The following is a 72,089-nucleotide window of genomic DNA, read 5'->3' on the forward strand; positions in this document are numbered from 1 at the left end:
TAAGATCCGACAGTGTAAAACAATTACACCTGTCGGATCTTATGGATATCTATGCGTAACTGATTCTATGAATCAGTCGCATAGATACTCTGAGAGATACGATGGAGTATCTGAGATACTCTGTCGTATCTCCTTTGTGAATCTGGGCCTATGTGTAGGAAGGTTCCACCATCATTGTATATCTTGCCAGATACACTATTTAGCCAAAAGTATTGGGACACCGGCCTTTCCACACACATGAACTTTAATGGCAGCCCAGTCTTAGTCCATAGGGTTAAAAATCGATTTTTACCACCCTTTGCAGCTATAAATGCTGGAAAGGCTGCCCACAAGGTTTAGGAGTGTGTCTATGGGAATGTTTGACAAATTCTTCCAGAAGCGCATTTGCGAGGCCAGGCACTCATGTTGGATGAGAAGGCCTGGCTTGCAGTCTCTGTTCTAATTCAGCCAAAAGGTGTTCTTACACCACACCATAACCCAGCCCTCCACCAAATTATTTGGACCAGTGCACAGAGCAAGGTCAATAAAGACATGGATGAGTGAGGGGTGGAGGAACATGACTGGCCTTCACAGAGTCCTGACCTCAACACAACACAACACCTTGGGGATGAATTAGAGCAGAGACTGTAAGTCAGGCCTTCTTGTCCAACATCAGTACCTGACCTCACAAATGCACTTCTGGAAGAAGGATCAACAATTCCCATAGACACACTCCTAAACCTTTTGGACAGCCTTCCCAGAAGAGTTGAAGCTGCAAAGGGGGGGGGGGGCCAACTCAATATTGAACCCTACAGAATAAGACTGGGATGCCATTACAGTTCATGTGCGTATAAAAACAGGTGTCCCAATACTTACACAATATATTGCTTGTGACACTGAGCATGGCTAGGGACTTAGGGCTGGTTCACACCACAGAGATGCAGAGAACATGTGTGAGGCTGCCTGGTGGCTAAGTGGGTAGCAATTCCATCTAGCAGCACTGGGGTTGCTGGTTCAAGTCCCCAACATGCTAATGCTTGTGTTGAAGTTTATATGTTCTCCCTGTGTGGGTTTCTCACCACAATCCTAAGACATGCTTGCATTTTATTTGTCTCCTGTAGAAATAGACTCTAGGGCCAGATTCACGTAGATCAGCGCCCCCTAGCGGTCGAAAAAAACATGACGTCATATGACGTCCAGTCTGAAAGACGAAGGGTCCCCACCGACGTCATTTTACAATGGCTCGGTGGTGAAGTGGTTAATAAAGGACTTGTCCCAAACTGTCTGTAATTTTTACCTTTTTTACACTTTTTTGGGCAAATGAGTATAATGTACCCAATACACATTCACATGGGGGGCAGGATCTGGGGGTCCCCTTGTTAAAGGGGGCTTCCAGATTCTGATAAGCCCCCCATCCAGAGACCCCCAGAACCACCGGGCAAGAGTGCTGTGTCCCCATCAACATGGGGACAAGTGTTTTGGGGACCTCAAAACACCCTCCCCATATTGAGGGCATGTGGCCTGGCGCTCTCTCGTCCCCCCCCCCCTTTTCCTGCAGCCTGCCAGGTTGCATGCTCCGATAAGGGCCTAGTGTGGATTTTGGGACCCCACGCCCTTTTAAACAAAATTTGGGTGCAGGGTTCCCCTCCATATCCATACCAGACCCAAAGGACTTGGTATGGACTGAGGAGGGACCCCCACGCCATTTATTTTTTAAGGAATAGCCAATGCCACATCAGCATGAGCATGGTTGTTTCCATTATATTAATGGCTCATTTGCTAAACATTAATGTGTAGTATTAAAAACATCAAACACTAGTAAAATTATTTTGTATGTATAATTGTACTCGGCCCAATAGGCTAGTGGTCAGTGCTTATACCTTCAAAATCTCAGGCATTGAGAGACTCATGGGTTTGAATCCCACAGAGGGATCCTAAAAGATTGAATTGGTGAAGAAAGGAAAATCACAATTAGCCGAAGCAGCATATGCTGAAAATAGGTGAATGTCAATTAGCCGATGCACTTTAGTTTGGCTGATTCTATTATATTAACTCTACATATGCATGGAATGGTATGTAAACATTCAATCATATTATGGTATGGAATTCCAAACATCACATACTAGTTAATGGGCGGTTTACATTTTTTTGTTTGTTTTAATTTGCTTGTGCACTGAAAAAAAAAACAACACAGCTGGTGGATGGTAGGTTGGCTGGGAATTGAACTCATAACTTGAGTTCTGTGGAGACATCTGAGCAGACCACCAAGCCATTGTGCGAAGTACGAGACCTGCATAATAGTGTAGTATGATTAAAGAATGAACATAAATAATTACTGCTTTGTAGTCACCGGAATAAAAAAGAAAAAAACAACATACAACAAATAGGTAACCTAAATGTTTAATACATGTAACCTTACAGAATAGCAGACATCACTCTGTAATAATCATTCATAACTGCATTCATTAGCAAAAGAAGGAAAAAAAACTAATAATACTAATTGTAATATACATCAATAGATGCACACGAGGTAGAGCACATCTCACAGAAAAATGTTTCTTTCACATACACGGATCGTGGTTACAGGGCAGTGCTATATAATAACGTAGTAGAAATTGGAACTTGCATGTCCGTGGAATCGTTAATTAGCGCAGATTTCGAATTTACTAACGTTTGTTTGTCACTAATAGCGCACTTTTTCATTTGCCCATTCGCCTGTTGACATTGTAATTGGCTAAAATGGGCGTTATTATATGTAATAGCGCCCAGTACTTCCTGGTGCTATAGTAAATGACCCCCAGTGTGGGGGAAAAAAGGTGGCATTTTACATATATTATGGAGTTGCAAAAATCGAAGAAGCTTCTAGAAGGCAGTTTTGTCCCTGGATTAATCATATACAGTTGAACCTCGGATTATGAGCATATTCCGTTCCAGGAGAATGCTCGTAATCCAAAGAACTTGCATATTAAAGCGAGTTTTCCCATTGAAGTCGATGGAAATGAAAATAATTTGTTCCGCATTGACTTCAATGGGATGCAATACCGCATGCGGCCAGAGGTGGGGGGGGCACCAGAGAGCCTCAGAAATGGCCGACAGAAAAACCTGTCAGAAGGGACTCGTGCAGAGGAAGCAGATAGAAATGACACTTAATGCTCTGGACTGAGACAAGTACACACTATAGAGGGATGTGCTTTGTTCATATTTCATGTCTGAGGTTTACAACCACTTTAATTAACATATGTTCTTCACTATGTACTGTACTCATAAGTGTATGAGTATGATCTCCTGTATTAGTATGAAGACATGTCTGATGAAAGAAATGAAAGGGTCTATTTATAAAAATAATATGTTGGATGAATGTGACAATCGTTCATCCAGTCATTAGAAATTCTGGCCATCATTTAACACAGTGATTTCCTATGATGATCAGCTCCATCTAGTGGACATTATTGGGTATTGTTCCTGAATTACCTCAAATGGTAAAAATAGCAAAATACTGCATTATGGCCACTAGATGGAGCCAAGGAAAACACTGTAATAAGAAAAGGAACAAAACGTGTTATAGCTGGATGAATGCTGATCACATTCATTCAAATATTTTTATTTAAACAGACCTCTAATGCCGCGTACACACGATCGTTTTTCGGCATGAAAAAAAACGTCGTTTTCAGCATGTAGAAAAAACAGTTTTTCCAACTTCATCATTAAAGACGACCTGGCCCACACACCATCGTTTTAAAAAAATTATGAGCAAAGCGCGGTGACGTACAACATGTACGACGGCACTCTAAAGGGGAAGTTCTATTCGCCTTTGGGCTGCTTTAGCTGATTCCGTGTTAGTAAAAGACGATTCGCGCTTTTCTGTCTGTTACAGCGTGATGAATGTGCTTACTCCATTATGAATGGTAGTTTTACCAGAATGAGCGCTCCCGTCTCATAACTTGCTTCTGAGCATGCGCAGGTTTTTTACATCGTTTTAGCCCACACACGATAATTTTTTACAACCTGAAAAACGACATTGTTTAAAACGACGTTAAAAAATGCAGCATGTTCGAATTTATTTTTTTTTGTCGTTTTTCATTTTAAATTACTTTTTTTTAAAACGTTTTTTCATGCCGAAAAATGATCGTGTGTACGCGGCATCAGTGTTTGTGAAATCTTACACCACAAAATGTACTCAGCCAATGAGTACATTTGAGTATTTTTCTACTGCTATCAATGATCAACACGGTACAACACTTCATCCATGTCTTTGGTGATCTCTGATCTCCTTATGAACTGTTTCTTACATGATGAAGATCAGCCATGGAGTATATCTGAGGTGTATATCAGGGTGTGCTTCTTCCCCACATGAGAGCTGTGATGTCCAGCAACATTCATATACAAGACATTTCCCGCACTCACTAATACACCTCAAGGGTCCTGATGAACAGGAAGACAGGACTTTAGTGAGGAACAATTCCCTCGTTCGGGACAGGAATACGGCTTCTCCCCCGTGTGAGATCTCTGATGTCTGGAAAGATTGGACTTATCTGAAAAACATTTCCCACACTCAGGACAGGAATATGGCTTCTCTCCTGTGTGAGATCTCTGATGTGTAAAAAGAAGGTACTTTAGTGAAAAGCATTTCCCACACTGAAGACAGGAATATGGCTTCTCCCCTGTGTGAGATCGCTGATGTGTGTTAAGACTGGACTTCACTGAAAAACATTTCCCGCACTCAGGACAGGAATACGGCTTCTCCCCTGTGTGAGATCTCTGATGTGTGGAAAGATGGGACTTTACTAAAAAACATTTTCCGCACTCAGGACAGGAATAGGGCATCTGCCCCGTGTGAGATCTCTGATGTGTGTAAAAATTGGACTTGTCTGAAAAACATTTCCCACACTCAGGACAGGAAAGTGACTTCTCCCCCGTGTGACATCTCTGATGTCTGTAAAGACTGGACTTGCCTGAAAAACATTTACCGCACTCAGCACAGGAATATGGCTTCTCCCCCGTGTGAGATCTCTGATGTAATTGAAGATAGGACTTATGAGAAAAACATTTCCCGCACTCAGGACAGGAATACGGCTTCTCTCCTGCGTGAGATCTCTGATGTGTATAAAGATTGCACTTCTGTGAAAAACATTTCCCACACTCAGGACAGGAAAATGGCTTCTCCCCCGTGTGAGATCTCTGATGTGTGTAAAGACTATACTCCACTGAAAAACATTTCCCACACTCAGGACAGGAATATGGCTTCTCCCCTGTGTGAGTTCTTTTATGCCTGTTAAGTTTGGATTTAGAATGGAAACACTTCCCGCACTCAGTACAGGAAAAGCTCTTCTCTGTTGGAAGGACGGCACCGTCCCGCACAGTCTGAGGTTCCTCGGGATAAGAGGAATACAATGGTCCGGCACCGTCCCGCACAGTCTGAGGTTCCTCAGGATAAGAGGAATACGATGGTCCGGCACCGTCCCGCACAGTCTGAGGTTCCTCAGGATAAGAGGAATACGATGGTCCATCTACACTGTGTGATACCGGATGGACATTTGAGGTAGTCGGGTTTTCTCCTGGACTATACTGTGTGATGTCCTCATCTTCTACTTTACAGTCGGGAGACAAAGTGAGACAATCCTCTGAGGTTTTCCTCATCTCCCTTCCATCTACCAAAATAGAAATAAAAAGATTATTACTAGACATGAGCAGATTGGGCCTAAACCATGACTCTGCCCACATCAGGCACCTTTGTCTCTGAGGATCTTACAATTCCCCCCTCAGGGTAATTAGTAAATGGGTCCTCTGACCTCCTACCAGATCATTTCTTTATTCATGGACCTTATCTATCACTCATTGTCATCTTCCCAACACAAGAAGTCCTGCACTTCCTTATTTAGTCCATGATTTATTCATGAATAACAGCGGGGCTGATCCCCACCAGAGGTCAGAGAGTGAGGATGGGGGAGACCAATCAAGATGAAGACTGGACTGATCCTGAAGACCTCCATCAAGTGACTGTCAAGTGACCAGAGTAAAATGGCTGGAACCTTCATGAGTGTAAAGATATGTCTTTGTGCATGGTGCATGTGTGTCAGTCTGTCTGAGAGTGTAGATTTCCCAGTGTGTCCCTGATTGTGTATGTCCCTCCGTCCTCCCTGTGGGGGCGAGTGTGTGTCCTGAGTATCTGTCCGTCCAATTTTCATTCGCTTAAGTACTGTCTCTGGACAATAAGATTATAAAATTTATACCAAGTTCTGCCCAACTAGTATGTGTCCTTAACTCATAGGTTGGTTGCAAATATGGGAGTAACTGTCCAAAAGTGTCTGGTTTCTATAGGTTGACAACTTAATGATTAACTGTTCTCTGGACTTTGAGATCCTCAAGTAATATCACTTTAACCCACAGGGTGTTTCACATGTATTGTGAGATTATCTCTTTACGTTGATATTCTATTTTCAGAATGTGTGTAAATTTATATAATGCTGGGAAAACTATATATATATACACACACACACACACACACACACATACATATATATACACATACACACACACACATTTTGAATATTCTGACAACTTTATATTATATAAAATATGATTAGTATATTTTTGATTCCTACATAACTTGCTTCTATATTCCTGTATAAATGTATATCTTTAAAAAAAAAATTCTAAACATTACACAGATTATATTAATATTACACAAATTGATTATTCAAGGGGTTGTAAAGGATTTTTTCCCCCTAAATAGCTTCCTTTACCTTAGTGCAGTCCTCCTTCACTTACCTCATCCTTCCATTTTGCTTTTAAATGTCCTTATTTCTTCTGAGAAATCCTCACTTCCTGTTCTTCTGTCTGTAACTCAACACCGTAATGACGTCCTGACTTGCCTGCTCGACCCCTCCCCCCTCAAGAGGCTTTCTCCACACCAGGGAGAAAGCCTGGCATTACTGTGTGGAGTTACAGACAGAAGAACAGGAAGTGAGGATTTCTCAGAAGAAATAAGGACATTTAAAAGCAAAATGGAAGGATGAGGTAAGTGAAGGAGGACTGCACTAAGGTAAAGGAAGATATTTAGGGAAAAATTTCCTTTACAACCCCCTTTTAATATGGACAAGTGAATAATTTTGATATGTGATTGATGAATATGTGTTACTCTAAGTACAGGTTCATTTATATTTTTATAATCACAATTTGACGTATTTCATAATGCTAATTAACTCTAAAACACTTCTATTTATAAAATCACACTCATACATATTTCTCTTTCTTATAATAAAATGTCCTATAATAACATTTGGGTATTTCACATTACTTCTGACTTGCATGTCTTCAAATCTGTTACACCAAGTGTTAAGATGGACTTTGGTACATATTGGCCCAGATTCAAGAAGCACTTGCGCCCGCGCAACGATAGTTGTGCGGCGCAAGTGCTTACTTGCTCCGGTGTAACGAGTGCTCCTGATTCAGGAACCTCGTTACACCGAATGCAGCCTAGGATATGACAGACATAAGCCTCCTTATGCCTTCACATCCCAGGCTGCATTCTTGCGTTGGCCGCTAGGGGGCGCGGCCTTTGTGATCGGCGTGTAGTATGCAAATTGCATACTACCACCGATTCACAAAAGTTGCGCGGGCCCTGCCTACGCAAGGTACGGAGTTTCCGTACGGCGCCTTTAGCATAAGGTTGCTCCTGCTAATAGCAGGCGCAGCCAATGCTAAAGTATAGCTGCGCCTCCCGCTCGCGACGTTCAAATTTAACGTCGTTTACGTAAGTGAACCGTGAATGGCGCTGGACGCCATTCACGTTCACTTACAACCAAATGACGTCCTTGCGACGTCATTTGCCGCAATGCACGTCGGGAAAGTTTCCCGACGGAGCATGCGCTGTTCGCTCGGCGCGGGAGCGCGCCTAATTTAAATGATTCCCGCCCCCGGCGGGATCATTTACATTAGGCAGCCTTGCGCCCGGCTGCTTAGCATATTGCCCGCGCAATTTACGGAGCAACTGCTCCGTGAATCGCGGGCAAAGCGCAATATTTGCATGGGCGCAGAGAAAAAAATTTGCTCTTTGCCCACGCAAATATTGCGCGATTCTACTTGAATCTGGGCCATTGATTCTTATAAAATGCATGGCAATATTGTAACATAACATATATATCATGTCCATATCACAGATAGATACATGTATTTGTCATTTCACTTTCGTTTCAAGTTCTGTGACTGTTCTCATCCTGGCGTAGAATTACCTGGAGTCTCCTGCTATTGTCTAGGAGAAGCTGAGACAATACTGGCTGCTTTCCTTAGGACAGGATACCATTCCAGCTGTATAAACAAATTCTCCTTACGGACCCTTCTTGGCCAACATCATCCATTGTTTTTTATACAGCTAGAATCAACATGGGTATTTACTAAAATCTATTACACACTGGGTTTTATCTGCTATGGCTTTTCATGAACAAAAAGTCCCAATACCGAGAGATCAAGACACCAGTTTGTCCACTCTCAGCTACATGACACCATTGTTCAAATCATTCTGAGAACACATCAGGCCTTGTCTTTCGTTTCCACAAAGGGCTCATAAAATTTAGAAGATGGCTAATCCCCCGACCATGGGAAAACATGTATTGTGTTTTTTGCGCTGAAAGGTTTCTTAACAAGCAACGGTCCAATAATGGTGAATTCTGGTTCATAAGCTTTTTAGGCCTAAGTGAACTTTTAACATCACCGTCTGTCCGTGTTCACCCGATCTGATCCGCAGACGGAAGGAAAAATAGGGTTTTCCTCCGTCTGCAGAATTGGAGGAATGCGGAGGCGGGCGAGACCAGGTGTCAGCGGATTTTCATCCGCTGACCCCCGCGATCTCATAGGGACCAATGTATGACCCTTTTTCATCCGTACAGGGATGCATGAAAAAGCAGACATACGGTCCGCCCGTGTGAAAGGGCCATTATGACTTAACAACAGTGAAAATTAACCTTTTGCTGCCGGCTGATCCCCAGAATCTTCATAATCCAGTCTAGATACATAAATTGTGTCTGCAGCACAGAGAAGGAAGATTATCCGAGAGAAATACAGGAATACAGGACGGGGAACACAGCTCAGGAAAGTGACCAGGGGATTACAGGCTGATATCATCCAGTCCCCGCCCTACTCTGGACCAATCAGTGAGCAGTATGGGTGGAGGAATGGATTAAGTGTTAATGACCCACCTGTGCTGATCTCTGTAGGAGTGTCCTCCTCTATAAATGTCCCCATTATTCCATCCTCCTCCATAGACTGCCGATCATCCTTCACATAAGTCTCCTCTTCTTCTTCTTTCACCTCAACTTTAGGATCTCTCAGGTCTCCACTCTGAATATAGAATAAAAATGACATCAATGGTAACAATGCAGATAATGTACAGATCCTAATGATACTATCAGTGATTGTTCCTCATTTACCTGATGATGGTGGGGGATGGTGTGACCTTCCTGTGTGGAATCCCGGGAATACAGAGGACGGGGACATCTCTCTGGGGGGTTCCTGGTATTAGGTGGCTCCATCATATCCTTGTGTCCTTCTGAAAACTCCTCCATCACTCCATACTCCTCATCCTCCTCTTTATACTCTTCTTTACCATCAATATTATCACCCCCGAGATTTCCACTCTGAAAGAGATAAAAACATTCATTGTAACAAACATGCTGTATATAAATCAGAACCACCAATAATTGTCACTCATCTACCTGATGATGGTGGGGGATGGTGTGACCTTCCTGTGTGGAATCCTGGGAATACAGAGGATGGGGACATCTCTCTGGTGGGTTCCTGTAGCTGGATGACTCCACCATGGTGTCCTGGTACAGATCTTTGTGTTCTTTTAGAGACTCTGACTCCTCCATCACCCCATCCTCATCCTCCTTTATCTCTTCTTTAACCTCAACTTTAGACTTTCTCAGGTTTCCACTCTGAATATAGAATAAAAATGACATCAATGGTAACAATGCAGATAATGTACAGATCCTAATGATACTATCAGTGATTGTTCCTCATCTACCTGATGATGGTGAGGGATGGTGTGACCTTCCTGTGTGGAATCCCGGGAATACAGAGGACGGGGACATCTCTCTGGTGGGTTCCCATTACTTGATCCATCTGTAGGAAATACACACACTGACTGAATACATTGGACCAGATTCACGATGGACTTACGACGGCGTATCTCCACGTACGCCGTCGTAAGTCCGAATTCGAGCTGTCGTATCTATGCGCCTGATTCATAGAATCAGTTACGTATAGATTTGGGCAAGATACGAGCGGTGTAAGTCTCCTACGCCGTCGTATCTTGGGGTGCATATTTACGCTGGCCGCTAGGTGGCGCTTCCGTTGATTTCCGTGTCGAATATGTAAATTGGGTAGATACGCCGATTCACGAACGTACTTGCGCCCGCTATGCCATTTACGTTAGGCTTACGTCCGGCGCAAAGTTACCCCTGCTATATGAGGCGCAGCCAATGCAAAGTGGACGTCGGCACAAGCGTATCTTCTTACGTCGTTTACGTAAATGGGGCTGTGCGTAGGTTACGTTCACGTCACAGGCATTGAGCCGGCGTAACTTAGTGAAAAAATTTGACGTGATACTGAGCATGCGCGCGCATGCGCCGTTCTTTAAGCGCGTCATTTACATGGGGTCACGATTGATTTACATACAACACGCCCACCTCTTCCACATTTGAATTAGGCGGGCTTACGCCGGCCAATTTACGATACGCCGCCGCAACTTACGGAGCAAGTGCTTTGTGAATACTGCACTTGCCCGTCTAAGTTGCAGAAGCGTAGCGTAAATAGGATACGCTACGCCGGAACAAAGACACGCGCTCCTACGTGAATCTGGCCCAATGTTTCTATGTGTGTATCAGATGATGGGGGATCTAGGTGGAGCCTCCGTACTGCTCTCTCCTTTACAATAAAGTCTCCTATTACCCGGTGATGTGAGGGGCGGCTGATTGTCCATCATGACGTCCTTGTAGAGATCCTTGTGTCCTTCTAAATACTCCCACTCCTCCATGGAGAAATAGACAGTGACATCCTGACACCTTATAGGAACCTGACACACACAATGATACCGTCACCATCCAGACACACCCCTTGTCTGTTACTGGATAATGTCCCAGAATTCCCGGCACGGCTCACCTCTCCTCCATCATCTCTCTGGTGACTTCTAGAATCTTCTTTGTATTTCTCTATTCTATCAGGGAGGGAGGTGGAGGCAATGTGATGGTCATATGATCTCCAGTAAATGTGTATATAGACTGCGCTGACAAAAATATAAATAAAGATTATTAAACAGTTTGCCACATGTAAAAAATAAAGAAATGAATGACACCAGAAAACACAACTAATGTCCAATGTATCAAAAAGTCCCCTTCAAATATTAGTTGCTTGAAAAACAAGAGGTAGGTGATCAGGTGCTGCGCCATTAGTAACAGATAAACACGTGACCACTTCCAGGAGACCCCACATGGATGACACTCACCACAATGGATGGATCTTCTATTACTAGATAGGTCTCACTGTGCATTTTGGTTGGACCCGCTGTGTATCTTGTCACCAACTTGTCCATTCATATGTACCTGGATGTGATTTCTTCCAATGCCATACACTATCACTCCCCTCACTAAAAGTGGTATAATCTGTTTAGTGTAGACCAGTGGTCTCCAAACTGTGGCCCGGGGGCTGCATTCGGCCCTTTGCTTGCCTTTATCTGGCCCTTGCGGTACTATTCCATCCACTGACACTAACTATGGGGTATTATTTATCCCACTGACACCAATGATAGGGCACCATTCCTTCTATTGATATAAACAATGGGGCACTATTCATTTTATTGATATGAACTATGGTGCACAATTCCTCTCACTGACACCAACGATGGGGCATTGTTTACTCCCACTGGCCCTTCTAAAGTCTATACTGGCCCTTTTAAAGTTTAGAGACCCCTGATATAGACTGATGAGGTGAGAAGGTGATTGGTGGGAAAGGTGAAACATCTCCAAAATAGAGAGTGATCCGGCCCTGTAAATGGGGAAATGTTCTGCCCCTGAAGGGGTTAATCTAGGTTTCCACACTATATATGTGTGTATCATCATCTGCTGGAGATAAAAGACGTCACAGTGACTATGGAGGAAGAGGACGGACATGACGGGGTTACTGGGTGTAAATAGAAGATAAGATCTTATTACCTCCTCTGCCTTTCCAGCAACGTCTTCTCTCTTCTTCCACCTGACTCACCTCTCACCCGGAAATTCCTGTCTGTATTCCATAGAGATCTCCTGGCTGGATATAAGTGAGATCACCATCTTGTGGATCTCAGAGGAACTGCAGCCCAGAGAAACGTCTCGTAGTGTGAACACGGCCTTGTGCTGTGTGTGTATGTACTGTATATCCTTATAGATGGGTCATCTCCACTCCCACCAAGGGGGAGAGAAATATATTACTGCCTAGTCCAGACTTTCTCAGCCAGGGTTCCTCCAAAGGGTTCTTTGTGCAATGAACAATTTCTTTCTCTCCATAACAACGATTTCATGATAATGTAAAAATGTCCTTCTTTCACTGATCACTGATATGAGGGGATCCTTCTCCCATCCGTCACCAAAAAGGGACCAATAAACAGATCACTTGTTTGGTTTTGTTTGGGTTTGGAGTGAATTTGCCCTGTTTGGGTATTCAGCCAAGATGAACCTTCAGTTGCAGTATGACTACCAATGCTAAATGTGGCAGCTTCCCACCTCAGTGAGTGCAGATTTTAGTATTTCCTTCTAATAAAAGGCGTTACATGATGTGGGATTCCCCTTTCTCTCCTCCCTGAGTGTGTATGAAGAGGCGGAGCCCTGAGTGTGTATAAAGAGGCGGAGCCCTGAGTGTGTATGAAGAGGCGGAGCTCCTGAGTGTGTATGAAGAGGCAGAGCCCTGAGTGTGTATGAAGAGGCGGGGCTGTGAGTGTGTATGAGGAGGCGGAGCCCTGAGTGTGTATGAAGAGGCGGAGCTCCTGAGTGTGTATCAAGCAGTGGAGCTCCTGAGTGTATATGAAGAGGTGGAGCCCCTGAGTGTCTATGAAGAGGTGGAGCTCCTGAGTGTGTATGAAGAGGCGGAGCTCTGAGTGTGTATGAAGAGGCGGGGCTGTGAGTGTGTATGAGGAGGCGGAGCCCTGAGTGTGTATGAAGAGGCGGAGCTCCTGAGTGTGTATGAAGAGGCAGAGCCCTGAGTGTGTATGAAGAGGCGGGGCTGTGAGTGTGTATGAGGAGGCGGAGCCCTGAGTGTGTATGAAGAGGTGGAGCCCTGAGTTTGTATCAAGCAGTGGAGCTCCTGAGTGTGTATGAAGAGGTGGAGCCCCTGAGTGTCTATGAAGAGGTGGAGCTCCTGAGTGTGTATGAAAAGGCGGAGCTCCTGAGTGTGTATGAAGAGGCGGAGCTCTGAGTGTGTATGAAGAGGCGGGGCTGTGAGTGTGTATGAGGAGGCGGAGCCCTGAGTGTGTATGAGGAGGCGGAGCCCTGAGTGTGTATGAAGAGGTGGAGCTCCTGAGTGTGTATGAAGAGGCGGAGCTCTGAGTGTGTATGAAGAGGCGGAGCCCCTGAGTGTGTATGAAGAGGTGGAGCTCCTGAGTGTGTATGAAGAGGCGGAGCCCTGAGTGTGTATGAAGAGGCGGAGCCCTGTGTGTGTATAAGGAGGCGGGCTCCTGAGTGTGTATGAAGAGGCGGAGCCCCTGAGTGTGTATGAAGAGGCGGAGCCCTGAGTGTGTATAAGGAGGCGGGCTCCTGAGTGTGTATGAAGAGGCGGAGCCCTGAGTGTGTATGAAGAGGCGGAACTCCTGATTGTGTATGAAGAGGCGGAGCCCTGAGTGTGTATGAAGAGGCGGAGCTCCTGAGTGTGTATGAAGAGGCGGAGCTCCTGAGTGTGTATGAAGAGGCGGAGCCCTGAGTGTGTATGAAGAGGTGGCGCCCTGAGTGTGTATGAAGAGGCGGAGCTCTGAATGTGTATAAAGAGGCGGAGCTACTGAGTGTGTATGAAGAGGCGGAGCTCCTGCTGGAACAGCGGTCGGAGGAGGAAGCCGAGTCTAGGAGGGAGTCTGACAGAAAGCGCAGCAGACTTGCAGGAGTGAGCGAGGAAGATCCATCGGAGGTGAGGAGAGTGTGAAGGATGTTGGTGACTCTGGTAGATGAAAAGCTGGGAGTCATATTGCTCTGGTGAGTGGGGAAGCACTACTAAGGGGGCGCCCTCACCATCACGTGTGTAAGAGGAGGAAGAAGGCGTGGCTACTACAGCTGGCACAGTTTGGAGCACCGAGAACTTTCACACCTTATCAACTTTTCACTGATTTGTGGATTGTTTTATTAATAAGTTAATTGAAGTAGATGCAAAGTGGAAGCAGTGGACTTGCAGAGAACATCATCTTGAGTACAAAGCTCTTTATGTTGTATATGAATTTGCACATGGATCAGATTACTTCATTTATTGATAAACACCATAAGATGAATGAAGTAGGTGTAAAGTGGAAGCAGTAGATCTGCAGAGAATATTATTGGGGCCCCTAGCACTTTATATATGAATGTCTCCACATATTTTAGTGTATTTGTGATAATTGATGGGCGGCACACACAATAGGACAGCGCTGTGACACATAATGCTCTTCTAGGTGATAAAGGGAAGACTTACCTTTGTTACAGCAGCAGTCCGGTAGAAGTTATTTCTGGAGGTATTTGAGTTGTTACACATAGCGCAGGTTTTTTTCTATTTATATTGGGGACATAATTGCCCAAATCTGGGGATCAGGAGCCATTTCCACCCTTTACTCTCGGCTGGGGTTCTTTGTATCCATATAACAGATGTTCTACATGACTAAATCTCACATCAATTTTACTGCAAAATCAAAGGGGCCAAAATGTCTCCCCCTCCCCCGAGCAGTAATATATTTCTATCCCCCTTGGTGGGAGTGGAGATGACCCATCTATAAGGATATACAGTACATACACACACAGCACAAGGCCGTGTTCACACTACGAGATGTTTCTCTGGGCTGCAGTTCCTCTGATCTCCACAAGGTGGTGATCTCACTTACGTCATAGAGACAGAAAGTCTCTGTGGATGACAGTAAGTGATGTTTAGTTACAGACAGGAAGTTCCGGGTGAGAGGTGAGTCGGGAGGAAGCAGTGAGGAGACATTGTTGGAATTGGCAGCAGAGGAGGTAATAAGATCTTATTTTCTATTTACACCCAGTAACCCCGTCATGTCCGTCCTCTTCCTCCATAGTCAATGTGACGTCTTTTATCTCCAGCAGGTGATGATACACACATATATAGTGTGGAAATGTGTGTAGCGCCTGGTTACTTCTAAGAACCGGTGCTAGTTTAAATTTAGAGGGGGTCAGAGAGTTAGTTAGCTCTGACCAGGCTGATTTGTTCAAATTTGGGTCTCTGTTTCAGCTTGGCTGTGCTGTGGGCTCATTCTGTCATTTCTGGGGTGCTGAGCTCACCCCAGGATAACAGGTGGCAGCAGTGGAGTCGAGGTTTGGGTCCTTTTCCCCAGTGGCCAATCAGGGGGAGTTTTCCTCGCTGTGCATGCTGGGAGAAGGTATTCGTGAGACAGATGCCATTAATCTGGGTCTTCTTCCAGCGTGGCACCCACCTTTAGGGCGACCATGTCACTGCGCCCCGGCAAAATGGCCTTCCAGGCCTTGGTGCGCGTGCCACGCAGTGTTCCTGGTTCTGGGACCACGTTGGTCCGGAACGTTTGAGCTTTGGCCGGGCCCCAGTGATCGACTGGGTCCCCAATCTTGAGAAGATCCCAAGCATTGTTCCTTTAAGAGGAAGCTGTTCGGTGGAGTGTCCGGCTTGAGGAGAGCCAAGAGAGGCTGGCAATCCAATAGGGTCTCGACCATCCACCGGGGATCAAGGTAAACGGGTACTGAAAGGCTGGACGTCGGTCACCTAACTGCAAACTACCTGAAGGAGATCCAGGTGTAAAGTCTATTGAGAAGGATTATCTCCGCTATCTCAATTCTAAGGAGGGTCTGTGGCAGAGACTTTTCCCTTAACCCGTTCCATACAGGGCATTTTCACCCCCTTCCTGCCCAGGCCAATTTTTAGTTTTCAGCGCTGTTGCATTTTGAATGACAATTGCGTGGTCATGCAACACTGTACCCAAACTGAATCTTTGTTTTTTCCCCCCACAAATAGAGCTTTCGTTTGGTGGTATTTGATCATCTCTGCGGTTTTTATTTTTTGCGCTATAAACAAAAGAAGAGCGACAATTTTTTTTATTTAATAAATATCACAATTTTTTTTCCCTCAGTTTAGGCCGATATGTATTCTTCTACATATTTTTGGTAAAAAAAATCGCAATAATCGTTTGCGCAAAAGTTATAGTGTCTACAAAATAGGTGATAGATTTATGGCATTTTTATTTTATTATTTTTTTACTAGTAATGGCGGCGATTTGCGTTTTTTTTTTTTTTACGAGCGGTGCCACGGGTGTGCGCACGCACCCTAGATTGTCGGGAACAAAGGACGGCATATGTTGTCCACCGGGATCCAGGGAGGGTTCCTGCCGGCGTCATTTTACAATGCGCCGGTAAGGAAGGGGTTAAAGGGGTTGTAAAGGAAACATTTCTTTCCCTAAATAGATTCCTTTACCTTAGTGCAGTCCTCCTTCACTTACTTCATCCTTCCATTTTGCTTTTAAATGTCCTTATTTCTTCTGAGAAATCCTCACTTCCTGTTCTTCTGTCTGTAACTCCACACAGTAATGCCAGGCTTTCTCCCTGGTGTGGAGAAAGCCTCTTGAGGGGGGAGGGGAGAGCAGGCAAGTCAGGACACTCTCTACTTTGCAGATAGAGAAAGGAGCTGTGTGTTAGTGGGTGTCCTGACACTCCTGCTCACCCCCTCAAGAGGCTTTCTCCACACCAGGGAGAAAACCTGGCATTACTGTGTGTAGTTACAGACAGAAGAACAGGAAGTGAGGATTTCTCAGAAGAATTAAGGACATTTAAAAGCAAAATGGAAGGATGAGGTAAGTGAAGGAGGACTGCACTAAGGGAAAGGAAGATATTTAGGGAAAAATGTTTTTCCTTTATAACCCCTTTAAGTTCCGAGTGATACTCTGGCTGGCAGGTCAGTGAGAGAGGCCTGTCCAGGTACACTATACCCACTCAGGCTGGAGTGGCGAAAGAAACGTTACACGTGGAAGCAGGACTGTTTCCTTATTGCTACGCCTGAATCTGCTATTTCTCCTTCTGCTAAATCTCTACTTTTCACCACAAGTTTTATTGTTTTTACCCCGCTGGGTAATAAAGAGCACAGAAAAAGACACCTGTCGTGAACATTCCGTTACTACTACTTTCACCATATACCTCTAGACGGCGGAGGAGCCACAAGGTAACATGCCACCCAAAACAAACCAGCAGCTCCTCGGGGGTAGTGCTACATGTAGAATAACCCCGTATATAACAATGAGGGAATTTATGGTCTGTACCACGAGGGGAGATATTGATGTCAGTAAATGTCGGTTCCAGACATTGTATGTGGGGGGAATGAAATGATAATTAAAGGTCGGGATTAGGGAAGATTTCTGTAAGATTTTACACAGGAATGATCAGCGCCCCTCCAGAGACACTATGATGAGTCTCACAATAGGAGTCTGAAAGGGACGGGAATTTGGGGTATGAGACTGTGAACCCGGAGGGGGGCGATTTAAAAAAAAAATGTCCAGATTGAAATTAAAAATGATTTTCCAGCTGAATACAATTGCTCCTGCATCTGTTTTATGTATCTTTTATAGTGTTTTTATATTTGTATAACTTTCCTTGTTAAAGAAGAGGAGGATGAGGAGTTTGGAGTGATGGAGGAATTATCAGAAGGACACAAGGATATGAAGAAGAGATAAAAGAGGAGGATGATGAGGACGGAGTGATGGAGGAAGAACACAAAGATCTGTACCAGGACACCATGGTGGAGTCATCCAGCTACAGAAACCCACCAGAGGGATGTCCCCGTCCTCTGTATTCCCGGGATCCCACACAGGAAGATCACACCATCCCCCACCATCATCAGGTAGATGAGTGACAATTATTGGTAGTTCTGATTTATACACAGCATGTTTGTTACAATGAATGTTTTATTATATATTCAGAGTGGAAACCTCGGGGATGATAATATTGTTGTTAAAGAAGAGTATAAAGAGGAGGATGAGGAGTATGGAGTGATGGAGGAGTTTTCAGAAGGACACAAGGATATGATGGAGACACCTAATACCAGGAACCCACCAGAGAGATCTCCCCGTCCTCTGTATTCCCGGGATTCCACACAGGAAGGTCACACCATCCCCCACCATCATCAGGTAGATGAGGAACAATCACTGATAGTATCATTAGGATCTGTACATTATCTGCATTGTTACCATTGATGTCATTTTTATTCTATATTCAGAGTGGAAACCTGAGAGATCCTAAAGTTGAGGTGAAAAAAGAAGAGGAAACTTATGTGAGTGATGATCCGGAGGATGAAATATTGAGGCTAATTCTAGAGGACGGCACTTCCACAGAGATCAGCACAGGTGGGTCATTAACACGAAATCCATTCCTCCACCCATACTGCTCACTGATTGGTCCAGAGTAGGGCGGGGACTGGGTGATATCAGCCTGTAATCCCCTGGTCACTTTCCTGAGCTGTGTTCCCCGTCCTGTATTCCTGTATTTCTCTCGGATAATCTTCCTTCTCTGTGCTGCAAACACAATTTATGTCTCTAGACTGGATTTATGGAGATTCTGGGGTTCAGCTGGCAGCAAAAGGTTGATTTTCACCATAGATGTTGCTCTTCCTAGGCACCTGGGGTATGTGCTTTGGGTCTTCTGCCCCATGCCCGGGTCTAGTGAGATCTCTGACAGAACAATTCTCCCAGGATTACTTGTTCTGTTATTTGCTGGCTGTGTCGGGTGGAGGGATATGTCTGTATAGTCTCAGACCCAAGTCACTGGGCCAGATTCAGAAAGATCAGTGGATCTTTCTGCTGGCGTAACGTATCTCATTTACGTTACGCCGCCGCAAGTTTTTCAGGCAAGTGCTTTATTCACAAAGCACTTACCTGTAAAGTTGCAGCGGCGTAGCGTAAATCACCCGGCGGAATTCAAATTCGGCGGGTAGGGGGCGTGTATCATTTAAATGATGCGCATCCCCGCGCCGAACGAACTGCGAATGCGCCGGCCGCGACTGAATCCCAGTGTGCATGCTCCAAATGACTTCGGCAAATAGTCATGCTTTCGACGTGAACGTAAATTACGTCCAGCCCTATTCGCGAACTACTTACGCAAACGACGTAAAAATTTCAAAACTCGGCGCAGGAACGACGGCCATACTTAACATAGGATACGCCGTACATACCCCTCATATAGCAGGGGTAACTTTACGCCGGAAAAAGCCGAACGCAAACGACGTAAAAAAAAAAGTGCCGGCGGTCGTTCGTTTCTGAATCGACGTAAATACTAATTTGCATATTCCTCGCGTAAACAAACGGAAGCGCCACCTAGCGGCCAGCGTGAAATTGCAGCCTAAGATACGACGGTGTAAGACACTTACACCTGTCGGATCTTAGGGATATCTATGCGTAACCTGATTCTATGAATCGGGCGCATAGATACGACGGCCGGACTCAGAGATACGACGGCGTATCAGGAGATACGCCATCGTATCTCTTTTCTGAATCCGGCCCACTGAGTGCAGTCTCAGGGGATGGGAGGAAGCGGTGTGGGATCTCTGCAACTTGTCTCATGTAAACATAAGGGTCCGGATTCACAAAGCACTTATGCCGACGTATCTACAGATACGCCGCGTAAGTGTAAATATGCGCCGTCGTATCTATGCGCTGGACTTTGAAACCAAGATACGCCTGAAAATAGGCTTCATCCGACCGACGTAACTTTCCACGCCGGCGTATCGTGGGCGCATATTTACGCTGGTCGTATTTGGCGCACCCGTTGATTTTCTATTCACATATGCAAATAAGGGAGATACGGCGATTCACGAACGTACGTCCGTCCGACGCAGTGCGCGTAAAGTCTTATGTCCGGCGCAAAGTTATGCCCCATAAAGCAGGTGTAAGTCAGCAGCATCCATGCAAATGGCTGCTGCAGGGAACACAAGTCGACCTATTTTACGTAGTTTACGTAGGTAGTGAATATGACTAGGTGTAGGTTACGTCCACGCCGTAGGCAGTGATCAGGCGTATCTTAGGGAGTAGTTCCGACGTGATTCTGAGCATGCGCACTGGGTTGCGTCAACGGGACGGCGCATGCGCCGTTCATTATATGTATCTGTCTGAGACTCAACCCATCATTTGCATGGGGTCACGCCTCATTTGCATGGCTCACGCCCACTTCCACTTACGACGACTTGTGCCTAGGAACCCCAGCACAGATTTGGCAGCACTGACTTCGTGAATCCAGTGCTTGCCTCTCTGCGCTACGTCGGCATAGCGTAAAGGAGATATGCTACGGCGGCATAAATATGCGCCGATGTATGTGAATCCGGGCCTATATCTCTCAATCTACGCAAAATAATTATTAATGTGGATACATGAATCATATTGATATGCGTTCGATGAATATGTGTTACTCTAAGTACAGGTTAATTCTTATCCTTTTATAATCACAATTTGATATCTTTCATAATGTTGGTTAGCTTCTATTAAACTCATTCATATATTTATATATTTCTTTCTTCTAACAAAGTCTCTAAATCAACAGATGCTATAATCATCCTTTTCCCTCTGACCTAAGATGGCATTGATAATCTAAACATTATTTTTCATTTTTCCCATGTCAACATATATTCTTACTTTTACTTACTTTTTAGACTGTCTTCTAATGAAGACGGGATAATAGCCCAGCTATGTACACAAATTCTTCTTAGGGACTCTTCTTGGTCAATATCATCCATTGTCTGTAATAGAATCACATTTGTGTCTACTAAAAACCCCACAAGGGGTATACATTTGATGAATGGACGAGTGTAGTTTAACCAATCTGCTCATGTCTAGTAATAATCTTTGTATTTCTATTTTAGTAGATGGACGGGAGATGAGGAAAACCTCAGAGGGTTGTCTCACTTTGTCTCCAGACTGTAAAGTAGAAGATGAGGACATCACACAGTATAGTCCAGGAGAAAACCCGACTACCTCAAATGTCCATCCGGCACCACACAGTGTAGATGGACCATCGTATTCCTCTTATCCTGAGGAACCTCAGACTGTGCGGGACGGTGCCGGACCATCGTATTCCTCTTATCCTGAGGAACCTCAGACTGTGCGGGACGGTGCCGGACCATCGTATTCCTCTTATCCTGAGGAATCTCAGACTGTGCGGGACAGTGCCGTCCTTCCAACAGAGAAGATGTTTTCCTGTACTGAGTGTGGGAAGTGTTTCCGCTTTAAATCTGATCTTAATGTGCATATAAGATCTCACACGGAGGAGAAGCCATATTCATGTCCTGAGTGCGGGAAATGTTTTTCAGATACGTCCAATCTTGCCACACATCAGAGATCTCACACGGGGCAGAAGCCCTATTCCTGTCCTGAGTGCAGGAAATGTTTTTCAGTTAAGTCCAATCTTGCCACACATCAGAGATCTCACACGGGGGAGAAGCCGCATTCCTGTCCTGAGTGTGGGAAATGTTTTTCACAGAAGTCCAGTCTTTACACACATCATAGATCTCACACAGGGGAGAAGCCGTATTCCTGTCCTGAGTGTGGAAAATGTTTTTCAGATAAGTCCCATCTTAACAGACATCTGAGATCTCACACGGGGGAGAAGCCGTATTCCTGTCCTGAGTGCGGGAAATGTTTTTCCCTGAAGGCCAGTCTTTACAGACATCAGAGATCTCACACGGGGGAGAAGCCGTATTCCTGTCCTGAGTGTGGGAAATGTTTTTCGGTGAAGTGCAATCTTTCCACACATCAGAGATCTCACACGGGGGAGAAGCCGCATTCCTGTCCTGAGTGTGGGAAATGTTTTTCACAGAAGTCCAGTCTTTACACACATCATAGATCTCACACAGGGGAGAAGCCGTATTCCTGTCCTGAGTGTGGAAAATGTTTTTCAGATAAGTCCCATCTTAACAGACATCTGAGATCTCACACGGGGGAGAAGCCGTATTCCTGTCCTGAGTGAGGGAATTGTTCCTCACTGATTCCTGTCTTCCTGTACATCAGGGGTCCCACACAAAATAAAACATTTTTGTTTTTGCCCCCCCTTCCAAACCAAGTCGCCAGGACCCTATTTCTAGTCGCCATGGCGACCTGGCGCCCGGGATTTGTCGAGCCCTGGTGTAAGGACACATCGAGCCTTGGCACCTTTGAGTGGACCTGGTATATGGATTGAGTTGTCCCTGCAGAGAGTGCTATTACCCTTCTTTTCCATGCTATATAGTGCAGGGTCAGGAGTATGTAATGTACAACAGAGTATATAGTGCAAGGTTTACGGGTATGTCATGTACAACATAGAGTACAGTATATAGTGAAGGAGTCAGGAGTATGCAATGTACAATATAAATTATACAGTGTAAGGGTCAGGACTCATGATATTGGTATTCAGTAATCAGTGGAAGATTAAATGTTTACATGAGACAAGTTGCAGAGATCCCACACCGCTGCCTCCCATCTCCTAAGACTGCACTCAGTGGCCCAGATTCAAGAAGCTATTGCGCCCGCGCAACCATAGGTTGCGTGGCGCAATAGCCGTTTTGCTCCTGCGTAGCGAATGCCCCTGATTCAGGAACATCGCTACGCGGACTGCAGCCTAGGATATGACAGACATAAGCCTCCTTATGCCTTCATATCTCAGGCTGCATTCTTGCGTTGGCCGCTAGGGGGCGCGGCCATTGTGATCGGCGTATAGTATGCAAATTGCATACTACCACCGATTCACAAAAGTTGCGCGGGCCCTGCGCACGCAAGGTATGGAGTTTCCGTATGGCGACTTTAGCGCAAGGTTGCTCCTGCTGTAGCAGGGGCAGCCAATGCTAAAGTATAGCCGCCCTTCCCGCTCGTGAAATTTAAATTTCACGTCGTTTACGTAAGTGATTCGTGAATGGCGCTGGACGCCATTCACGTTCACTTAGACGCAAATGACGTCCTTGCGACGTCATTTGCCGCAATGCACGTTGGGAAAGTTTCCCGACGGAGCATGCGCTGTTCGCTCGGCGCGGGAGCGCGCCTAATTTAAATGATTCCCGCCCCCGGCGGGATCATTTACATTAGGCAGCCTTACGCCCGGCTATTTAGCATATCGCCCGCGCAATTTACGGAGCTACTGCTCCGTGAATCGCGGCCATATCAAAATATTTGCGTGGGCGCAGAGCAAAAATCGTTGCCCTTTGCCCACGCAAATATTGCACGGATCTACCTGAATCTGGGCCAGTGACTTGGGTCTGAGACTATACAGACATATCTCTCCACCCGGCACAGCCAGCAGACAACAGAACAAGTGACCCTGGGAGAATTGTCTGTCAGAGATCATGCTAAATTCGTACACTGGGCAGAAGATCATAAGTTCATGGATTACAAGAAAAATCCGTTCCAGGAGAATGCTTGTAATCCAAAGCACTCGCATATCAAATGGAAACGAAGATAATTTGGTCCGCATTGACTTCTATTGCATGCAATACCACATGTGGCCAGCGGTGGGTTGTGCCGGAGTATTTCTGAGTGATTCCAAGTATTTCCAAAGCCGCACCTTTGGCCAAATGCAGTACTGCACGCCCAATTAGCTTGAATTCTGCTTGTTTTGCGAGACGACAGTCAGGATTAAAAAAAAAAGTTGCTCGTCTTTCAAAATGATCGTTAACCGCGTTACTCATTAACCAAGGTTCCACTGTATATTCCCCAGCTAGTACCATCTATGGTGAAAATCAGATTTTGCTGCCAGCTGAACCCCAGAATCTCCATAAATCCAGTCTAGAGACATAAATTGTGTCTGCAGCACAGAGAAGGAAGATTATCCCAGAGAAATACAGGAATACAGGACGGGGAACACAGCTCAGGAAAGTGACCAGGGGATTACAGGCTAATATCACCCAGTCCCCGCCCTACTCTGGACCAATCAGTGAGCAGTATGGGTGGAGGAATGGATTTAGTGTTAATGACCCACCTGTGCTGATCTCTGTAGGAGTGTCCTCCTCTATAAATGTCCCCGTTATTCCATCCTCCTCCATAGACTGCTGATCATCCCTCACATACGTCTCTTCTTCTTCTGATTTCACCTCAAATTCTATATCGATTGGATCTCCACTCTAAACCAAGAGAATGAGAGAGAATATCATCTGTAAGATATAAACTTTATTATTGTGACATCACATCTATAAAATCCACACATCCCCCCACAAGTCCATGTCTAGATGTTCCGTCCCACCAACCTTTAAATAAGGAGGGATGGCGTGACCTTCCTGTGTGGAATCCCGGGAATACAGAGGACGGGGACATCTCTCTGGGGGGTCTCTGTAGCTGGATGACTCCACCATGGTGTCCTGGTACAGATCTTTGTGTTCTTCCTCCATCACCCCATCCTCATCATCCTCATCTTTTATCTCTTCTTTAATATTGACCAGTGTGGAATCCTGAGGACGGGGACATCTCTCTGGTGGGTTCCCATTACTGGATCCATCTGTAGGAAACACACACACTGACTGAATACATTGTTTCTATGTGTTTATCAGATGATGGGGGATCTAGGTGGAGCCTCCGTACTGCTCTCTCCTTTACAATAAAGTCTCCTCTTACCCGGTGATGTGAGGGGCGGCTGATTGTCCATCATGACGTCCTTGTAGAGATCCTTGTGTCCTTCTAAATACTCCCCCTCCTCCATGGAGAAATAGACAGTGACATCCTGACACCTTATAGGAACCTGACACACACAATGATACAGTCACCATCCAGACACACCCCTTGTCTGTTACTGGATAATGTCCCAGAATCCTCCTCACCTCTCCTGTCAGCAGCTCCATCATCTTATTGGTGACTTCTAGAATCTTCTCCATGTTGTGTCTCTCGGGTTTTAGGGCGTCACATGGAGGCACTGTGATGGTCATGTGATCACCTGACTTCACAAGAGGAAATCTCTGTATTGAGGAACCAATAGGAATATCATGTTAGAATCCCAGAATCCCCCTCACCTCTCCTGTCAGGTCTGTATTATTAATAGAGATAAGAGTGATGTCATGTGACCTCCCAGAATCCTCCTCACCTCTCCGGTCAGGTCTGTGTATTATTAATAGATATAAGAGTGATGTCATGTGACCTCCCAGAATCCTCCTCACCTCTCCGGTCAGGTCTGTGTATTATTAATAGAGATAAGAGTGATGTCATGTGACCTCCCAGAATCCTCCTCACCTCTCCTGTCAGGTCTGTATATTATTAATAGAGATAAGAGTGATGTCATGTGACCTCCCAGAATCCTCCTCACCTCTCAGGTCAGGTCTGTATTATTAATAGAGATAAGAGTGATGTCATGTGACCTCCCAGAATCCTCCTCACCTCTCCGGTCAGGTCTGTGTATTTTTAATAGAGATAAGAGTGATGTCATGTGACCTCCCAGAATCCTCACCTCTCCGGTCAGGTCTGTGTATTATTTATTTTTTTAAAAGCCTATGGCGTGTGAACACACCCAAAAAAATCCACCCGGTGCAGAAAAAATGTGCACACACATAAAGAGTGTTCACAAAACGTGCAGACGGGTGCAACGTCAAGTGGTCCTCCTGTGAAGAAGGGACCCAAACCCTAATCCCCCGGGGCGTTAGGCTCCAGACGGGGACTGAGGTACTGTGGTCCGAGCAACCGAAGCCGACACGGACCCAACTTCCTTGGAGAGACTGCCAAAACAGAACCCTCCCAGTACTAGGTGGGGCTCCCCCGAAGGAAGACCCCATGAGACCAGGCAGACTAAGCCAGAAGGCCATGTCCACCCACTCCCAAGACGTTCAGGGCTGGCCCGAGGACCCGCACCCTACTAATCACACAGTGACACAAAACGTGGAGAACAAAAAAAGACAAAAAGGTGACAAACATAGGCAATAAATAAAATAAAGTGAGGGAAGGGATAGTGGAGAGGAGAGTGAAGAAGTGGTCATTGTGGTGTACAATGACCAGGCCCTCCGGCCAGGGATAAAAAATTCCTCCGGTCCTAGCCAAAAGGCCCGGCCCAGGAGGCAGGTGCTAAAAAAAGCGTGTAGCTGGTGCAGTGACCGTGGTATCTTTAAATCAAAGTGTCCCTCACACACAGTGATTCTCAGATACCCCTGGACTGCCACTCCAGGGGCACATGCACCATAGGCTTTTCGTTCCGAATCTGACCCCCCCGACTGGCCAGTGCAGCCCTCCACCCCTGCCAGCTAGAGAGCCCTTCAAGGTTTTCTTAGGGAGAACTGCCGCTGAGGTAGCAGCCTCCGCCAATACTAGCCCCTCAGACCCTCCGTCAACCCGGCAGATTTGCATGGTCCTACCCCAAACCCATCACAGGGCAGAGCCAGCTCCTCCAACCGGATCGCTGACCGAGATAGCACTTACACCAGCCAGCCAGAAGGCAAGACTAGAACTCGGCAAAAAAAAAACAAGACCGAGCGCAGCACCCATCCTCACCAGAAGCACCCTTCCAGATGGCTCAGATTCGACCATGGGCCGGCCCCCAGTAACTGTCGGGCAGCACGGCGTAGTCACTTTTTTTTTTTTTTGAAAAGTCTATGGCGTGTGAACACACCCAAAAACTCCACCCGGTGCAGAAAAAATGTGCACACACATAAAGAGTGTTCACAAAAACGTGCAGACGGGTGCAACGTCAAGTGGTCCTCCTGTGAAGAAGGGACCCAAAACCCTGATCCCCGGGGCTTTAGGCTCCAGACGGGGACTGAGGTACTGTGGTCCGAGCAACCGAAGCCGACACGGACCCAACTTCCTCGGAGGGACTGCCGAAACAGAACCCTCCCAGTACTAGGTGGGGCTCCCCCGAAGGGAGACCCCATGAGAGCAGGCAGACTAAGCCAGAAGGCCATGTCCACCCACTCCCAAGACGTTCAGGGCTGGCCCGAGGACCCGCACCCTACTGATTTTTTCTGTTGAAAAGCCTGTGGCGTGCAGAGCACAGCCCAAAAACTCCACCCGGTGCAGGAAAAATGTGCACACACATAAAGAGGTGCAACAAAAAACTGTGACGGGTGCATCGTCAAGTGGTCCTCCGAAGAGGACCCAGCTCTGATCCCCCGGGGCGTTAGGCTCCTGGCAGGGACTAGAGTAACTGTGGTCCATACAGTCGAAGCCATATGGACCCATCTTGGTCCAGGCAGCCGAAGCCACAAGGACCCAACATCCTCGGAGGGACTGCCAAAACAGAACACTTCTCGGTGAGGCTCCCCCAAAGGGAGACCCCATGAGAGCCGGCGAACTTAGCCAGAAGGCCGGGTCCACCAACTCCCAAGACTTTCAGAGCGGGTCCGAGGACCAGCACCCTACTCGTCACACTAAAAGTGCAGTGCACCAAACAAAAAAGTGACAAAACAGACAAACACGGGGGAAAATAAAAAATGAAAGTGGGGAGAAGGAAGATGGGAGAGTGAGATAAAGTGACCAATGTGCAATACCCGCACCCTACTGATCACACAGTGAGACAATACGTGCACAAACAAAAAAAGACAAAAACGTGACAAAACATAGGCAATATATTAAATAAAGTGGGGAAAGGGATAGTGGAGAGGAGAGTGAAGAAGTGGTCATTGTGGTATACAATGACCAGGTCCTCCGGCCAGGAATAAAAAATTCCTCCGGTCCTAGCCAAAAGGCCCGGCCCAGGAGGCAGGTGCTAAAAAAAGCATATAGCTGGTGCAGTGACCGTGGTATCTTAAATCAAAGTAATTCTCAGATACCCCTGGACTGCCACTCCGGGGGCACATGCACCATAGGCATTTTCTTCCAAATCTAACCCCCCGACTGGCCAGTGCAGCCCTCCATCCCTGCCAGCTAGAGAGCCTTCCAAGGTTTTCTTGGGGAGAACTGCCGCTCCAGTTAGCAGCCTCCACCAATACTAGCCCTTTTAGACCCCCCGTCAACCCGGCGGATTTGCATGGCCTTACTCCGTCTACTCTCAGGGCAGTACCAGCAACTCCTACTGGATCGCTGACAGAGATAGCACTTACACCAGCCAGCCAGAAGGCCAGACTAGAACTTGGCAAAAAGACCAGACCAAGTGCAGCCACCCATCCTCACCAGGAGCACCCTTCCAGATGGCTCAGACTCGACCATGGGCCGGCCCCCAGCAACTATCGGGCAGCACGGCGTAGTCCCTGCTGAAACCATCCTTCCAGGTGCAATGACGTCATTGGATTGCATCCACCCTCCCCATGTAGGAGGTGCTTCAGCGCTCCGCTGACAACTGATAAGAACAGATACCACACCTGATCCTAGCCAAAAGGCCGAGAAGCGACAGGGAAGACACCATGACCAGAGTGCAATGGCCGAGCCTCGCCCTGGGAGAACCACCTTCATGATCATGGTGTCTCCCCTGCTAGGTAAGTATTATTAATAAAGATAAGAGTGATGTCATGTGACCTCCCAGAATCCTCCTCACCTCTCCGGTCAGGTCTGTATTATTAATAGAGATAAGAGTGATGTCATGTGACCTCCCAGAATCCTCCTCACCTCTCCGGTCAGGTCGGTATTATTAATAGAGATAAGAGTGATGTCATGTGACCTCCCAGAATCCTCCTCACCTCTCCGGTCAGGTCGGTATTATTAATAGAGATAAGAGTGATGTTATGTGACCTCCCAGAATCCTCCTCACCTCTCCGGTCAGGTCTGTATTATTAATAGAGATAATAGTGATGTCATGTGACCTCCCAGAATCCTCCTCACCTCTCCGGTCAGGTCTGTATTATTAATAGAGATAAGAGTGATGTCATGTGACCTCCCAGAATCCTCCTCACCTCTCCGGTCAGTTCTGTGTATTATTAATAGAGATAGGAGTGATGTTATGTGATCTCCCAGAATCCTCCTCACCTCTCCGGTCAGGTCTGTATTATTAATAGAGATAATAGTGATGTCATGTGACCTCCCAGAATCCTCCTCACCTCTCCGGTCAGGTCTGTGTATTATTAATAGAGATAAGAGTGATGTCATGTGACCTTCCAGAATCCTCCTCACCTCTCCGGTCAGGTCTGTATTATTAATAGAGATAAGAGTGATGTCATGTGACCTCCCAGAATCCTCCTCACCCACCTCTCCGATCAGGTCTGTGTATTATTAATAGAGATAAGAGTGATGTCATGTGACCTCCCAGAATCCTCCTCACCTCTCTGCTTAGGTCTGTGTATTATTAATAGAGATAAGAGTGATGTCATGTGACCTCCCAGAATCCTCCTCACCTCTCCGGTCAGCAGGTAGATGATCTCCAGGGTGAGGTTCAGAATCCTCTCAGTCATGTGACTCTGGTCCTCCTCCATGCTGATTGGTCATGTGATGTATACAGATTTACCTGTGGACCAATAATTGATAAGAGAGAATGATCTGGACTGTACTGGTTGTATAATATAAGGATGGGAGGTGTATGGGGGATAATATGAGGGGTTCTATCATGTAAGAACCCCCCCCCCCCCCAGTGGTCTTACACACAGAGGAGCATTCAGTTTAGTGTTTGATATGTTTCTGGGGTCTGGGATCCTCCTTCCCTTTGGCCTTTAACATTTCCCCACCTATGGGGCCGGAACATTCTCTTTATATTGGAGATGTGGGGGGGGGGATAGGGGTGTGTTATGTAGACATAAAGTTTATCCTTCCCTATCCCCCCCACATCTCCAATATAAAGAGAATGTTCCGGCCCCATAGGTGGGGAAATGTTCTGATCCTGAAGGGGTCAATCTAGGTCTCCACACTATATATGTGTGTATTATCATCTGCTGGAGATAAAAGACGTCACAGTGACTATGGAGGAAGAGGACGGACATGACGGGGTTACTGGGTGTAAATAGAAAATAAGATCTTATTACCTCCTCTGCTGCCTCTTCCAGCAACGTCTCCTCACTACTTCCTCCCGACTCACCTCTCACCCTGAACTTCCTGTCTGTACCTGACATCACTTCCTGTCTTCCATAGAGACTTCCTGTCTGCCATCTTGTGGATCTCAGAGGAACTGCAGGCCAGAGAAACATCTCGTAGTGTGAACCCGGCCTTATTGCCAAAGCTTAAAGGGTCACTAAAGGATTTTTTTTTTTAGCTAAATAGCTTCCTTTACCTTACTGCAGTACTGGTTTCATGTCCTCATTGTTCGTTTTTGCTTTGAAGTAGCTGTAATTCTGCTGTGATCTCCACACTTCCTGGTTGCCTGTTTCCTTATAACCATCGTACTAGGAGCTTTCTCACGGTGGTCTAAGCTGTCATTACTGTGTGTCTAAAACCCCTCAGAACCAATCAGATTCATTTTAAAAACAAAACACTGCCCTGGATTTGTTTGTTTTTGTTCTGTGAGTCTTCCCGACTCACCTCTCACCCGGAACTTCATTTATGTACCTTTAAAACCGAAAGTGAACCTAGAGGCACATTATATGATAGATTAAATTCAATTTTTAATCATTTTTAAAAGGAATCAGTTAACTTTTATGTCTCTATACCCTGTAAACAGTCATTTCAGCAAAAAAAATGTTTTCCTTTAGTGACCCTTTAATAGAACAGGCTGAAGTTAGAGGTTGATTGGCTACTATGTAGAGCTAAGCCAGATTCTGAGCGCATCAGCTTTAGTAAATCTCCCCCCATTGATACCAGAACTAGTGCAATTAGTTTAATTCCAAATTAATTTACCGATTCACCCCCCGGACCATTTCGCTGGTCAAAGACCGGGCCACTTTTTTGCGATTCGGCACTGCGTCACTTTAACTGACAATTGCGCGATCGTTCGTGGCTCCCAAACAAAATTGACGTCCATTTTCTACCACAAATAGAGATTTCTTTTGGTGGTATTTGATCACCTCTGCGATTTTTATTTTTTGCGCTATAAACAAAAAAAGAGCGCCAGTTTTGAAAGAAATGCAATGTTTTTTACTTTTTGCTATAAAAATATCCCCAAAAATATATAAAAAAAACGTTTTTTTTCCTCAGTTTAGGCCGATACATATTCTTCTACATATTTTTGGTAAAAAAAAAATGCAATAAGTGTTTATTGATTGGTTTGCGCAAAAGTTATAGCGTCTACAAAATAGGGGATAGTTTTATGGCATTTTTATTAATATATTTTTTTACTAGTAATGGCGGCGATCAGCAAATTTTATCGTGACTGCGACATTATGGCAGACACATCGGACACTTTTGACATCATTTTTGGACCATTGTCATATTTACAGTGATCAGTGCTATACAAATGCACTGATTACTGTGAAAATGACACTGGCAATGAAGAGGTATCCTGTAGGGATTAAGTGTGACCTAGTGAATGATTCTTACTATTAGGGGGCGTGGAGTGACACGTCACTGATCGTCGCTCCCTATGACAGGGAACAGACGATCACTGACAGTGTCACTAGGAAGAACAGGGAAAGGTTTGTTTACACTGACATCTCCCCGTTCTTCAGCTTTGTGACCCAATTGTGGGACACCGGCGATCGATTGGGTCCGCAGGTCCCACGGGCACAGTTACGGAGCTCCCAACTGGGTCACAAACGCGCTGGCGGCGGTGCGCTCACAACTTATGGCTCGCATCCTATAGGTGACGTACCTGTAAGCCCATATGCACAGCCGTGCCATCCTGACTACGTATATCGTCACACGGCAGTCGGCAAGCGGTTAATGGAGATTAGAATACTGACACCTCTAGCATATGATGAAAAGACTGAATGATATTGCAATAGGTAAGCACGAGAATGTAAACGGTGAGTAGAATCCATAGTCAGATGAGTTTCCTACAAGATATGGAAGTGCCAAAGTGTGCCAACGAGTCCATTATCGTCCTCCATGTAACGGTATCTTTTATCCCCCTAATGTTCCATGCGGTAATACTGATGTCTGTAGTCATAAGGGGGTGGTGTATAGGAATGAGCTGAACACCCCCCTGTTCGGTTCGCACCAGAACCTTCATACTGTGCAAGCTCTGGCCAGTGATCCATCCTCAAACCCAGTAAGCCAGAGGATTTTCGGTGGGGAAGGTGTCCAAGTCGGATCTTGCCCCTAGGTATTCCTGCACCATGTAAAACAGACGCTGGTGATGGTTGCTGGAACCGGTCATACCTTGGGGCTGCGGACTAAAAAATTGTTTGAACGCATCGGTCAGACGGCCACCTTCTCCACCGCTCCTTCTGTGACTGACCGAAGCCTCAGCAACACGTTGTCCAGGACCAGGATTTTGTTACCTCCCAGTCTCTGGGAACGCGTTGCAAGGCCTCCCAAAGATGTATTATATTCTGCTCCCTCTGCGCTGGCAAAATACTCTTGTAATGTGGATCAAGGAGGGTTGCCAGTCAGTAATGATCCCTCTCCTTGATAGCATGAATAAGAGGATCCTTCCGCAGGCTTTGCAGGATCAGGGAGGCCATACAGCGTAGGTTTGCTGAGGCATTCGGTGCCGAGTCCTCTGGGTCACTGAGGATGACAGGATCCGCAGCCACCTTGTCCCAGCCATGTACAAATCTATGGGTTTCTTAAGACTGTAATTGGTCCCTTGAAGACTGCTGCTGAGTGCTAGGCTCCACCTCCATGCTGACACAGTCCTCCTCCTCCTGTGTGATAGGCGGGCAAGCAGGACCACTGTCTGGATAAAGGGGGCCTTGAGAGGCAAGGAAGTCCTCCTATTCCTCCCTCTGTTCTGCTTCAAGAGCCCTGTCCATTATTCCATGCAGTGTGTGCTCCAACAGGTGAATTAGAGGGACAGTCTCACTGATGCATGCACTGTCACTGCTCACCATCCTCGTGGCTTCCTCAAATGGTGACAGGACAGTGCATGCATCCCTGATCATGGCCCACTGGCGTGGGTAAAAAACAAGCTCCCCTGACCCTGTACTGGTGCCATATTGGCACAGATACTCATTGATGGCCCTCTGCTGCATGTGCAGCCGCTGTAGCATGGCCAACGTAGAGTTCCACCTGGTGGGCATGTCACAGATTAGGCGGTTCTTGGGCAGGTTGTATTCCTTTTTGAGGTCTGACAGCCGAGCAGTGGCATTATATGACCGTCGGAAATGCACACAGACTTTCCTGGCCTGCCTCAGGACATCCTGAAATCCCGGGTACCTGCCCAAGAACCGCTGCACCACCAAGTTAAGGACATGAGCAAAACAGGGCACATGGGTCAGTTGTCCCTGTCGCAGGGCGGAGAGGAGGTTGGTGCCATTGTCACAAACCACTATTCCTGGCCTAAGCTGATGTGGCGTCAACCACCTCTGAGCCTGCCCCTGCAGAGCTGACAGAACCTCTGCCCCAGTGTGGCTCCTGTCCACCAAGCACACCAGCTCAAGCCCTGCATGGCATCTCATTGCCTGCGTAGCCCCTTGAACGCCTACGGAGCACTGCTACACATCAGCACAGGAAGAGGCCACAGAGGAAGAAGAGGAGAGGGTGGAGGAGAGAGGTGTGTCACAACCAGTAGTAGCATTTTGGAGGCGTGGTGGGGTACAACCTCCAACACTACTGCACCTTGTCCTGCATCCTTCCCAGCTGCCAGCAGAGTCACCCAATGCGCCGTGATAGATAGGTAACGTCCTTGTCCATTCCTGCTGGACCATGAGTCAGCGGTAATATGCACCTTACAGCTGACCGCCCTGTCCAGCGAGGCATGGACATTGCCTTCCACATGGCGGTAGAGAGCCTGGAATCGCCTTCCGTGAGAAAAAGTGGCATTTGGGAACTTGCCACTGAGGTACCGCACATTCCACAAACTCACGGAAGGGGGCAGAATCTACCAACTGAAAAGGCAGCAGTTGAAGTGCTAGCAATTTAGCTAAGCTAGCATTCAACGCTGGGCATGTGGATGGCTGGGAGAGAACCTCTTTCTGCGCTACAGCAGCTGGGGCAGGGAAATTTGCCTGGTACAATCTGCCATTGGTATACCGATAGTAGATTGCCCGCAAGTACTTGGCTGTGACACAACTAATTCTATACCTTCAGTCCTATCAGTGCAGGCTTCAGAGAGGACTGAGGGTATAGTGGGGTTGGAGATCCCAGCTGATGAGGAGCAAGGAAAGTTCCGCTTTGTTCTTAGAGGTACGCTTGCCAACGAACTGCATGGCAGGTCAACATATGTCTGGTCAAGCATATGGTGCCCAAGCGGGTGATCTTTTGGCCACGCGAGATACGCTTGAGACATATGTTGCAAATAGCAGCGATGCGATCTGATGCACCGCTGCAAAAAGTCCCACGCCAAATAACTTTTGGAATAACGCTGAGAGACAGCAGCGCCCTGCACATGAGGAGCTCTGCGGTGTGATGCAGCCGGTGTGCTGCCCTTAAGCTGGCCCCTGGAGGGCATCCTGCCTTGTTGGAGATGTGCCTTCTCCTCTCTCCTATCAGGCACCCACGTGGAGTCAGTGACCTCATCATCCCCTCCCTCCTCATCACTGTAGAAAACCTGGCAGTATGCTGCAGCTGGGGGAACATGACTGCCAGATTGCTTCCCTTCTTGGGCACCCCCTCTCTCTGGGCTCACGTTACTGCCTTCCTCTAGCTGTGTATCATCATCGGAGCCTTAAAAACGCTGCGCATCCTCCTGCAGCATGTACCCAACACTGTGGTCAAACAGTTCGGGGGACTCCTCGGGAGGACATGGTGGGGCTAGGGAAGGAGTGACTGATGCCATTGAGCAGAGGGAAGAGGACGCCTTGGCAGCTAATTTGCCAGACAAAGTATCCTGAGCCTGGGTGAGAGAGGATGAAGACGGCTTGGTCATCCACTCTACCAAGTCTTCGGCATGTTGCGGCTCAACACGGCCAGCTGCCGAAAAAATAGACGAGCGTGTCCCACGGCCACGTGCTGATGAGGATGCATTGTGTCCACGACCAGCACTGTTGCCTCTAAACCCAGAGCCTGCTTGCCCTCTTTTATCGGCTTGTGACTCTGTGCCTCTCCTTGTTGTCCTTCCAGACATACTAACGGCCTGCAGGGAGATGTAGCTGCACAAATACTGACAATACTTGATGATCCCTGCCTGTAGGAATTAATATGAGAACACCAGCAAATCTATTGACGTAGCTTTAGGTGCACACTGTGCAGAGGACACAGACAGTACACACACCATGTAGCTTTAGGTGCACACTGTGAAGAGGACACAGACAGTACACCACGTGAAAATACTGCAGCTAGCACAATCACTTGCCTGCCTATCGGTATATTAGGAAGAGCGGATCTAGCTAAACTCAATACAGTGTATAAATATATATACAACACCTGGGATGCATATATATCCTCTACACACTGTGGCCCAGATTCTCAAAAGAGATACGACGATGTATCTCCAGATACGCCGTCGTATCTCTGAGTCGCGCCGTCGTATCTATGCGCCTGATTCTTTGAATCAGTTACGCACAGATTTCCCTTAAATCCGACAGGCGTAAGTCTCTTACGCCGTCAGATCCTAACTGCATTTTTCCGCTGACCGCTAGGGGCGTATAAGCTGATTTACCCCTCAAAATATGTAAATCAGCTATATACGCGAATTCCCGAACGTACGCCCGGCCGACGCAGTAAAGTTACGCCGTTTACGTTAGGCTTTTCCAGGCATATAGTTGCCCCTGCTATATGGTGGCATAAGTGTGGCGTAACAATGTTAAGTATGGACGTCGTTCCCACGTCGAAATTTGAAAATTTTGCGTTGTTTGCGCAACTCGTCCGTGAATGGGGCTGGACGTAATTTACGTCCACGTCAAAACCAATACGTCCTTGCGGCGTATTAGGAGCAATGCACACTGGGAGATTTCCACAGACGGCGCATGTGCCGTTCGTGAAAAACGTCAATCACGTCGGGTCACAGTACATTTACATAAAACACACCCCCCTGATCCAAATTTGAATTAGGCGGGCTTACGCCGGCCGATTTAAGCTACGCCGCTGCAACTTACGGAGCAAGTGCTTTGAGAATACAGCACTTGCCCGGCTAACTACGAGAATCTGGCCCTGTAACTCTAACTGACTAGCCTGCCTGCTCTATCTAACTCAAAAAAATGACACTCTCTCTCTGAAACCACCGCAACACACTACACAAGGCTGCCAGGGAGGCGGCCTTATATAGTGTGGGGCGTGTGCTAAACCCCCTGAGCCATAATTGGACAAAGCCACCCTGGCTTTGGCCAATTATGGCTCTCCGTTTTTTGCAGGCTGTGATTGGCCAAGCATGCGGGTCATAGTGCATGCTTGGCCAATCATCAGCCAGCAATGCACTGCGATGCCTCAGTGAATTATGGGCCGTGACACGCCACTCGAATTTGGCGCAAACTCCCTATAACGTTCGTTGGTCGACTCGAACACGAAGCTTATCCCTACTTGTGAGTAATCAGGTGGTATTGGCACAACATATGCAGAGAAATCATGTACAATAAATTGCAGTAGGATTGGCAAAACAGTCATAAAAACTTGAAAGAAGAAAAAAACATGAACGTATAAACAAGCACAAATAACGATTCCCGCAGGAGTGTGCATGGAGGAAAAATGTGGGTTTTCCCTTTCACCACCACTTGTAATTTAGCGGGGTACAGCATGGCATAGGGAATTTGTAATGTGTGCAGCCTGCATTTCACATCATCGTATTGGGCCCTCAGCTTCTGGACCTCCACCGAGAAATCCGTAAAAATGAAATCTTTGGGGAGAGGATTGGCTATCTTGGCTGCCTCTGGCTGGTGCCCCGGCCTCTTCTTCATTCCTCTGGGTCATCGTTCTAGTTGTCGGGCGCCCCTGCAGTGTTGGTCGGGTGGAAGAGCAGACAGCAGGGAAGCCCCCACACCATTGCTGGCTGCTGAGGGAGAGCTGTAAAGCTGATTATATGCTGATAATCGGCAGTAGCACAGAGCTCAGTGTCCACTCACCTCGGCAGCTGTGCCACGCCCCATCATATTTTAGTGTATTTGTGATCATTGATGGGCGGCACACACAATAGGACAGCGCTGTGACACATAATGCTCTTCTAGGTGATAAAGGGAAGACTTACCTTTGTTACAGCAGCAGTCCGGTAGAAGTTATTTCTGGAGGTATTTGAGTTGTTACACATAGCGCAGGTTTTTTTCTATTTATATTGGGGACATAATTGCCCAAATCTGGGCATCAGGAGCCATTTCCACCCTTTACTCTCGGCTGGGGTTCTTTGTATCCATATAACAGATGTTCTACATGACTAAATCTCACATGAATTTTACTGACAAATCAAAGGGGCCAAAATGTCTCCCCCCTCCCCCAAGCAGTAATATATTTCTATCCCCCTTGGTGGGAGTGGAGATGACCCATCTATAAGGATATACAGTACATACACACCCAGCACAAGGACGTGTTCACACTACGAGATGTTTCTGCAGTTCCTCTGATCTCCACAAGATGGCAGACAGGAAGTCTCTATGGAAGACAGGAAGTGATGTCAGGTACAGACAGGAAGTTCCGGGTGAGAGGTGAGTCGGGAGGAAGTAGTGAGGAGACGTTGCTGGAAGAGGCAGCAGAGGAGGTAATAAGATCTTATTTTCTATTTACACCCAGTAACCCCGTCATGTCCGTCCTCTTCCTCCATAGTCACTGTGACGTCTTTTATCTCCAGCAGATGATGATACACACATATATAGTGTGGAGACCTTCATTAACCCCTTCAGGGTCAGAACATTTCCCCACCTATGGGGCCAGAACATTCTCTTTATATTGGAGATGTGGGGGGGTAGGGAAGGTTTATATAGACATAGACTTTATGTCTACATAACACACCCCTATCCCCCCCCACATCTCCAATATAAAGAGAAGGTTCCGGCCCCATAGGTGGGGAAATGTTATAGACCAAAGGGAAGGAGGATCCCAGACCCCAGAAACATATCAAACACTAAACTGAATGTTCCTCTGTGTGTAAGACCACTGGGGGGGCGTTCTTACATGATAGAACCCCTCATATTATCCCCCATACACCCCCATACTAATATTATACAACCAGTACAGTCCAGATCATTCTCTCTTATTAATTATTGGTCCACAGGTAAATCTGTATACATCACATGACCAATCAGCATGGAGCAGGACCGGAGTCACATGACTGCGAGGATTCTAAACCTCACCCTGGAGATCATCTACCTGCTGACCGGAGAGGTGAGGAGGATTTCTTGGAGGTCACATGACATCACTTTTATCTCTATTAACCACTTAAGGACCGCCGCATGTACATTTACGTCGGCAGAATGGCACGTACAGGCACATTGGCGTCCCTGCCTAGACGTGGACCCCCCCCCCGGTACCTGCGGCGGTCCCCGTGGCTGTCCGAGCGATGAGGGGATTTTGTCCGCCCCCCTCCGGATCGCACCCAGCCAATCCGCGCGCTCCCCCGTGTGTCACTTCCTCTGCCTCTGCCGTCGTATCTCTGAGATCCGACGGTCGGATCTATGCGACTGATTCATAGAATCAGGTTGCGCATAGATCTCCCTTAGATCCGACAGGTGTAAGTGACTTAGACCGTCGGATCTTAGGCTGCAATCTTCCGCTGTCCGCTAGGTGGCGTTTCGTGTTTTACTCGCGACGAATATGCAAATGAGGAGATACGCCGATTCAGAAACGAACGCCCGACGTTTTTTTTTTACGTTGTTTGCGTTCAGCTTTTTCCGGCGGATAGTTACCCCTGCTATATGAGGGGTAGCTAATGTTAAGTATGGCCATCGTTCCCGCGCCAAGTTTTGAATTTTTACGTTGTTTGCGTAAGTCGGTCGCGAATACGAATGGCCGTAGTTTACATTAACGCCGAAAACAATGACGTCCTAGCGACGTCATTTGGAGCATGCACACTGGGAAATTTCGCCGGCGGCGCATGTGCAGTTAAATCGGCGCGGGAACGCGCCTGATTTAAATTGTACACTCCCCCTAGCCGCGGAATTTGAATTCCGCCGGGGGAGTTACGATCCGCCGGCGCAAGTTTGGAGGTAAGTGCTTTGTGAATACTGCACTAGCCTCGCAAAATTGCGCCGGCGGATCGTAAATCAAATAGATTACGCGGATCTAAAGATCCGCTAATCGATGTGAATCTAGCCCAGTGAGTCTGCACAACACTATACTGACACCAGGACACACGCAGGCACATTAACCCCTTGCGATCACCCCCACCTCCCTGTCACAGTGTCACTGAATGCAGTGATCATATATGTACTGATCACTGCATTTAGTGTCAGTGTGACAGGCAGTTAGTGTTAGGTTCAGGGTAGCCCCCGTACCCCCCCTAATAAAGGTTTAACCCCTTGATCACCGCCCTAGTTAACCCTTTCACTCCCTATTGCCAGTGTCACTAAGCGATCATTTTTCTGATCGCTGTATTAGTGTCGCTGTTCCCGCTAGGTAGCTATTTTTTTTTTTTTATTGCGATTTTTTTTTTTACTAAAGATATGTGGCTGAATACATTTTGGCCTAAATGTTTGACTAAAATTTAGTTTATTTGATTTTTCTTATAACAAAAAGTAAAAAATATTGTTTTTTTTTCAAAAATGTCGCTCTATTTTTGTATATAGCGCAAAAAATAAAAATACCACCAAAAGAAAGCTCTATTTGTGGGAAGAAAAGGACGCAAATTTTGTTTGGGAGCCATGTCGCACGACCGCGCAATTGTCTTAAGGGACGCAGTGCCGAATTGTAAAAACCCCTTGGGTCATTTAGCAGTATATTGGTCTGGTCCTTAAAGAGGAGTTCCACCCATTTTTTTAAGTTTGGCTGTACTGCATGCCCTTAATGCATAGTTTTCACAATGGGCAATATTTTAAAAAAAATTGGATGGTAAATACCTTTTGTCCCTGTTTTTATGCACAGCTTCCGGTCCTAATCGCCTAGGCGATCAAGTCACAAGGCAATTCGCAATGGTTCCTGGGATGAATCGCCTTTTACCGAAATCTCGCGTTTTACTGTGTGCAGGGAGAGAGAGAAAGAGAGAGGAGCTTTCTGACATCATCGGTGAAGTCGGGGTGGGCGGGACAGAGCAGCTATTGATCGCCAGCCAATTATTTGGCTTCTTAAGAAAGGGGGCGGAGCCGCATACACGTAGCGGTCCGCCCTGACTCCATCCTATTGGCTCGCGATCGATAGCTGCTCTGTGCCGCCCACCCCGACATAGCCAATTAATATTCTGAAAGCTCCTCTCTCTCTCTCCCTAGATTACAAGACAGTGTCACACACCGTCACTGGGGAGAACAATGTTGAGCCGTGCTGGAGGGGGAGAGAGAGAGAGGAGCGTTTAGAATATTCATCAGCGATGTCGGGGTGGGCGGGACAGAGGAACGCCAGCCAATAGGATGGGGTCAGGGCGGAGCCGCATACATAAATAATTGGCTTGTGTTAAATAGCTGCTTTGTCCCGCCCACCCCGACATCGCAAATGAATATTCTGAAAGCTTCTCTCTCTCCCTAGATTACAAGACAGTGTCACACACCGTCACTGTGTAGAGCAACATTGAGCCGTGCTGGAGGGGGAGAGAGAGGAGCTTTTAGAATATTCATTGGCGATGTTGGGGTGGGCGGGACACAGGAATGCCAGCCAATAGGATGGGGGTCAGGGCGGAGCCGCATACATAAATAATTGGCTTGTGTTAAATAGACGCTTTGTCCCGCCCACCCCGACATCGCAAATGAATATTCTGAAAGCTCCTCTCTCTCCCTAGATTAAAACCAATATAAGGATGGTGTCACCCTGTTTCGGTCCACAACCACTATTAATGCCAGTGCATTTCCTGCCTAATGTGACTTCTCTTTCCTTTCCTCCCTGTGTTGTGATTGACAGGTTGCTATAGCATGGGGGCAGGAACTTCTGCAGACTCGAGATTGCCATAGCAACCTGTCAGAAAGAAGGACGGCCTCCCTGAGGCATTACTGAGCATGTGCGAGATTTGCTGGTGCATGATGGGTAGATAGCTGAAAAGAAATCCAGGAAATGAACACGAGAGGGCTTCAGATGCCCACAACTAGAATGGAAACTGCCTGCTTCTGAGATCAGTAAGTAAATAACTAGAACTGGAACTCCCCTTTAAGTGGTTAATAATACACAGACCTGAGCGGAGAGGTGAGGAGGATTCTGGGAGGTCATATGACATCACTCTTATCTCTATTATTAATACAGACCTGACCAGAGAGGTGAGGAGGATTCTGGGAGGTCACATTACATCACTCTTCTCTCTATTAATAAAACACAGACCTGAGCGGAGAGGTGAGGAGGATTCTGGGAGGTCACATGACATCACTCTTATCTCTATTAATAATACAGACCTGACAGGAGAGGTGAGAGGGATTCTAACATGATATTCCTATTGGTTCTCCAATACAGAGATTTCCTCTTGTGAAGTCAGGTGATCACATGACCATCACAGTGCCTCCATATGACTCCCTAAAACCAGAGAGACACAACATGGAGAAGATTCTAGAAGTCACCAAGAAGATGATGGAGCTGCTGACAGGAGAGGTGAGGAGGATTCTGGGACATTATCCAGTAACAGACAAGGGGTGTGTCTGGATGGTGACTGTATCATTGTGTGTGTCAGGTTCCTATAAGGTGTCAGGATGTCACTGTCTATTTCTCCATGGAGGAGGGGGAGTATTTAGAAGGACACAAGGATCTCTACAAGGACGTCATGATGGACAATCAGCCGCCCCTCACATCACCGGGTAAGAGGAGACTTTATTGTAAAGGAGAGAGCAGTACGGAGGCTCCACCTAGATCCCCCATCATCTGATAAACACATAGAAACAATGTATTCAGTCAGTGTGTGTGTTTCCTACAGATGGATCCAGTAATGGGAACCCCCCAGAGAGATGTCCCCGTCCTCAGGATTCCACACTGGTCAATATTAAAGAAGAGATAAAAGAGGAGCATGATGAGGATGGGGTGATGGAGGAGTCAGAGTTTCCAAAAGGACACAAAGATCTGTACCAGGACACCATGGTGGAGTCATCCAGCTACAGAGACCCCCCAGAGAGATGTCCCCGTCCTCTGTATTCCCGGGATTCCACACAGGAAGGTCACACCATCCCTCCTTATTTAAAGGTTGGTGGGACGGAACATCTAGACATGGACTTGTGGGGGGATGTGTGGATTTTATAGATGTGATGTCACAATAATAAAGATTATATCTTACAGATGATATTCTCTCTCATTCTCTTGGTTTAGAGTGGAGATCCAATCGATATAGAATTTGAGGTGAAATCAGAAGAAGAAGAGACGTATGTGAGGGATGATCAGCAGTCTATGGAGGAGGATGGAATAACGGGGACATTTATAGAGGAGGACACTCCTACAGAGATCAGCACAGGTGGGTCATTAACACTAAATCCATTCCTCCACCCATACTGCTCACTGATTGGTCCAGAGTAGGGCGGGGACTGGGTGATACCAGCCTGTAATCCCCTGGTCACTTTCCTGAGGTGTGTTCCCCTGTCACGGAAGCATGAATCAGACGTACAAAACAGATAAATGAATAAGAAGACTTTATTGAAAACCAAACAGTAAGGTCAAAGTCCACGCTGACGATCGAAACCGCCAGAAGAGTCGTCAAACAATGCCAGGGTCAATAACCAGGGATGGAAGTCAGCCAAGCCGGAGTCTATAGCCAGAGACGGGGAGAAACAAGCCGGAGATCAGGAACCAGAAGGAACGTCCGTAGCCGGGTCGGTAATCAGGAGCAAGCAGCACGATCACAGAAGGGTGTCAGACGAGAGGCCCAAGCAAGGAACTGCTGCAGCTGCCGTCATATATATATGCTGAGCAGCCAGCTCCTCCCAGTGGGAAGGAGGAGCCGCAGTGTGAGGCAGGTTACAAGAACCCCATGAAGCATGATGGATGCCAGCACATGTCAGTGATGAGAAGCCTGCAAAGAGGTAAGACCATGACAGTACCTCCCCCTCAAGGGCCCCTCCTCCACGGCGCAAAATACGGCTTCCGGGGAAAGCGCGCGTGGAAGGCTCGGAGGAGGACAGGAGCATGGACATCTGCGGAGGGAACCCAGGAACGCTCCTCTGGACCATACCCACGCCAGTGGCCAAGAACTGCAACCGGCCACGGACCAAGCGTGAGTCCAGGATATCGCTCACCTCGTATTCTTCATGATCGCCCACCTGGACAGGACGAGGCCGAGGAACTGAGGAGGTGAAACGATTGCATATTAGTGGTTTCAACAGGGAAACGTGAAACACATTGGAAACCCGCATTCCAGGTGGAAGCGCGAGAGCATAGGCAACCGGGTTTACCCTGCGGAGCACACGGAAGGGACCAACAAAGCGAGGAGCCAGCTTAGGAGTGGACACTCGGAGTTTGAGATTGCGAGTGGACAACCATACACGATCTCCGACCTGGTAGGAAGGAGCAGGCAACCGTCTGCGATCAGTCTGGAGCCACTGGCGCTGCGCAGAGACCCCGAGGGACCTCTGGATCTGTACCCATGAAGCACGTAGGGCAGAAAGGTGGTCCTCCACATCCGGAAAATCTTGGGGAGAGAATGACTGCGGTAATATGGCAGGTTGGAATCCATAATTGGCCATGAAGGGAGACATCCCAGAGGAAGAGTTAACCGCCGTGTTCCTTGCAAACTCAGCCCATGGCAGAAGGTCAACCCAATTGTCCTGATGATCGGAGACATAGCAACGAAGAAATTTCTCCAGGGCTTGATTGGATCGCTCTGCGGCCCCATTGGACTGGGGGTGGTAAGCCGAAGAGAAGGAGAGTCGAATACCCAACTGGGAGCGAAAGGCACGCCAGAACCTGGACACAAACTGGCTCCCTCGATCCGAAACTATCTCTTTAGGCAAACCGTGCAACCGGAAGACCTCCCTGGCGAAAACCGTGGCCAACTCCTGTGCAGTGGGTAACTTCTTGAATGGAACACAGTGGCACATTTTGGAGAACCGATCCACAACCATGAGAATGACCGTATGGCCTCGGGACACAGGAAGGTCCACAATGAAGTCCACCTCTAGGTGTGACCATGGGCGCTCCCCATTGGGAATGGGCTGTAGAAGTCCCAACGGGGGGGCGTGGCCTGGGGAGCAATGGAGTAGGTCGCATCCAGAGAGAGCTCCGCTTGCCCATTATCCTGAAAAAAATATCCTACCTATATCCACCGCATCAGATGCCATCGCCTGCACCCAGGGACCTGGGCTGCCCATCTGCTTCCCCTGAGGCCTGCTGGACTGACGGAACACTGTCTGAGGCCGGCGTGGACGGATTCTCCGGTCCGGGATCTCCCCTTGGAAAGACCGTGGCTTCGGCCTAGTAACCTCTGGCGACCATCTTGGTCCCCCCGGCGGCGGCATCCAGCTTCCAGCTCTGCTCCCCCTGGCACCTCAGCACTACATCGCCTTCAGCTACAGTGACCGGGCAGCCTGGAGGCACCACTGCACCATTACTACATCCTGACGTTGCTGCAGAACGGGCCGCGATCTCGGCCTGGGCCTAGGATCGGCGGCCATCTTGCTCCTCCCGGCGGAGGCCTTCATCTCGCAATCCAGCTCCCCCTGTAGCCTCAGCGCTCCAACACATCCTGCAGCGGAAGACGGCCGACCTGGGGACATTGCCGAGGTAAGCCTCCATCCGGAGCTTGCCGCGGGACGGGCCGTGTTTTTGGACTGATTCCCGGGTCAGCGGCCATCTTGGTCCACCCGGTGGCGGCCTCCGGCACACTCACCGGCCTTCCCTGGTACCTCGACTGTCCGCCCGCTCTGGTGGTAGCGGTTGGGGGGCCCGGGTCCACGAGCCTACCCTGCATCTGCCTAGGACCGGACGGCTTGGTCCTACTAAACAAAACCGCGGCTCCACCTGGGGGGCCTGGTGGTGCTGTTCTGCCCCCTCTGACTACCCAGGGGCACACCACCCCTTGATACGGCCGATGATCTGTCTCGGGCCACGGAGGTGCAATACACAAGCCCCACAGCTGCCCTGGGACACGGTTGGGGGATCAGACCCTTGCCCCAAAGTAGCAAACCTTTAACTCCACTCAGTGACCGCCCGGTCACACTTCAGAGCAGTAGGGGAACATGTCTCCGCCGGAAAGGGCCTCTGAGGCGGTAGACAAGCTGGCCAAATACCGCCATCAGGATCAGGAGCCACAGGCCAAAGATGGAGACTCCACGTGCTCGACGACGGTCCAACAGGGCGCGGACACTGCTAAGGTCCTGGACGCCACTGCGTCGCTGCAGGGGACACTTACCGCCAAAATAGATGAGGTCAAGATTCACATCTCCCTCCTACGCCAGGACTTATCTAAGGTAAAAGACCGAGTCACTGAGGCCGAGACGCGCATCGGAGTGGTAGAGGATATCCTACACCCCCTGAACCACACTACAGAGGACCTGCAACAACAGATCCGGCAGCTACACGCTCATCAGGACGACATGGAAAACCGTCTGAGACGCTGCAACCTCCGGTTTATCGGTATACCTGAAAGGGCTGAAGGTACTAACCCCGCCGAATTCTTGGAATCCCTTCTGATCCAACATTTTGGGAGAGAAGCCTTTTCTGCTATGTTTGCAGTGGAGAGGGCGCACCGTATCCCAGCTAAACCTCTGCCTGCGGGAGCCCCCCCCCAGGACTTTTATAGCCAAGTTTCTTAACTTCAGAGACAGAGATAAAATCCTTTGGTTGTCTAGAGAGAAAGGTAACATCCCTCTGGGAAATGGCCATGCCGCGGTATTCCCTGACTTTTCTAATGAAGTCCAAAGAAAGAGGGCACAGTTCCAGGATGTGAAGCGTCGGCTCAGGGTGATACACCTTAAATATGCTATGTTGTTCCCGGCCCGATTAAGAGTGGAGGAGGATGGCAGAGCCATATTTTTTGAAGACCCGAAAGCGGCAGCGCAGTGGCTGGATCGGAGGGGACGCCCGGACGGCTGAAAACCTGCATGGCCTCGTGATGCGAGTACTGTTGTTATTGCCAGATGATGGCGGGCCTCACCATATTTCTCAATGTCCCCTTTGTTGTTGTGGGGAGTAATTTCATCTCCCTGCCTTTTTGTTTATCCGTACACAAGTTCCCTGTAGCTGCCTCTCTTCCCCCCCCCAAAGTTGTTTTTCCCACGCATCACATGATGTATATTTGGAGGCCCCCCCTTTTTTTGGGGGAGGAGGGGTGGGGGGGGCCCAAGACTCAAGGGTTCCTGGGGGAGGGGGGGGTTTGGCTTGTTGATACTCCTGGACACTCGGCCCTGGCCGTGGAGCTGATTGGACCACAGTGATTAATGCCCCATGCCTCTGGCTGCCTCCACAGCACTTTCCTGAAGTCATCATAGGACTGAGGCCCCAAGAACTTTTGTGCACAATGATGACTATATATCCTTTGCAGCGTGAGTCTCGCTTAGGAAGAGACGTGTAGGACATGTTTAGTGCCCTGCTCCTGCGCTACACAGTGAATAATCGCTCCCGTTATGTTTGCAACCCCTATTGTTTTCTCATTGTTTCATACCATTTTGCCTACTACCATTTAAGTACCATACCTCCAGCTACTATTAATGGCTGGAAGCTTATTTGTATGAAGGTTGCAAGGGATTGTATGCTTCCACCATGTTCGGGAGGTGGGAAGCTGGGAGGGAAGGAAAATGCCGGATCCTCGGACCAAAGCATTGGGTATGTTGGCACCGTTGTGCCTATGTTATTTGCTTGGAATGATTTTGAACAAGCACATATTATATATGCAACATGTGTGTTTAGGTATGTGAAAGATAGAACCACATCAGTACGGGTACTGTCTATAAAATGTATGGGTAATTGCATGATGTTCCTGAGACCCTGCTGGATAGAGATGATACCTTGCGCATCTCAGCAAATGGATTATGCCCTTAAGCAATATGGCAGATATTAAATTCCTACTTTGAAATGTGAGAGGAATGCGGGACAAAATTAAACGTACGGCTGTACTGAACTATCTCAAGGGTCAGAGGGCTGATATCATCGCCTTGGTAGAAACGCATGTTACGGGGCATTTACAGGCAGCCTTGAAACGCCCCTGGGTGGGGTGGGCATACCATAGCACTCGCACCAACATGTCTAGGGGGGTTACGGTGCTAGTTGCTAAATCTACTCCTTTTGAGATGGTATCGATGATATCGGATCGGCAGGGTAGATACAGTTGTATTCAAAATTATTCAACCCCCACTGAAATTGATTGTTTTGCCAAGTTTGACATTGATTTTGATCATCCTGTCATCTTGCTTACAATTAAATCAAAGAGGCACGTGTAGGTCAGACAAATATAACATAACATTTATAATGCAATAACCACAAATGTCTTTTCTGTGCCCAAATCATTATCAGTTTTATTCAACCCCCAATTGACATTCAATCTTAGTACTTAGTACAACATCCTTTTACAGTTATAACAGCTTTTAAACTTGAAGCATAGCTTGACGCAAGTGTCTTGCAGCGATCTACGGGTATCTTCGCCCATTCGTCATGGGCAAAAGCCTCCAGTTCAGTCACATTCTTAGGCTTGCGCACTGCAACTGCTTTCTTTAAGTCCCACCAGAGGTTCTCAATTGGATTTAAGTCTGGTGACTGCGATGGCCACTCCAAAATGTTCCAGCCTTTAATCTGCAACCATGCTTTAGTGGACTTGGAGGTATGCTTGGGATCATTGTCCTGTTGAAAGGTCCAACGTCTCCCAAGCCTCAGGTTTGTGACGGACTGCATCACATTGTCATCCAATATCTCCTGGTACAGAAGATAATTCATGGTACCTTGCACACGCTGAAGCTTCCCTGTACCTGCAGAAGCAAAACAGCCCCAAAGCATGATTGACCCCCCGCCATGCTTCACAGTAGGCAAGGTGTTCTTTTCATCATAGGCCTTGTTCTTCCTCCTCCAAACATAGCGTTGATCCATGGGCCCAAACACTTATAATTTTGTTTCATCAGTCCACAGAACACAATCCCAAAACTTCTGTGGTTTGTCCACATGATTTTTGCATACTGCAGTCGACTCTTCTTATTCTTTGGAGACAGCAAGGGGGTGCGCCTGGGAGTTCTGGCATGGAGGCCTTCATTACGCAGTGTGCGCCGTATTGTCTGAGCAGAAATTTCAGTACCCACATCTGACATATCTGTTGTCAGTTCCTCAGCAGTCACACGGGGACTTTTCTCCACTCTACGCTTCAGGTAGCGCACAGCAGTCGAAGTCAGCATCTTCTTTCTGCCACGACCAGGTAGCGTTTCGACAGTGCCCTTTGCCTTGAATTTGCGAATGATGCTTCCTATGGTGTCTCTTGGTATGTTTAACATCTTTGCAATCTTCTTATAGCCATTGCCCTTCCTGTGAAGAGTAATCACCTCTTCTCTTGTCTTCCTGGACCATTCTCTTGACTTCACCATGTTTGTAACCACACCAGAAAATGTCTAGAAGGAGCTGAGTATCACAGTCATTTTAAAGCTGCCTGATTGGTGCTTATTAGGCTTTATTGCTGCTCCCTGACATCCACAGGTGTTTTCAATACCTGATTGAATACACTTCAATGAACCTCTGTTCTTCAGAGTGGTAGTCTTTAAGGGGTTGAATAATTGTGTAAATGAAGAATTCACAAAAGAAACATTTACTACTGTATTACAAAACCAATTGATGTCATTTTAGTTGCATATGGTTCTTTAAGAAGTCCTTGTAGGATTTCATTCTGAATACAATTACAAATGTACACTAAATTCCCTAAAACCCTTTACAGCATTGGTGGGTTGAATAATTTTGAACACAACTGTACCTCTTTATACATGCCATTGTGGGGGGTGCCCCTATACTGATTCTAGCTAGCTACATCCCCCACCTTACAGATCAGACGTGGTGACAGAGGGCCTGGCTTACATGGCTCAGTACCCTTCGCTGCCGGTGGTGTGGATGGGGGACTTTAACAACACAACGACCCCGTCACTGGATCGCCCTATGCGGGCTGACTCAGGTCCGAATGAGCCATTACACACTAGATTATGCCGTACGTTGACGGAGTTTGCCCTCACTGACGTCTGGAGACACAATAACCCCACGACCAGAGCTTTATACATGTTATTCGGCGAGCCACAACACGATGTCCAGGATAGATTACATTCTCTTTCCGGGGGTCTGATGCCTAGGGTTACGGGTTCAGTGTCCAGGATCCTGTCTGACCACTCCCCGTGCTGGATGACGGTGTCTCTTCGAGTGGCCCCCTCAGAACACATTTGGAGACTTAATCCCCACTGGTTGTCGGTCCTTACAGACCATGATTCCATAACAAGAGAATTGCTTTTCTTTTTTGATGGACTGTGGGAGCCCTATACCCTCAACTCACATTGGGATGACTTTAAAGCGCATGCCCGTAGACTGTTATCTGCCAGAATAAATAGACATAAACGTGTTTCTAATACTATACTTAATGTAACTTCAGACAAACTTCGAGATTTAGAAGCTGAGTATGCTGACAGCCCAACCCCTGAGAATCTTGATAGAGTCAGACTCCAGTCACATATGGTTACGCAATTGCACACAGAGAAAGCTAAACAGCGGGTCTTTTTCTGCAGGCAGAGAGTGTATTAGCAGGGGGAGAGGGCGGGGAAACTGCTGGCCTATCTGGCTCATTTAGATCATAAGCCACCGGTTGTGGTTTCACTTACTGACCCTAATGGAAGTAGTATTATTGACCCGAGTCAAGTTGCAGCTAAATTGAAACAATTCTATAGTACCCTCTAAGTCTCAGGGAACCCACACGCATGAGGAACTGCGGTCCTATTTGGCCACCATTCGGTTTCCTCGGCTTAACCAAGAGCAGGTTAAACTATTAGATGCGCCTATTTCGACACATGACATTGCTGAGGCGATTGCCCAACTGGCCAAATCTAAAGCACCGGGTCTAGACGGACTCCCTTTAGAATTCTATGGTACATACTCTGATATACTAACCCCCAAACTAAAGGCCCTGTATCATTCTATCTTTAACACAAACATACTCCCTGAATCTATGCAAGAAGCCAGATTATAGTACTCCCAAACCTGGGAAGGACCCCCACTACCCTGAATCTTATCGGCCAATTTCGCTACTACAGGGGGATATAAAAATGTTAGCTAAAATATTAGCAACTAGGTTGAATGCTGCCATATTGTCACTTATTCACATGGACCAAACAGGGTTTATGCCGGGCAAGAATACCGCCATGAACATTAGAAGATTGTACATGAACATTCAGGCACGACACGATAATTCAGGATCCAGGGTGGTGTTGGCATTGGATACGGCTAAGGCCTTTGACTCAGTTGAGTGGCCTTACCTATGGGAATGTCTGCATAACTATGGCTTTGGACCGCATTTCATAAAATGGGTGCAACCCCTATACAAGACCCCCAAGGCGAGAATCTTTGTTAATGGATGGCTCTCAGAGCGGTTTGCTCTGGAGAGGGGTACTCGTCAGGGATGTCCCCTTTCCCCTTTGCTGTACGCATTGGCCGCTGAGCCATTGGCTATCGCTATTAGAGCACACCCTGATATTCAGGGGTTGCGTCGGGGAAACACAGTCGACAAGATAGGCCTTTATGCGGACGATACTATCCTATACCTGGCATATCAGGGTCCATCACTGCAAACAGCGCTACGGCTTATTGAAAAAATGGGTGGCTATTCGGGACTGCGTATTAACTGGGACAAGTCCCCTCCATTGCCGCTCTCCAGAGTGTCCAGGATTAGGTACCTAGGAGTTGAGGTCACCAGGAGACTAGCAGACTATACACCTCTGAATGTGGAACCGCTGTTTGACATGATCAAACTTAAAATGCAAACGTGGGCTAGATTACCCTTAGGGGTGATGGGGCGCATAAATATCATAAAAATGATTATTTTGCCCAAAATTTTATACATGATATGGCACGCCCCTCTTTACATTCCCTTTAAAATCTTTAAGCAAATGGAAGCTATTTTGAACTCCTTCGTGTGGGGGAGTGGTAGACACAAACTTGCCTGGCACATTTTAAAGAACCCAATGGATATGGGAGGTGTTTCCCTCCCGGACCTCCATGAATATTATCTGGCCTCGCAGCTCTCTCACCTATTTCACTTTAACACTTCGGAACTTCAAAGATATAGGGCTTTGGTTTGTGACAAACCAGGGCACCCGGGGCATACGCCCCTTCAAGCAATCCTTCGGGGGAAACAATCACAAAAACAGACCTCAAGGTATAACTCGGGGATGTTACAGCACCACCAACAGATTTGGGAAATATCCCTCAAAAAACAGAATATTGGTAAATTTTATTCCCATACCCCATTGTGGCTTAACAGCCATTTGCCAGAGCTTGCGGGGGTCCCCGACTCGGTGGTGTGGGCCAGACACGGAATAATGTACTTGCACCAAGTCCTGTCAAGCTCAGGGCTCAAGCAGTTTCAGGCACTTAGAGAGGAATTTTCGCTCCCACAGCAATTAGCATTTAAATATCTGCAGCTCCGACATGCACTTCGAACCCAGCTACCGTCTCTAGAGGTGGAGACGGAGCCCCCGCCGGTACTAGATATTGTCATGGGAAGTGATCCCTCCAAACTTATTTCGCACCTATACCGCACCATTAGACATCGGGGTACGGTAGCCGTCGCTCAGAAAGCTAAGATGGCCTGGGAACGGGACGTAGGCCCAATAGAGGGTGCAGACTGGGATGAAATACTTGAGGGGACCAAGACTGCATCACCTAAACTGTCAGATAGACTGACGCAACTTTACATTGTTCACAGAGCCTACCTAACACCACTAAGGCCCCGTACACACGACAGAACATGTCTGCTGAAACTTTCAGCATACATGTTCGGTCGTGTGTAGGCCCGAGTGTGATGGACTTTTTACCTATATGCTTAAGTTTAATCCTCCCTGCTTGTTTAAGGCTGTTAATTGTAGTTACTCTTCTGCAGCCAGTGCTGTTTCAAATGTTAATTGTTCTAGCCCTGTGTTTACTGGTTACTGTGATTAGATAAGTGGCTCATGTTAATTATGCTGATTGCTTCCTTGTGATAATTATCTCTCTATATGCGGTGCCGAACCGGCTAGATACTGAGTAGTTCAAAGAAATATCTTTATTTCAAAGGAGCTGTATTGAAGACCCCCCACTGTGTAAGAGGGGGGCGGAGATTTGTCATTGTAACAGTTGTAACCACATATAAGCTCTGGCTTCTTACGATTAAAACTCTGTGTTGTTCAAGCAGTAAGCTGGTCTCATGTGTGGCTTTCTGGGCGATTCCAGGGATATCCCTCCTCGTGGAATATTGGGGTGATTTTCATTATGGGAAGAAGGGAACGTTGACGGGGATATCATACTGATACCGTCCCACCGAGCGGACAGGATTCCAGCATACATTTGCCCGCCGGGCCTTTTCCCAGCGGGCAAATATTTCCGGGCTTGTTTTAAAACAGCCCGCTGGAATCCTGTCCCCTCGGACATGTTCGGTCGTCTGTACAGACCTACCGTACATGTCCGAGCGCCCGCCATCCCTCGCATGCGTCGAATGACTTCGACTCATGCGTGGAAGCATTTAACTGGCAGGCCCGCCCACATCGCCGTGTCATCGTCACGGCGACGGCGTGGACACGCCCCGCGTATTGTTTACGCGCGGATTTCTGTATGATGGTGAGTACAGCCACCATACAGAAATCCCCGTTCGGACATGTACGGTGAAATCGTACATGTTTGCTCGTCTGTACCCGGCCTAAGACTGGCCAAATTCCAATGCATACCCGATCCGACCTGTCGTCTATGTCAGTCCACGAGTGGCACATTTTACCATCTCATTTGGAGTTGTCCAAATATTCAGACTTACTGGTCGCAGATTGTCCGCTTTCTGCACGAGAATATGGGGTCCCCTGTGGTACTTGACCCTAAGCTGTGTATTCTGGGGCTGATGCCGGACGTGGATAAATATCACACAATTTTCATATTGGAAACCTTATTCTTAGCTCGAAAAGTAATTGTGCAGAGATGGATGCAGGTCCTGCCCCCCACTCTGTCGATGTGGAAAAAGGCTGTTAATGACACCTTGCCATTCAAGAAGTTGATCTACACACACAGGGGCGCCACACAAAAGTACTCCAAGGTTTGGGACAGATGGTTAGAGGATGGGGAGGCGTGTGTCTGATTGTGCCTTGCCTGGAGGTTGGTCCATATTAAATTGTTCCTTGGTCCTTATGTACATGTGAGTGTATGACTAGAGGTATACGAGTAAACAAAAATGAGCATGCATTTCACCGTATGACACTATATTTTTATTGACAAATGTGTTTGACATGTTTTGTATTATGTGCTTTGAATTAATAAAGTTGTTTTTTTCCAAGAAAAAAAAGAAGTCCCAACGGAAGGTGCCGGGGGGATTTATTCTGGGCACAAACAGAGCATGCCGCTACATATGCGGCAATGTCAGACCGTAGAAAAGGCCACCAGAACAAACGTCAGACAGCCCAGGACTGCTGATTCTTTCCAGTTTGCCCCGCGGTCTTGGAGTTATGGTAGGTTCGCAGCAACCGGGTACGCAACTCCTCAGGCACGAAGCACCTACCATTGGGTCTCCCAGAGGGAGCACCGGATTGGGCCGCCAGACTCTGCTCTCCAAGGGGAGAGGTCAGGCTGGTGCGGATGGCGGCCAGGATCTGATTTGGAGGTATGACCAAAGTCGGTATCGAATCCTCCTTGGACAGCTCAGAGAATTGACGTGATAAGGCATCCGCCCTGATGTTCTTGGAACCGGGTAAGTAGGAGACCACGTAATTAAAGCGTGACAGGAACAGGGCCCATCTGGCCTGACGGGGTGTCAATCTCTTGGCTTCCGAAAGGTACGTCAGATTCTTGTGGTCCATCAGGATGAGAACTGGAACCACAGAACCCTCGAGCAAGTGCCTCCACTCTTTGAGAGCCTGCATGATAGCTAACAGCTCTCTGTCACCAATCTGGTAGTTGCATTCTGCGAGAGACAGTTTCCTGGAGTAGAACCCACAAGGAAGCAGAGGACCCTCTGGTGTCCGACGCTGAGACAGAAGGGCGCCTACTCCCGTCTCAGACGCATCCACCTCAAGGACGAAGGGCAACCCAGGATTGGGATGAGACAGTATTGGAGCCGAAGCAAAGGCTGATTTTAGAGCCTTAAAAGCCAGGATGGCCTCGGCCGGCCAATCATGGGAATTACTGCCCTTCCTGGTCAGATCAGTGAGAGGCTTGGCCAGCATGGAGAAGTCCCTGATGAACTTCCGATAATAATTGGCGAAGCCCAAAAAGCGCTGCAGGGAACGAAGGCCAGTGGGCTGTGGCCACTGTAGGACTGCCGAAACCTTCTCAGGATCCATGGAGAACCCCTCCGCGGAAATGATGTAACCTAAAAAGGTTACCTGGGACCGGTGAAATTCGCATTTCTCAAGCTTACAGAAAAGCTTGTTCTCTCGTAACCGTTGCAACACTCGCTTGACATCCAGAATGTGGACCTCCATGGATTCAGAATATACCAAGATATCGTCCAAATAGACCACTACACACTGCTGCAACAGGTCACGAAAAACATTGTTGATAAATTCCTGAAAGACTGCGGGCGCATTGCAAAACCCAAAGGGCATAACCAGGGATTCGTAATGACCGGTCCTGGTGTTGAACAGGGTCATCCACTCATCGCCCTCCCTGATCCTTACAAGGTTATACGCAGCCCTCAGGTCGAGTTTGGTAAAGACCGTTGCCCCCTTGAGACGGTCGAACAACTCGCAAATCAATGGAATTGGGTATGAATGTAGGTACTACCTGTATTCAGAGGGCAACACGGAGTCCGAGGAGGCACACAACACCTTGACAGTCCCATGGATGCAACTAGCCCCACACTGTGGGGACCACGAGAGGATCTCAGCCGATCTCCAATCGAAAGTCGGATTATGCCTCTGGAGCCAGCGTTTCCCCAAGACCACCGAGTAGTGAGGAGACAAAATGACTTGAAGACAGACCGATTCCCTGTGAACGGCCCCAATGGCTATCTCCACTGGAAGGGTCTCATGAGTCACCTGCGGCAGCTGAAGGGGTCTGCCGTCAATCGCCTCCAGAACAAGCGGAGAAGCTCGAGCCTGCAGAGGAATGGAGTTTGCGGCAGCAAATCTACTGTCGATGAAAAGACCACCAGCGCCCGAATCCACCAACGCCTGGGCTGCCACCAAGCCCCCGGCCCAGGAGAGGACAACGGTGAGCAGTGGTTTCTCGGCACGGAAAACCGGGGACTAAGAAACCCCACCCAAGATCTGTCCCCGACAGGATCCCAGGTGCGAGCGTTTCCCGGACGGTTCGGACATGACAACCGAAAATGCCCACTGAGGCCGCAGTACATGCAACGACCATCCCGTCTCCGAAGTGCCCTCTCCCCCTCAGACAGGCGTGCAAACCCCAGCTGCATGGGCTCGCCCCCAGACACGTCAACCCCAGGAGGCGTGGGAGGAGAGGGAGGCACGGTTGGGACAGCAAACGTAGGCGCCAATCTGTTGGGAGGCCTCCGCAGGCTCTCCCTAAAGGAAGGTCTCTCCCTGAGTCTGGTGTCAATCAATATCAGAAAGGAAATGAGAGCCTCGAGCTCCACGGGTAGGTCTTTAGCCGCAATCTCATCTTTCAAGGTATCAGAGAGACCATGGGTGAAGGCCGCCACCAGGGCCTCATTATTCCAGCCCACCTCTGCTGCCAGGGTATGAAACTCAATGGCGTATTCGGCTACCGATCATGAACCCTGTCTGATGGACATGAGGAGCTTCGCAGCAGAGGCAGAGCGAGCCGGCACATCGAAAGCCCTCCGAAGGGAAGCAACAAAACCGGAAAACTCGGCAACCACCAGATTATTGTTCTCCCAAAAAGGACTTGCCCAGACCAAGGCCTTGTCCGAGAGCAGCGAGATCAGGAAGCCCACCTTTGATCTCTCAGTAGGGAAAGCATGTGGCAGCAACTCAAAATAAATGCCCACTTGGTTAAGGAAGCCTCGGCACTGAGTTGGCTCGCCCCCAAAGCGATGTGGGAGGGGGGCAGAACCGGTCATACCCCGAGACACCGCAGGCGCAACAATGGGTGCCTGGGTAGGCTCTGGATTTTGCAAAAGTTGTTTGTTTTTGTGGTAAGGATTCCCTAAATTTGATATAGGGGAATGCACGTTTTTTACGAGCACTATTCAATACGTATATGGCACAGATATGTATGTGTTTTTTAACTTTTTCTAAGAAGAATATTTGTATATGAGCACTGGGTACACATTTACATATACACATATATTCGGTGGATTGTCAATAGAGGTGATATGTATCGGGGGGCTAACAATTGTTACTAGTGCCCAGAAGTAGGTGATTTACATTAACCACCAGGGTAGCGCAATCCACATACTATACCCATTCATCTTTGGACGAGACACCATAGAGTGTCTTGCACCTTTGTTTCTGATTGCAGCACACCCACCATTACAGGCTAATTATGGTTTTCCTTTTGCGCCAGCAACACCCGCATCATATGGTTCTTGTTGTTTCCTCACTCTCTGACTAAGGTCCATGAATAAAGAAATGATCTGGTAAGAGATCAGAGGAGCCATTTACTAGTTACCTTGAGGGGGGAATTGCAAGATCCTCAGAGACAAAGCTGCCTGATGTGGGCCGAGTCCTGGTTTAGGGGAACCAATCAGCTCATGTCTAGTAATAATCTTTTTATTTCTATTTTAGTAGATGGACGGGAGATGAGGAAAACCTCAGAGGATTGTCTCACTTTGTCTGCACACTGTAAAGTAGAAGATGAGGACATCACACAGTATAGTCTAGGAGAAAACCCGACTACCTCAAATGTCCATCCGGCACCACACAGTGTATATGGACCATCGTATTCCTCTTATCCTGAGGAGCCTCAGACTGTGCGGGACGGTGCCGGACCATCATATTCCTCTTATCCTGAGGAACCTCAGATTGTGCGGGACGGTGCCGGACCATCGTATTCCTCTTATCCTGAGGAACCTCAGACTGTGCGGGATGGTGCCGGACCATTGTATTCCTCTTATCCCGAGGAACCTCAGACTGTGCGGGATGGTGCCGGACCACCGTATTCCTCTTATCCTGAGGAACCTCAGACTGTGCGGGACGGTGCCGGACCATCGTATTCCTCTTATCCTGAGGAACCTCAGACTGTGCGGGACGGTGCCGTCCTTCCAAGAAATAGGAGACTTTCCTGTCCTGAGTGCGGGAAGTGTTTCAGTTTTCAATCCGATCTTTCCACACATCAGAGATCTCATATGGAGGAAAAGCCGTATTCCTGTCCTGAGTGCAGGAAATGTTTTTCAGAGAAGTCCAGTCTTTACACACATCAGAGATCTCACACGGAGGAGAAGCCATATTCCTGTCCTAAGTGTGGGAAATGTTTTTCAAAAAAGTCCAATCTTTCCACACATCAGAGATCTCACACGGGGGAGAAGCCGTATTCCTGTCCTGAGTGTGGGAAATGTTTTTCACAGAAGTCCTATCTTTCCACACATCAGAGATATCACACGGGGGAGAAGCCGTATTCCTGTACTGAGTGTGGGAAATGTTTTTCAGCGAAGTCCAATCTTTCCACACATCAGAGATCACACAAAGGGGAGAAGCCGTATTCCTGTCCTGAGTGCGGGAAATGTTTTTCACGGATTTCCAGTCTTTCCAAACATCAGAGATCTCACACGGGGGAGAAGCCGTATTCCTGTCCTGAGTGTGAGAAATGTTTTTCAGATAAGTCCAATCTTTCCACACATCAGAGATCTCACACAGGGGAGAAGCCATATTCCTGTCCTGAGTGTGGGAAATGTTTTTCACAGATTTCCAGTCTTTCCAAACATCAGAGATCTCACACGGGGGAGAAGCCGTATTCCTGTCCTGAGTGTGGGAAATGTTTTTCACAGAACTCCATTCTTTCTACACATCAGAGATCTCACACAGGGGAGAAGCCGTATTCCTGTCCTGAGTGTGGGAAATGTTTTTCACAGAAGTCCAGTCTTTACACACATCAGAGATCTCACACGGGGGAGAAGCCGTATTCCTGTCCTGAGTGAGGGAAATGTTCCTCACTGAAGTCCTGTCTTCCTGTACATCAGGGATCCCACACAACCCTCGAGGTGTATTAGTGAGTGTGGGAAATGTCTTGGCTCGCTGAGCCGCTGCAGGAACAGGAACATGTAACATCTTCCCGAAGCTGAACTTATCCTTTAACCCTTTCACTACCAGGGACGGTTTCGCAATTTTTTTGCCCACAATCAACACCCCTTCAATACCGGGCACTTTTACCCCCTTCCTGCCCAGGCCAATTTTCCGCTCTCTCACACTTGTCATACAACACTGTACCCAAATAATCTTTTTATCTTCCCCCCCCCCCAAATAGAGCTTTCTTTTGGTGGTATTTGATCACCTCTGGGGTTTTATTTGTTGTGCTACAAATAAAAAAAAGACAGAAAATTTTGAAAAAATAAAGTTTTTCTTTGTTTCTGTAAAACAAATTGTAAATATACCTTGTGTTATTAGGTTATAATTGTGTGTGTGTTTTTGTTTTTAATTCTAGCCTGGGTATTCCCGATAGGCTTTGTTGATGTAATATAATCTTTAAAAGCTTAATAAAAAGAATAAAAAAAAAATGCTGTAAATAAGGCTGGGTTCACACTATGGTTTTTCCGTCCGTCAGCCGCATACGATTTCAGTATTGAAAACGTACAGGCCCGGACGGGAAAACGTATAGATAGACAATGCATTGCAAATCGTATGCACTCAGATGCATCCGGGTGCGTACGATTTGCTGGCAAAACGTTTTTTAAAACGTACGCAAAACTGTGTTCAACCACGGTTTTGCGGCCGTTTTTAAAACAGTATGGCAAACGCATACGTTTTCCTTTAACATTAACGTCCATATGTTCCCGTCCGTTTCAGCCGCATACGGTTTTTCATATAAATCGTATGCGGCTGACGGACGGGAAAACCGTAATGTGAACCCAACCTAAGTCAGTTTTCTATTTCACTGGTGGGCACTGACTGGCATCCCTGGTGGGCACTGATAGGCATGCCTGATGGGCACTGATTGGCATGCCTGGTGGGCACTGACTGGCATGCCTGGTGGTCATCACTTGGTATCATCACTGGTGATGGGCCTGTACTGATAATCAATGCTGAATATCAGTGCAGATCCCCCCTGTCAGGAGAGACACTGATTGGCTCTCCTCTACTCACACCTTGTCAGCATGAATAAAGGAAAGCCGATAACCGTCACTTTCTGGTTACGATGTGATTAGCTTTGATTGGACACAGCTGATCACATGGTGAAGAGCCAACGTCTTATGCTGCATACACACGATCGGAAATTCCGACAGGAAATCTTCGATGTGAGCTTTTGGTCGGAAATTCTGATCGTGTTTATGCTCCATCGGACATTTGCTGTCGGAATTTCCGCCAACAAAAGACTGAGAGCAGGTTCTCAATTTTTCCGACGGAAAAAGTTCTTGTCGGAAATTCTGATCGTCTGTATGCAATTCTGACACACAAAAAAAACACGCATGCTCAGAGTCAAGCAAAAGAGCCAAACTGCCTACTGAACTTCATTGATCTCGGCTCATCATACGTATTATACGTCACCGCGTTCTTGATGTTTGGAATTTTCGACAAGATTTGTGTGACCGTGTGTATGCAACACAAGTTTGAGCCAACATTCCATTTCTTGTTGGAATTTCCGATCGTGTGTACAGGGCATTAGGCTCTTTACCGAGACTGGAGATGCGGTTTGTCAGAGCGACACACAACACCAACGATCGCCCTGCGCCCGAGCGGCTTATTCTTCTGGATGTCATGTGACATCCAATCAGGATAACGGAACACCGTCTGGCCGTCATTCTGCTATAGGCCGGGTGGGAAGGAGTTAAAGAATCATTTTAGGCCTGAACATTATATAAAACCCCCAAAATGCAATATATTTTCTGATAGAAGTCACCCTAGTGCAGTGGTTCTCAACCTGGGGGTCGGGACACCCTTTGGGGGTCGAATGAGGATTTGCCAGGGGTCACCGAATCATGGTCTGTTCCTGAAGCCTGCATCACTCTCCCAGCCATTTTGCTATCTCTGGAGCTTGTGGCCACCCAGATGGGTTGTTCCTGGAACCCGCAGCCGCCCACACTGCCTCTTCTCAGTCACCCATTCAGTTCACAGCATGGCTGAAGGGCAAAGACTAGAAGTCAGCTGACTGGTGAGAATTGTGAAGTGGGAGGGGCTGGAGGAGACCCTGTCTCCTGATTTCGGCATCGGTGTCACTGCTACGAGACGCCACGAAGTCGGAAACACAGTGAAGCCGGAGACAGTGAGTGACACTACCTGTGATTATAGTTGCCATTAAAAAGACTCGGGGAGCGCTAAATGTCTGTGGGTTAGGGGCGCAAATTACTTGTCTTGCCTTGGGTGATGACAGCCCACACTACAAAAATAATTTAACTGTTAGGGGTCCCCACATCTTGGGAAATTTTATCAAGGGGTCACGGCACTAGGAGGATGAGAACCACTGCCCTAGAGCGTCCTTTAAACCTTGCTGGCACTGCCAGCAAGGCTCAGTATTTCAAGTCCTGAGCTACTAGCTAGGCCTTAAGGGTTAATCGTCCACCAGTTGACCTAACCGATCCCTACCCTGCACCGCTCTAATTCCGCCCCTAAACACGCCCTTCTAAATTATCTCATGAAATTACACTTGTGTTTTGCAGAATTAAGTTACAAAAATAAATATTAACAACAACTTTATCAGTGCAGCCTCACTTGTGCCCATCAATGCAGCCTCACCTGTGCCCATCAATGCAACCTCACCTGTTCCCACCATTGCAGCCTCACCTCACCTGTGTCCACCATTGCAGCCTCACCTGTGCCCACCATTGTAGCCTCACCCCACCTGTGTCCACCATTGCAGCCTCACCTGTGTCCACCATTGCAGCCTCACCTGTGTCCACCATTGCAGCCTCACCTGTGCCAACCATTGCAGCCATTGTAGTGCAGAGGATCACTCCAGGGGAAGAGAGCATTGAGAAAGCTGCGGGATTACAGAGCAGATAGCCAGCTGTTACAGCTGAGTTTATATTACAATTGCCTCCGCTCCGCCCGTGGTTACACATAGCCCCGCCTCCTGACCCTGCGCCTGTATCAGACAGAACACGTCCCAGCATTGGACTGGCATTCTGTCTATCTGACACAGGCGCGGGGTCAGGAGGCCGGGCTGTGTGTAATGTAAACTCAGCTGTAACAGCGGGTTATCTGCTCTGTAATCCCGTGGCTTTTCTCCTTCCACCATGCTCTCTTCCCCGGGGCGATCGATGGGAAAACGGCTCTCAATCAACCCCCACATGCCGGCGTTACCCGTGCTCCCCCCTAGCTCCCAGGCAGCCCAGCTCCTCGCCAGAAACTATTTTCCACTTCCAAGCAGGTGAGTGGAAAATGTGAGGGCTGTCCTAGAGAATAAAATAGTGGTAGTTCCAATTTTTTTATGTCACACGATATAACTGCAAAAGTCTATGAAATGCTAAATTTCTGTAAAAAACAGAATTCAACAAAACACCATCACACAATGATTTCCCCTCAATCCACATCTGTAGACAGACGGTCTGTCTCAGACAGAAAGGTATTCACACCTGAGCATCAATAGGCTTTACACATTGTTATCACACAATGAAAGGCCTTTCAAGAGCCAGCCTCATTTAACATGTCAACAGTCTACACAGAGAGATGAGTCATGGAATAAACCAACACTTTGCAATATCTCCTGCAATATGAGCTATCAGTAATGTCCCCTGTCCTGTAATTTAGGATATAATTTCTCAGTCACCCTATGGCCCAATTGGACATAAGGTGACCCTAGACATAAGACTCCTTGGTGACGCCGGTACAGGAGTACCCCTCATCCTTCCAAAGTCTGTTTGTCATGGGTCATTCCATTACACCCAACATGTCCAACCTTAAATTTGTGTGCGCCTGTAGTTTGGTGACAAACTTCAGTACTCTATATTTTCTATAGGCAAGGCTTTAAAAGCCCCTATAGGTCATCAGTTTAGTGTTGCGGAGGAGGTCTGGTGATAGAATTATCGCTCTCATTCTGGCCTGTGCGGCGATATGTTACATCAATTTCAGTCGTAGGTGCACCAATATGTGAGTTTATCTTTGTACATGTGTAAATGGGGGGGCGGGGCCTCAGATTTTTTTTATTTGGGGGGGGGGGGGGGTTTATGTGCCTGGGATTAAATTGAATTCTGTACAATTAAAAAAATATATATTTTTACCATCACATAGAGCAGCCTTTATCAACAAGGGTGCCCTGAGGATTCTTCAGAGATGCCTTGGCAAAATGCCGAACAATTTCCCCAAAATTGTATACAAGTCGGTGATTGGATGAAGCTTTTTAGTTACACAAAGCCTCAGGTTTTCATTGTACACCATTACAATCTTCTAGCTGCCAACCTCCTAATGACCAATGACATCATGAGCTGATAAGGAGGATTGTTACATTATGTAGAACCATTAGAATCATTTTTACATTTTAGAATGCGGCGCCACAAGACTGTCCATCATTTTGGAGGGTGCCTCAAGACTGTCCATCATTTTGGAGGGCGCCACAAGACTGTCTATCATTTTGGAGGGCGCCTCAAGACTGTCCATCATTTGGAGGGCGCCTCAAGACTGTCCATCATTTTGGAGGGCGCCTCAAGACTGTCCATCATTTTGGAGGGCGCCACAAGACTGTCCATCATTTTGGAGGGCGCCTCAAGACTGTCCATCATTTTAGAGGGCGCCACAAGACTGTCCATCATTTTGGAGGGCGCCTCAAGACTGTCCATCATTTTTGAGGGCGCCACAAGACTGTCCATCATTTTGGAGGGTGCCTCAAGACTGTCCATCATTTGGAGGGCGCCTCAAGACTGTCCATTTTGGAGGGCGCCTCAAGACTGTCCATCATTTTGGAGGGCACCTCAAGACTGTCCATCATTTTGGAGGGCGCCTCAAGACTCTCTTACTGCCCCTGCAGTAAGCCACTTGCTCCCAAGTCTTTACCAACGTGTGGCCAAGTGCCTCCCCCAGCCACCTACCCCTTCCGATGAGGCATATCTCAGGCATTGCTCTGCAGGACTCCTGTGGTCCAGCCTGTCCACAGTGATCCCCCTGGTGCGGCCGGCCAGTACGAGTGAGAACGGGGGAGGGGGGTGCTCGGTGCAGAGCATACAGCGGCTGTTTGAGCTCTCGGCAGGCTGGAGGGAATGCCGAGGAGTAGCTGGGGGGCGGGACTCCAGAACAGTACATGGTGCCGAGGAGAGTCCTGATCAGATGGACGATCATGGAGGCATAAGCAAGATCCAGTGATCTACATTGTACACATGTTTTTTGGGGGAGGGGGTAGGTTAGTGTAGTGGTCAGGTAGGTTAGTGTAGTGTAGTGGACACTTGTCTGTGTTGATCGGCTGCATTGGAGGCCAGAGAAGAGATTTGGGGTCTAATAGACCCCAGATCTCTCCATAGAGGACCCGTCACGGCCCATGTTCATCCCTTCTAATAGCAATATAATAAAAAACCCACACGGTATCGGCAAGTACTAGGGTTGCACCGATACCAGTACCGATACTCTTTCTTAAGTACTCACCGATACCGATTACCGATACCTATCACCTAGGAAGAGTAGGTAAAGGGGTGGTTTGGGGGAGTTGGATGAGGCTGGGGTGAAGATGTGCTAGATGAGGGGTAATAAAGTGGGGAGGGGTTACAAAAATGTATGCGCTGCCATTTAAAGATGATTGAAGACATTCAGCTGGTGCAAACACCCCGTGTATGTTTCCCACCAAAAATAAATCTATGGGCCAAATTCTAATTATATCGTTTTAATGACATAAAACAAAAATGACTGACAAAGAAAAGTGAATATCGATGCCGAAATCTATCTTGGGTGTTAATAATCTGAAAATTAGCATCTCTATAGTGTCCATGCAGAAACAACATTTCATACATAATACATATTGTTCCATTTCCAACTTTCCACTGGTTGGTGAAACCAAAACTCCAGTGCAAACAGTCCTCTTTGCTGGAATTACATGGACACTATAGAGATGCTAATTCTCAGATTATAACACACCAAGATATATGAAGGCATTGATATTAGGATTCTCTTTTCTATGTCAGTCTCATGTATATGTACACTATATAGATAATTAGTATTTGACACATCGGGGGAGGGGGGGTATGTAATTACACACTGATCTGCTGCAGTGGTGCTGGCCGTGTGTCTGTGCCTCTGCTTGCTGGAGAGGGGGAGAAGGGGGCTTCACCAGGCTGAGTATGGACACACAGGGCACGGAGAGAAGCCTCGCTGTGTGCAGAGCCTTGCAGTTGTCAGGGAAAAGTCAGATCTGTGCGGAGGTCACACAGGACTCACTCCTGCTCACCGAACTGTGACAGAAATAGCGGAGCCACAATGAGCAGAGCTGAATGTGAGAGATGCACCCGGCAGGAGGGGGAGTACAGTGGAATGGGGGGAGCTGGGCTTGCTCACCTCAAATCCAGGAAGTTTCCACAGACATGCGTTCCCGAGCCTGGTGATAGCTGGGGAGGAGGAGGCAGGGAGGGAAATCCCAAGGACACGTGATTGGTTGTTAAGGACGCAGCGGCCCCGTTCCTTAACAACCAAAAATTGGCAGCATTTTTTCTTTACTTTTCAGCTGTTAGCGGGGAATTCCTGCTGACAGCTGAAAGTACAGAGCCTGAAGGTATCGGTTTTGGGCATTAAGGCATTTGCACGAGTACCGATACTCTTGCAAATGCTTAGTATCGGCACTGATAACAATATCGGTATCGTTGCAACCCTAGCGAGTACTTTAGTATTGGTGCTCGTACCCGGTCTTAAAAGCGAAGGAAAAGAGCGAGGGAAAAGAGCAAAGGAAAAGAGCGAAGGAAAAAGCGAAGGACAAGAGTGAAGGAAAAGACGCAATTGGTGTGGGGTCCGTTCGCACCTCGTGGCCCGCCTGGCCGGAGGTGCGTGTTGTGAATCCTAACTCCAGGACCACGTTGGCCCGGGGCTGCGGCTTCGTCTGGTGGGCCCAGTTATCTGACTGGGGCCCGTATTGCAGAGGTGATCCTATGCTGTCCGTTCTGCGGGAGGAAGCCACTTGATGAAGGAGACCAGGGGAGGACCTATCCCGGTAAGGACCATGCAAGAGGCTGGTACCTTAGGAGAAGGCCTGGAAGCTTCATCCAAGGATGCACCGTACTCCGAGGGGCCTGAGGGAAAAAGAAAGGGACAATCCCATAGTGTAGGCGTAAAAAACTAGAGGGTTTAATTAAAAAAATATATAAAAATGAAACAGCTTAAAATACTCTGATTCATAGAGAGTGATCCAAAAATCCTTGCAAGGATAAAAAGCTCCGTATGAATATCAGACCGCCTAAGGCCGTTAGCGCATGCGCAATGCGAGTGTGTCTGCCCAATGATCGTTTCGTCGTAATGACATCATCAGGGGCACGATATGAATATCAGACCGTCTAAGGCCGTTAGCGCATGCGCAATGCGAGTGTGTCTGCCCGACAATCGTTTCGTCCTAATGTCAGGGGCCCCTGATGATGTCATTACGACGAAACGATCGTCGGGCAGACACACTCGCATTGCGCATGCGCTAACGGCCTTAGGCGGTCTGATATTCATACAGAGCTTTTTATCCTTGCAAGGATTTTTGGATCACTCTCTATGAATGAGAGTATTTTAAGCTGTTTCATTTTTATATATTTTTTAAATAAACCCTCTCGTTTTTTACGCCTACACTACGGGATTGTCCCTTTCTTTTTTTTCCCACATGGTGTTTGATAAACACACGCTCACATACATCTATGCAAGTTCCATTTGGAAGCAGTGGTTAACCCTATGAGCTGTGGATTCTACCATTTAATCTGTGGAGAGATCCGGATTCGTTCCTGACACCCCAAAGGATCAGAATTTCCTGCTGTGCCTGTTTAGACTGTTCCTGAAAAGAATTAGTCACAGGCTTTCTGGTAAGCCTTTATTTCTACTGGTGTTGGGCCACTGATGTCTGAAATCTCCCTCCGTTCTCACCTGTGGATCTCCTAATTGGACTTTCATTGTTTGCATCTTTTCATCACCTGCATTGGAAGGGGCTAATAACTGCCAGTTTTTTTTCTGTGAACTTCCAGCTTTTTTCTGTGGACTCTTTTTGTTTTGCACCTCATATTCTGAATTGGTCACTTTATTTTACACTGTTTATTTATAAGTAATTTATGCTTAGTGCCATAATGATTGGCACAGTGTTATCACAACCTATGCATTTATAGTTTTTGTGTATTCACATATTGAATTAAGTTTCAAAAGATTGTTACCACCTATAGATTAACATTGTTTACACCTGTTGCTTTAGATACTTATGTGGTATATGCTGTCCAGCGCTACACTGTTTTTGCACATATATTGGTGACATAATTGCCCAAATCTGGGGATCAGGAGCCATCCACCCTTTACTCTTGGCTGGGGTTCTTTGTATCCATATAACAGATGTTCTACATGACTAAATCTCACATCAATTTTACTGCAAAATCAAAGGGGCCAAAATTTTTCCCCCTCCCCGAGCAGTAATATATTTCTATCCCCCTTGGTGGGAGTGGAGATGACCCATCTATAAGGATATACAGTACATACACACACAGCACAAGGACGTGTTCACGACACTACGAGACGTTTCTGCAGTTCCTCTGATCTCCACAAGATGGCAGACAGGAAGTCTCTATGGAAGACAGGAAGTGATGTCAGGCACAGACAGGAAGTTCCGGGTGAGAGGTGAGTCGGGAGGAAAAAGAGAGGAGACGTTGCTGGAAGTGGCAGCAGAGAAGGTAATAAGATCTTATCTTCTATTTACACCCAGTAACCCCCGTCATGTCCGTCCTCTTCCTCCATAGTCACTGTGACGTCTTTTATCTCCAGCAGATGATGATACACACATATATAGTGTGGAAATGTAGATTAACCCCTTCAGGGTCAGAACTAAGGTTGAGCTCCGGCGTGTTGCATAGAACACCTGCAGAGCCCGCCAGGAAGTGTGCACGGCGCTGCGCTAATCACAGCCAGGGAGACATTTCCCGATTTCTGCAGCTGAGCATCGGGACAATGTCTCCCTGGCTGTGATTAGCACATCACCGTGCACACTTCCTGGCGGGCTCTGCACGTGTTCTATGCGAACACGCCGGAGCTCATCCTTAGTCAGAACATTTCCTCACCTATGGGGTAGGGTGACCACGTGTCCCGGATTGCCCGGGACTGTCCCTTAATTAATACTTGTGTCCCGTGTCCCGGACACCCTCATTACGGGACAATACAGAGTCCCGGAATTGGCCTGGGCCGATCTAATGCCCCCTAAAATAGCCTTTGCATACATCCTCTCTGTCTCAGCCTGTGGTGGACCCCTAGCTGACAGAGAGTGAGACCCCTTTTTACTTTATTTCCACCGCTGGCTCAGTGCCCAAACTGGTTGCTACCTCCTGCCTCCCGCTTGGCGTGTAGCAACCAGTGACGTCAGAGCAGGAGAGAGGGAGAGACCTATAGCAGCAGATGAGAGTTTAACTTCCTCCTCCGCGCCTTCTGTTCAGCTCCACCCACCTCCTCGTGTATGTTCTGGAGTCCAGCCAGGCAGCCAGAAGAAACATCAGACTCTGAGACAGACTGCAGTGTACAGATGAGAGATGGTACAAACTAAGGCAAGTAAAATTACAAAGCACTGACCAGCATTGAAGATCCATCGGTGTTATAATCCTGTCGGCTCTCCCTCAGCAGTCAGAGTTCAGTAAGACACTGGAGTGTGTGTCTGCACTCTGCACAGTACACTCAGAGGCTTGCTCCAGATAAGGGTCGGCAGGAGAGACACTGACACATGACACCCTGGATGGAAGGAGGAAACTTCCTTAGATATCAGGGCAGGGTTCATGCTGGGACTTGTAATCCTTCACTTTTGGGGGTGTGACTCCCCCCCCCCCCCAAAAGTGAAGAACTACAGGTCCCAGCATGAACTCCTCAGAGCTGAAGATGTTTCCTGCACACATGATAACTCCTCACACCCAGTCCTGTCCGGCTGCTCCCTGTCTCTTCTCTCCCACTACTTGTTTGCCTCTCCCTGCAGCAGCCCCCCCCCCTCCTCCTTCACCCTCAGCCTTTCATGTTCTGCCACCTTTTCACCTTCTAGTCTTGTTACCCCCTCTGTATACCAAGCAATCCTCTCAGGAGTGGCTCATCAGCGACTATCACAACCTCAGAGTCCTGCCAGCATTCCATTCATTGCTCCTTCAAACTGCCAGAAATGTTTTAGTTACTCCACTGCAGCGGTGTAACTACAGGGGGCGCCATTGCAACCCAGCCTCATACTCCAGGATGGTCCATGCAGCTTCCCTCTAAACCTGGATAGGAGGGGTGGCATATAGAGGAACTGATGCCCTCCATGTTCTTCTTGCAGCCACTGAATGCCTGCAGGAGGTAAAGGAGGAAAAGCGGGCATTCAGTGGCTGCAAGAAGAACATGGGGGGGGGCATCAGTTTCTCTATATGCCACCCCTCTTATCCAGTTTCCTTCTGCTGCCCACAGGTCCCTCAACACTCTCCTGGCTGATCTTCCCCAGTAACTTCTCTGCTCTCTCCCACCTCACCCCCCATTCTCCAACCCCCTGCTGTCCTCTGGTCCCACCTGTGCTGTTCTTCAGTCCCCCCCCCCCCCTCCTGTGCTGTCCTCTGGTCCCACCTGTGCTGTTCTTCAGCCCCCCCCTCCTGTGCTGTCCTCTGGTCCCACCTGTGCTGTTCTTCAGTCCCCCCCTCCTGTACTGTTCCTGATTTGAAGGAACTGTCCCTCATTTAGGGCATTGTCCCTCTGTCCCTCTTTCCTCTTTGTTTGTCCCTCAAGGAGCCAATATAAAAGAATAGTAGTGGTAAAAAAGCACCTGTGGGTTTAACCATTTTTATTTTTGTTTATAATTCTCCTACATATTTTTGCTAATAGGTGTCCCTCATTCCCATCTCAGAAAGTTGGGAGGTATGCCTCTATCCATCCCACGGTCCCCCTGTCCATCCCACGGTCCCCCTGTCCATCCCACGGTCCCCCTGTCCATCGCACTGCCCCTCTGACTACTCTGTGCCCCCCCCCCCTGACCACTCAGTTGTTCTTCTTGATGCCTAGGGCCCACTTTTGATCTTGCGCATGGGCCGCTGATTTCATACGCCCCTGCCCCCAAAATCTGCAAAAAAAATGGGGGGGGGGTGTCCCTGAATGGCAGCTTGGAAATGTGGTCACCCTACTATGGGGCCGGAACATTCTCTTCATATTGGAGATGTGGGGGGGATAGGGAAGGTTTATGTAGACATAAAGGCCAAAGTGAAGGAGATTCCCAGACCCCAGAAACATATCAAACACTAAACTGAATGTTCCTCTGTGTGTAAGACCACTGAGGGGCGTTCTTACATGATAGAACCCCTCATATTATCCCCCATACACCCCCATCCTAATATTATACAACCAGTATAGTCCAGATCATTCTCTCTTATCAATTATTGGTCCACAGGTAAATCTGTATACATCACATGACCAATCAGCATGGAGGAAGACCGGAGTCACATGACTGAGAGGATTCTAAACCTCACCCTGGAGATCATCTACCTGCTAACCGGAGAGGTGAGGAGGATTCTGGGAGGTCACATGACAACACTCTTATCTCTATTAATAATACACAGACCTGACCGGAGAGGTGAGGGGGATTCTGGGAGGTCACATGACATCACTCTTATCTCTATTAATAATACAGACCTGACCGGAGAGGTGAGGAGGATTCTGGGAGGTCACATGACATCACTCTTATCTCTATTAATAATATACAAACCTGACTGGAGAGGTGAGGGGGATTCTGGGAGGTCACATGACATCACTCTTATCTCTATTAATAAAACACAGACCTGACCGGAGAGGTGAGGAGGATTCTGGGAGGTCACATGACATCACTCTTATCTCTATTAATAATACAGACCTGACCGAAGAGGTGAGGAGGATTCTGGGAGGTCACATGACATCACTCTTATCTCTATTAATAATACACAGACCTGACCGGAGAGGTGAGGAGGATTCTGGGAGGTCACATGACATCACTCTTATCTCTATTAATAATACAGTCCTGACCGGAGAGGAGAGGAGGATTCTGGGAGGTCACATGACATCACTCTTATCTCTATTAATAATACACAGACCTGACCGGAGAGGTGAGGAGGATTCTGGGAGTCTAACATGATATTTCTATTGGTTCTCCAATACAGAGATTTCCTCTTGTGAAGTCAGGTGATCACATGACCATCACAGTGCCTCCATGTGACTCCCTAAAACCCGAGAGACACAACATGGAGAAGATTCTAGAAGTCACCAAGAAGATGATGGAGCTGCTGACAGGAGAGGTGAGGAGGATTCTGGGACATTATCCAGTAACAGACAAGGGGTGTGTCTGGATGGTGACTGTATCATTGTGTGTGTCAGGTTCCTATAAGGTGTCAGGATGTCACTGTCTATTTCTCCATGGAGGAGTGGGAGTATTTAGAAGGACACAAGGATCTCTACATGGACATCATGATGGACAATCAGCCGCCCCTCACATCACCGGGTAAGCGGAGACTTTATTGTAAAGGAGAGAGCAGTACGGAGGCTCCACCTAGATCCCCCATCATCTGATAAACACATAGAAACAATGTATTCAGTCAGTGTGTGTGTTTCCTACAGATGGATCCAGTAATGGGAACCCACCAGAGAGATGTCCCCGTCCTCAGGATTCCACACTGGTCAATATTAAAGAAGAGATAAAAGAGGAGGATGAGGAGGATGGGGTGATGGAGGAGTCAGAGTTTCCAAAAGGACACACAGATCTGTACCAGGACACCATGGTGGAGTCATCCAGCTACAGAGACCCCCCAGAGAGATGTCCCCGTCCTCTGTATTCCCGGGATTCAACACAGGAAGGTCACACCATCCCTCCTTATTTAAAGGTTGGTGGGACGGAACATCTAGACATGGACTTGTGGGGGGATGTGGGGATTTTCTAGATGTGATGTCACAATAATAAAGCTTATATCTTACAGATGATATTCTCTCTCATTCTCTTGGTTTAGAGTGGAGATCCAATCGATATAGAATTTGAGGTGAAATCAGAAGAAGAAGAGACGTATGTGAGGGATGATCAGCAGTCTATGGAGGAGGATGGAATAACGGGGACATTTATAGAGGAGCACACTCCTACAGAGATCAGCACAGGTGGGTCATTAACACTAAATCCATTCCTCCACCCATACTGCTCACTGATTGGTCCAGAGTAGGGCGGGGACTGGGTGATATCAGCCTGTAATCCCCTGGTCACTTTCCTGAGCTGTGTTCCCCGTATTCCTGTATTTCTCTGGGATAATCTTCCTTCTCTGTGCTGCAGACACAGTTCATGTATCTAGGATGGATTTATGGACATTCTGGGGTTCAGCTGCTAGTAAAATGTTAATTTTTCCCCCCATAGGTGTTGCTTGTCTTAGTCATCTGGGGTATGTGTCTTAGGTCTTCTGCCCCATACCCGGATCTAGCGAGATCTCTGACAGAGGAATTCTCCCGGGGTTACTAGTTGTGATGTTTGCTGGCAGTGCCGGGTGGAGGGATAGGTCTATATAGTCTCAGACCCAAGACAAGAAGAACTCTCCACATAGTATAGATCTATAAGATCTCTGACTTTATTCCATAGAAATATCTGTCACACACATCGGTAGACATGCACAGTGTCCTGTCTCCTCGCCGCTCCCTCGCTCCGTTCACAATCATTATTTACACCTTTCTCTAGAATTGCCAAACCCATGATATACTCCTGGAGTAACAATCCAATCAGATCTTCTTATTTCTGGTATGAAGGATTGAACACGCACTACAGACACACATTTAGCCCGTGTGAT

At 47.6% G+C, this 72,089-nt stretch overlaps 1 long non-coding RNA gene and 1 other non-coding gene across 2 annotated transcripts; one reads left to right on the top strand and one right to left on the bottom strand.

The window, feature by feature from the left end:
- The first annotated feature begins 18,013 nt into the window (after positions 1–18,013).
- On the top strand, positions 18,014–21,086 carry LOC120921733. The gene is made up of 3 exons (XR_005744937.1): positions 18,014–18,048; positions 18,424–18,550; positions 21,055–21,086. It is a non-coding gene; the product is annotated as an uncharacterized LOC120921733 (long non-coding RNA).
- Positions 21,087–28,376: 7,290 nt separating this feature from the next.
- Positions 28,377–28,544, bottom strand: LOC120921741. The gene has a single exon (XR_005744942.1). It is a non-coding gene; the product is annotated as a U1 spliceosomal RNA (small nuclear RNA).
- Between the last annotated feature and the right edge of the window lie 43,545 nt (positions 28,545–72,089).

Source organism: Rana temporaria (assembly GCF_905171775.1).
Source record: "Rana temporaria chromosome 4 unlocalized genomic scaffold, aRanTem1.1 chr4a, whole genome shotgun sequence".
NCBI lineage: Eukaryota > Metazoa > Chordata > Amphibia > Anura > Ranidae > Rana > Rana temporaria.